General features: G+C 36.2%; 1 protein-coding gene across 1 annotated transcript; it reads right to left on the reverse strand.

Moving 5' to 3' along the window:
- Nucleotides 1–4,240: 4,240 nt before the first annotated feature.
- hsd17b12b (hydroxysteroid (17-beta) dehydrogenase 12b) lies at nucleotides 4,241–47,254 on the reverse strand. Its single transcript, XM_061887664.1, has 11 exons — nucleotides 46,967–47,254; nucleotides 28,818–28,864; nucleotides 28,663–28,738; nucleotides 25,089–25,196; nucleotides 24,857–24,921; nucleotides 20,370–20,414; nucleotides 17,026–17,060; nucleotides 16,819–16,900; nucleotides 13,416–13,481; nucleotides 10,442–10,591; nucleotides 4,241–5,884 (listed from the first exon to the last, which is right to left on the reverse strand). The coding sequence occupies exons 1-11, from the start codon at nucleotides 47,142–47,144 to the stop codon at nucleotides 5,777–5,779; spliced, it is 960 nt and encodes a 319-aa protein (XP_061743648.1). The 5' UTR covers nucleotides 47,145–47,254; the 3' UTR covers nucleotides 4,241–5,776.
- Between the last annotated feature and the right edge of the window lie 24,835 nt (nucleotides 47,255–72,089).

Raw genomic sequence — 72,089 nt, forward strand, 5'->3', positions numbered from 1 at the left:
TTAGGTGGCGTTTCTTGGTCTTTTTTAGCCCTCCACTCTGTCTTTTAGGCAAGTCGTTCCAGTCAGGTGCGCCATTTAACCACCTTTTATTTGTTGTGGCCCTCAACTCTGTCTAATAGGCAAGTCGTTCCAGTCAGGTGCGCCATTTAACCACCTTTTCTTTGTTGTGGCCCTCAACTCTGTCTTATAGGCAAGTCGTTCCAGTCAGGTGCGCGATTTCACTACCTTTTATTTGTTGTGACCCTCAACTCTGTCTTATAGGCAAGTCGTTCCAGTCAGGTGCGCCATTTAACCACCTTTTATTTTCTGTGGCCCTCAACTCTGTCTTATAGGCAAGTCGTTCCAGTCAGGTGCGCCATTTAACCACCTTTTCTTTGTTGTGGCCCTCAACTCTGTCTTATAGGCAAGTCGTTCCAGTCAGGTGCGCCATTTCACCACCTTTTATTTTTTTGTGGCCCTCAACTCTGTCTTATAGGTAAATCGTTCCAGTCAGGTGCGCCATTTAACCACCTTTTATATGTTGTGGCCCTCAACTCTCTTATAGGCAAGTCGTTCCAGTCAGGTGTGCGATTTAACCACCTTTTATTTTGTTGTGGCCCTCAACTCTGTCTTATAGGCAAGTCGTTCCAGTCAGGTGCGCGATTTCACCACCTTTAATTTGATGTGGCCCTCAACTATGTCTTATAGGCAAGTCGTTCCAGTCAGGTGCGCCATTTAACCCTTTTATTTGTTGTGTCCCTCAACTCTGTCTTACAGGCAAGTCGTTCCAGTCAGGTGTGCGATTTAACCACCTTTTATTTTGTTGTGGCCCTCAACTCTGTCTTACAGGCAAGTCGTTCCAATCAGGTGTGCCATTTAACCACCTTTTATTTTGTTGTGGCCCTCAACTCTGTCTTATAGGCAAGTCGTTAAAGTCAGGTGCGCCATTTCACCACCTTTATTTGATGTGGCCCTCAACTCTGTCTTATAGGCAAGCCGTTAAAGTCAGGCACGGCATTACACCACCTTTTTAATGTTATGTAGTCCTCAACTCTGTCTTATAGTCGTTCCAGTCAGGTGCGCTATTTCACCACCTTTAATTTGACGTGCCCCTCAACTCTGTCTTATAGGCAAGCCGTTCCAGTCAGGTGCGCCATTTAACCACCTTTTATTTGTTGTGGCCCTCAACTCTGTCTTATAGGCAAATCGTTCCAGTCAGGTGCGCGATTTCACCACCTTTAATTTGACGTGGCCCTCAACTCTGTCTTAAAGGCAAGCCGTTAAAGTCAGGCGCGGCATTACGCCACCTTTTTAATGTTATGTAGCCCTCAACTCTGTCTTATAGGCAAGCCGTTCGGGTCAGGCGCCCCATTTTCATTGATTGATTGTAACTTTTATTAGTAGATTGCACAGTACAGTACATATTTCAAATTTAGTGATTTAATTGACTCATGTAATGTTCAACATACGGTAAATGTTTATATTCAACTTGGAGAAAGCGAACCACCAGTTTAAGTAAATAATGGTTGAGTCTATAATAAATTAAGGAGCTTTAGTTGGACATTCGCATGTGGACTGGGTTTAACTCTCTCACGAGAAGAGGCAATACATTCAGACTTCCGAATGCAAAAGTGATAGCCCTATCCTGGAGGAGAGACTTCTTGTCTATCTTCACGTTAACATTTGAGTTACAACTTATAGAACTTGTTTTCCGGTCACCTTACATGGTCAGGTTGTATTCTTCCGAATTAACACACACCCAGACAGAGAAAGAAGGAATATAAGACGGTGGTTCGGCTCCTCCAATTTAGGAGTGCCTCATTTTTTTACTTGGCCTCCTCCAGGTACTGCTGTCCTGTATAATGACACTGGCTTGTAATAGAGCAACTTTTTGTTCAGCAAAGTCTCTTTTGATCCAGCCGCGCTGCCATGTTGCCCTTCTGAGTGACAACACCAGAAATGCACACCACTAGCTAACAGAACATTGGGGTTCAAATTTGCAATTTATTATAACTGAAGGGTTTAGGCACCACTTTTATTTATTTTTTTGTCGGATACGATCTTCTTTCCGTAATATGATTTATCTAACTAAGGCGTTGCTGTAGCTTGTGTACCTCAACTTCTTTAGTTATACTAGGTCCTTCCTCTTCATTTGGGCTAGTCAACTGCGAGCCCAGTTCAAAACCAGACTCGAATTTGCATACTTGGCAACCTTGAGACCTCCGATTTTGGGAAGTAGGGGGTGTGGTTAAGGGGGGAGGAGTATATTTACAGCTAGAATTCACCAAGTCAAGTATTTCATTTATATATATATATATATATATATATACATATATATGTATATATATATATATATATATATATATATATATATATATATATATATATAATTACTTGAATTTCAGTGTTCATTTAATTACACATATACACACACATAACACTCATCTACTCATTGTTAAGGGTTGAATTGTCCATCCTTGTTCTATTCTCTGTCACTATTTTTCTAACTACCACTACTTCTTCCCGGAGGCTATCCAGGTCCAATCGCAGCTGCGGCTTGGAACTTACAAGCGTATTTCTTCATCTTACTCGTCGTCGGCGTCCCCACGGCTGTATCTTCCTCGTTCTTCTGCTTCGTCTCCTTGTTGTGTGCGCAGTTGAGCACTGCACTCTCTAAAAGCCATAGATGTTATTGTCACATATGCATGTACAGTAGATGGCAGTATTGTCCTGTTTAAGAGTGTCACAACATTGCTGTTTACGGTAGACGAAAACGTAACTGCTGTTGTTGTGTGTTGTTACCGCGCTGGGAGGACGTTAATGATCGATCATTCTACAGTTATAACGTCATTGGGCAGACACACTGTTTATATTGTGGGAAAGCGGACGTGAAAACAGGCTTTCCTCACTCAGGTCCGCATGGAGCTGGAGGGGGCGTGGCCTCCAGCTCCACCTGAATTTCGGGAGATTTTCGGGAGAAAATTTGTCCTGGGAGGTTTTCGGGAGAGGCGCTGAATTTCGGGAGTCCCCCGGAAAATCCGGGAGGGTTGGCAAGTATGCAAATGTGTCATCAAATTCCTTCAAAAAACTATAGTGCTGTGATAGAGTGCTTTGACTAGCTAGGGTTACTGTAATTCTGACAAAATAACACCAAAATCAATTGTCAACTGTTGAGGACATTGGTTCTCATGAATATACGAGATAAGAGTAAATAAAAGAAAAAAGAAAACCTGCTCAGTGGTTGGAGTGTGTGTTCAAACCCTGGCCGAGTCAAACCGAGGACTATATAAAAATGGGACCCATTACCTCCCTGCATCAAGGGTTGGACCTGGGGGTTAAATGAACAAAATGATTCCTGAGCGTGGTCACCGCTGCTCCTCACTGCTCCCCTCACCTCCCAGGGGATGGGTCACACGTAGAGAGTAATTTCACCACACCTAGTGTGTATGTGACTATCAGTGGTACGTTAACTTTAAAGGTAGAAGTGCGGTCCGTAGCTTTCTAGTATTGTGGGCCCCCAAGACAAATTTAATTGAATACCCTGGTGTAGACTCTGTATTTTTTGTTTATTCCAGGACAAATATATGTTTTTTTCCTTCTTTATTATGCATTTTCGGCAGGTGGGACTTATGCTCTGCAGCGACTTATACTCCAAAAAATACGGTTGTTTCAAAACACTTCTCACATGATTGACATGTTTTCATTTCATCTTAGCTGTAAATAAAAAAAATAGAAAACTGGTCCTTTGTTCTAAATTGCCTTTCAAATGTCTATTCTTGGTGTTGGCTTTTATCAAATAAATTTCCCCAAAAAATGTGACTTATACTCCAGTGCGACTTATATATGTTTTTTTCCTTCTTTATTATGCATTTTCGGCAGGTGCGACTTATACTCCGAAAAATACGGTTGTTTCAAAACACTTCTCACATGATTGACATGTTTTCATTTCATCTTACCTGTAAATAAAAAAAAAATAAACTGGTCCTTTAATTTAAATTGCCTTTCAAATGTCTATTCTTTGAGTTGGGTTTTATCAAATAAATTTCTCCAAAAAATTCGACTTATACTCCAGTGCGACTTATATGTTTTTTCCTTCTTAATCATGCATTTTTGGCAGGTGCGACTTATACTCCAAAAAATACGGTTGTTTCAAAACACTTCTCACATGATTGACATTTTTTGCCTTTCAAATGTCTATTCTTGGTGTTGGGTTTTATCAAATAAATTTCCCCCAAAAATGAGACTCATACTCCAGTGCAACTTATGTTTTTTCCCTTCTTTATTATGCATTTTCTACAGCTGTGACTTATACTCCGGAGCGACTTATACTCTGAAAAATACGGTAGTTTCAAAACACTTCTCACATGATTGACATGTTTTCATTCCATCTTAGCAGTAAATTAAAAAAAAAAAAAATGGTCCTTTATTTTAAATTGCCTTTTAAATTTCTATTCTTGGTGTTGGATTTAATCAAATAAATTTCCCCCAAAAATGCGACGTATATACTGTATCTTTTTTTTCCTTCTTTATTATGCATTTTCGGCAAGTGCGACTTATACTCTGAAAAATACAGTAATATCTAAACACTTCTCACATGACTGACATGTTTTCATTTCATCTTAGCTGTAAATAAAAAAAAAATAAACTGGTCCTTTAATTTAAATTGCCTTTCAAATGTCTATTCTTGGAGTTGGGTTTTATCAAATAAATTTCCCCAAAAAATGCGATTTATACTCCAGTGCGACTTATATGTTTTTTCCCTTCTTTATTATGCATTTTCGACAGGTGCGACTTATACTCCGGAGCGACTTATACTCTGAAAAATACGGTAGTTTCAAAACACTTCTCACATGATTGACATGTTTTCATTCCATCTTAGCTGTAAATAAAAATAAAAAAAACTGGTCCCTTATTTTAAATTGCCTTTCAAATTTCTATTCTTGGTGTTGGGTTTTATCAAATAAATTTCCCCCAAAAATGAGACTCATACTCCAGTGCAACGTATGTTTTTTCCCTTCTTTATTATGCATTTTCTACAGCTGTGACTTATACTCCGGAGCGACTTATACTCTGAAAAATACGGTAGTTTCAAAACACTTCTCACATGATTGACATGTTTTCATTTCATCATAGCTGTAAATAAAAATAAAAAAAAACTGGTCCTTTATTTTAAATTGCCTTTCAAATTTCTATTCTTGGTGTTGGGTTTTATCAAATAAATTTCCCTAAAAAATGCGATTTACACTCCAGTGCGACTCATATATGTTTTTTTCCTTTATTATGCATTTTCGACAGGTACGACTTATACTCCGGTGCGACGTATATATGTTTTTTTCCTTCTTTATTATGCATTTTCGGCAAGTGCAACTTATACTCCGGAGCGACTTAAACTCAGAAAAATACGGTTGTTTCAAAACACTTCTCACATGATTGACATGTTTTAATTTCATCTTAACTGTAAATTAAAAAAACTAGTCCGTTATACTGCCTTACATAGAAGATTACAGTATATAAAAAAGATAAAACCCACATTAACCTTGAAAACATAGTCAAGTGTTTTGTTAGGATTTAGCCGAGAAAATGTAAATCTGCAATTAGTTGATTAAAGTGGATGATTAATGCACATCACAGATTGAGGCCAGAAGCTGCCTCGCATCATCCATGACTTGCCGTTTCTAAAGGGGAGGGAAACTGATTTGTTGTTTTTTTTCCTCTCCTTGGTCCGCGCTGATGATGCTGATGACGCTAGTCAGACGAGGCGTGAGCACAGCTGGTGGCGCTCAGCCTCCGCTGAGCCCTAGCCCTGCTTCTGCTTCTTGAGGTAACGAGCACGCTGGGACAGGCCCATTCCCATCACGTGTCTGCTGAGGATGTTGGCAGGGAGCAGAACAGTACTCACCCAGCCCTGCAGAGGGGAAATTACACGGTCAGCTGGTGGCATTTGCAAAATAACAGATTAGTATTCATTTGGCGTTTGTAACCTACAAGAGGAACGACAGAAGCAAAAGGTGTTTGTTTTTTTTTCTGTCAGGAAACCTGGCTTATTATCGGGCGTTACCAACGCAGGCCCTTTGTAAACGCTTAAATTGCACTTGCAGATCAACTGAATTAAGATTGGATGCTCACTACCATAACGGCACCGGTGTAAACAAAATAATGCATATAGGTAAATAGTGCGGGCAGCATGGGGGAACAGGGGTTAGTGCACGTGCCTCACAATACAAAGGTCCTGAGTAGTCCTGGGTTCAAGCCTGCGCTCGGGATCTTTCCGTGTGGAGTTTGCATGTTCTCCCCGTGACTGCGTGGAAATACGGTAATTAACTTTTAAATACATTCTATTTTATATGTTAAGCACACACTTTTTGGTGGTAAGATGAGTGTAAAACGTGAACAACTTAAATAAAAACAATTAAAAAGAAAAAAATTGTGTTTCATGTTTTATATAGCTATTGCTCGACATCCATTGCTTTCGGTCCCCTAGAGGGGGGGGGGTTGCCCACATTTGAGGTCCTCTCCAAGGTTTCTCATAGTCAGCATTGTCACCTGCGTCCCACTGGGTGTGAATTCTCCCTGCCCACTGGGTGTGAGTTTTCCTTGCCCTTTTGTGGGTTCTTCCGAGGATGTTGTAGTCGTAATGGTTTGTACAGTCCTTTGAGACATTTGTGATTTGGGGCTATATAAATAAATATTGATTGAGTGATTGATTTACATTATGTGGTTTATTTGTCACTAATTGATATCCTGATTTTTTTTTTTTAAACTATAATTAATGTTGAGTTTTGGTGGTACAATAAATATTATCAAATCAATTAATAATTGTGCAATTAATCACCATTACACACAGATAGACAGACAACATTCACACTCACATTCACACACTAGGGCCAATTTAGTGTTGCCAATCAACCTATCCCCAGGTGCATGTCTTTGGAAGTGGGAGGAAGCCGGAGTACCCGGAGGGAACCCACGCATTCATGGGGAGAACATGCAAACTCCACACAGAAAGATCCCGAGCCTGGATTTGAACCCAGGACTGCAGGACCTTCGTATTGTGAGGCAGACGCACTAACCCCTCTGCCACCGTGAAGCCCAACAAACAAGATAATCAAGATAATTATTTTTGCCGTAATCGTCCAGCTCTAACCTCGACTTAAGAGTGCCCCAATTTAGAAGTGTTTTGCGATAGGAGCTGTCTCTTAAATAATTGATATGCTTTAAACTGCAAGCAAAAATCTGAGTTACAAACATCCCGTCCTTACTTGAAGTAGCAAATGTCACAGTAAATCACCCAAAACAACTGGTCTTAGTCACAAGCATCAGCTTTTAGCGAGAGATCGACCTAACTTTGTTCTTCTCAGCGTGGGAAAGAAGGAGAAAGTGAGTGTGAAGGACAGTGTTGAGGAAAAGAAGTGGATGATGTTATATATAAGACATATTAAAGTCACTACACTGAGTTACGTAGTTTTATTAAAGAGGAACATTATCACCAGACCTATGTAAGCGTCAATATATACCTTGATGTTGCAGAAAAAAGACCATATATTTTTTTAACCGATTTCCGAACTCTAAATGGGAGATCTTTGGCGAATTAAACGCCAAATTAACCTAGGTAGTCAACGCCATTTTCTCCACCACATTACACGCAGCAAGTCAAATCAGCTCTGTCATTTTCCGTTTTTTCGACTATTTTCCGGTACCTTGGAGACATTATGCCTCGTCGGTGAGTTGTCGGGTGTAACAACACGATGAGGGACGGATTCAAGTTAAGTTTACGTGGAGTGTGCATCGATTAGCACGGCATGCTAATCGATGCTAACATGCTATTTAGGCTAGCTGTATGTACATATTGCAGTATTATGCCTCATTTGTAGCTATATTTACATCCAGCCTTTCTTTCCACCCACATTTGATGCCAAACAAACACTTACCAATCGACAGATTTAAGTTGCTCCAGTGTTAAGAGACGCGAAAGTCCCTTGTTTGTTTTTTACGATGCCACGACAGAGATTGCACAGAGATGGCAAGAATGTTTGGATATCCTGCGACACTCAATGCAGATGCATTTCCAACGATAAAGTCAACGAAATCACAAAGGTAAGTTTTGTTGATGTTGTTGACTTATGTGCTAATCAGACATATTTGGTCGCGGCATGACTGCCAGCTAATCGATGCTAACATGCTATTTAGGCTAGCTGTATGTACATTTGAAACTATATTTACATCCAACGTTTCCTTCCACCCACATTTAATGCAAAACAAACACTTACCAATCGACAGATTTAAGTTGCTCCAGTGTCAATGTGAAAGTCCTGATCGTTTGGTCCGCACATTTTACCGACGATGCCAAGGCAGACATGCATGGCCGAACAGCGTCAATAGCTATTCGCTCAATAGCTTCAGTTTCTTCTTCAATTTCGTTTTCGCTATCTGCCTCCATACTCCAACCATCCGTTTCAATACATGCGTAATCTGTTGAATCGCTTAAGCCGCTGAAATCAGAGTCTGAATCCGAGCTAATGTCGCTATATCTTGCTGTGCTATACGCCATTTGTTTGTATTGGCATCGCTATGTGACGTCACAGGAAAATGGACGGTGGCTTTGCAAATAGCGAAAATCAAGCACTTTAAAGCTTTTTTTTAGGGATATTCCGGGACGGGTAAAATTTTGAAAAAAACTTCAAAAAATAAAATAAGCCACTGGGAACTGATTTTTATTGGTTTTAACCCTTCTGAAATTGTGATAATGTTCCCCTTTAATACGTATTCCAACCGTGCGCTGTCTCATTCAGAATGCCTGCGTGATCGGGTTTACACAGCTGTTTTTTACACCTAATCGCAATGATTTAATAAATTTCATGCCAAATTGAAGAGGGAAGTTTGCCAAACATTTAAAAGCACCTGCTATAAAGCCATGTTTTTTTAGGTAATCCCCAATAAGACGCACACACACACAGACTCGCACAAAAAATACGCACGTAATGATGCTTTTTTTTTTGCCAAACAACAAAGCGTTAATTGTGACAATCATTTGTACAGAAAAGCGTAGGATTTAAATTATTAGGAAATGATTAGAGACACAGCTTTTGCTAACAGACTGAACAACACTTAACTGCTATTAACAACCTCTCCACACGACCAGTGTTCTGGAAATTACTTTTAAAAAGTAACTATAGTTAACATTTATTGAATTAATAACAGAATTAGTCATTAATAAATGTAATCATTTTTTTAGGGATGTTTGTGTTGTTTACTTGAGACCCATCGTATCGAATCCCGATTAGTATTCGAATCGCGATTCATATTCTTATATTCTTATATCTTACGTTGTGCGATTCAAAATCGATTCTCTTTTGTTTTTTTTAATCGTTTTTTGTTAGTTTTTTTCATCAATCCAACAAAACAATTCACAGCAATACCATAACAATGCAATCCAATTCCAAAACCAAACCTGACCCAGCAACACTCAGAACTGCAATAAACAGAGCAATTGAGAGGAGACACAAACACAACACAGAACAAACCAAAAGTAGTGAAACAAAAATGAATATTATCAACAACAGTATCAATATTAGTTATAATTTCCGCATAGCAGTGATTAAAAATCCTTCATTGACATTATCATTAGACATTTATAAAAATTTTAAAAAAAGAACAATACATACTTCCACTTGCATCGCATCTCATAAGCTTGACAACACACTGTGTCCAATGTTTTCACAAAGATAAAATAGGTCATATTTTTGGTTCGTTTAATAGTTAAAACAAATTTACATTATTGCAATCAGTTGATAAAACATTGTCCTTTACAAATATAAAAGTTTTTTTTTTTAAATCTACTACTCTGCGTGCATGTCAGCAGACTGGGGTAGATCCTGCTGAAATCCTATGTATTGAATGAATACACAATCCTTTTGAATCGGAAAAATATCGTTTTTGAATTGAGAATCGCGTTGAATCGAAAAAAAAAAACAATTTGTAATGGAGTCGCGACCCCAAGAATCGATATTGAATCGAATTGTGGGACACCCAAAGATTCACAGCCCTAGCAGGTATGTTTAACCAAAATTATTCCGTATATTAGGTGCACCAGGTTATGAGGCGCACTGTCGAGTTTTGCGGTAAAAAAAAAAGGATTTCTAGTGCGCCTTATAGTCCGGAAAATACGCGCGACCCCAAGAATCGATATTGAATCGAATCGTGGACACCCAAAGATTCGCAGCCCTAGCAGATATGCTCAACCAAAATTATTCCGTACATTAGGCGCACCAGATTATGAGGTGCACTGTCGAGTTTTGCGGTAAAAAAAGGATTTCAAGTGCGCCTTATAGTCCGGAAACCACGGTACATGCCAATTCAACATTCAACTTTTAGCTTGACATTTCAATCAGCAACTGATTAATAAAAAGTGAAACGTTTTCAGGGGTCCATTGGTGATGTTACATTTGAAAAACATTCCACGTACCATGATGGCATGAGGCAGGTAGCCATTGGTTTGGGTCTGGAGGCCCACGGTGTTGAGCTCTGCGGCGACGTAGCGCTCTGGACTTGGCTTGTCCAACGTGGCCCTTCGGATCTTACTCAGTTTCGTTGCAACAAAAAATGGCAGAACACTCTGGAGAAAGATGCGGGGGATACAAGTCCAGTCAGTAGTGGACACACTTAGTGAGAATGAACGTCATACCCTTAATGATGTAAATGAACTGTTGATTATAAACATAATGATTTTTTTCAAAGATTTTTAAAAAGACGTTTGAATTTTCTCTAATTCATACAATTATACATGCAAGTTCAAATATAGACATACATGACAACAGTCTTCTGGCAAGTTTTTTGGCCGCTCTTCCTGACCGTTCATTTAATTTGGTTGTAAAATATTCTGCTGGGTTGAGGTCAGGGCTTTGTGAAAGGCATTTCAGAAGCTTCATTTTAGCCATTTTTCGATTTACAACACCGGTTTTGATGTGTGTTCAGGATCGTGTTTTAAGAGCCAATTGTGTCCAAATTGTTAGCATTGCATTATTGTTAAAAACTATTGTTTGAACAACAAATCAAAATTGGTTCAAACTTCTCCGGAGCCAAAATGCTCAACAGTTATCATGCCAGCCCATTATGTATTTATTAAACTCTACGGGGTGGTATAACTCTGTTGGTAGAGTGGCCGTGCCAGCAATTTGAGGGTTCCAGGTTCGATCCCCGCTTCTGCCATCCTAGTCACTGCGATTGTGTCATTGGGCAAGACACTTTACCCACCTGCTCCCAGTGCCACCCACACAGGTTTAAATGTAACTTAGACAATGGGTTTCACTATGTAAAGCGCTTTGAGTCATTAGAGAAAAAGCGCTATATAAAAATAATTCACTTCACTACGGCCCTGTTAACACTACATGGCCATTTTTGCCCTCGTGACACAAATCTGTTTTGTTGCCAAGTCTCAACGCTCCAAAGTGCTTCAAATCTGATTTTTTCCGCATCATATTCAGGTCCCATCAGGAAATAGTTCAAATCCAATTGGAATCTGGTCTTTTCAAATGTGACTTCATTCTAAAACGCAATGCAACCCGTATTGTGACTTTTTCGTCATCTTTAGGCAAGTTACGTCAGTTGTGTGCGTCGGGAAAGGCCAGCATAAATGGTTATTTCATCACAAGACTTGGTTTCGGTGAGCAATGTTTATTTAGGACGACCAAAATATTAGCATGTTAGCATTTTAACTAATTTCATAGCTATAAAACTCAGTCATTGTTACATAGTGCTACTTTACAGACATTTAAACAATTTTAATAGCTATTAAACTAAAATTCATGGATATTGTTATTAGCGCTGTCTTGCATGAATGATAAGTATTGGAATATTAACATTTAAAGTCATTTAATAATTATAAAACTAAACTGTTACTTATTTTCATGCTTACATGCTAAGTGTTAACATGTTAACCAATTATGTAACTATGAAACAAAGTCATGGATATTATTACTTGACGCATTCTAACATACACTTTTTAGCTTTTAAACTCATTTTGTAGCTATAAAACTAAAAGTCAGGGATATCATTGTTAGAACTATCTTGCATCAATTATAATCATTTGCGTGTTAACGTTTAAACAAATTTTATAGCTATAAAACTAAGTCATAAATATTATTTAGTGTTATAGTGCTACATGATAAGTGTTAACATGTTAGCCTATTTTGTGGCTATAAAACTAAAAGTAATATATTGTTACTATGAGCTATCGCGCACACACTTTTTAGTACTTAAACATATTTTACAGCTATAAAACTAAAATTAATGGATATTGTTATTAGCGCTAAGTATTTTCATTTTAACTATTTTAGCTATTAAACTAAAAATGATGGATATTTTTAGTGTTATCGTGCTTCCATGCTAAGTGTTAATTTGGTAGCTATAAAACTAAAAGTCATGGATATTGTTACTTGCCGCCATCTCGCATACACTTTATAGCATTTGAAGTAATTTTTAGCTATAAAACTAAAAGTCATGGAGATTGTGACTTAAATCTGTTCTGTATACATACTAAGTGTTAGCATGTTAGCTAATTTTGTGCCGATAAAACTAAAAGTCATGGATCGTGTTTGTAGTATTTTAGCCAATTTTAAAGCTATAAAACTAAAAATAGTAAATATTGTTACAGTAATTTTGACTTTTGATGGAAAAGTACTTAGTTTCCAAATGTATTTACTCAATCCAAGTATTGAAAAAGGAGAGATTTGTTTAATATAAGTATTACATGGCTCAAAGGAATTGTTCTGAATTGTAAATGTATTTCAAAATTCAACATCCCGCGGGATGGAGCAGATTCCATTGAAATTCGTCAAATGAAGTAAAATTCAAAATTTGTACAACACAAATTAAAACTTGTAGGGCAGGGGTCGGGAACCTTTTTGGCTGAGAGAGCCATACAAGCCAAATATTTTAAAAAGTATTTCCGTGAGAGCCATATAATATTTTTTTTTAAGACTGAACACAACTAAATGCGTGCATTTTTAAGTAAAACCAACATTTTTAGAGTATAATAAGTCTCTTATTCTTTTTATTAACACTGTTATTCTGAAGCCAACCAAATATACATAAAATACTTCTTACCGTTAATGTGACTTCTTAAACAGGTGCAGTAGAAACCAGATGGATTGATTAAAATGCATGAGAATGTTTTATATTTTGAACGTTATTTTTGACACTATGACTACCAGCGGAATTATTTATTACTTATCGTGTTAAGCAATGTCTGCTAAGATTTATCTGAGAGCCAGGTGCAGTCATCAAAAGAGCCACATCTGGCTCTAGAGCCATAGGTTCCCTACCCCTGTTGTAGGGTGAAACAACTTCTGACTGTATTGTTTAGTTTTTATTAACACATTACTAATCTTATGTCCTGCAATGGGCTTCTCCTTTGGCTTGTCTAGAGCAGGTGTGTCTACCTGGATGATGATCCCCTTGCTCTTGTATTCAGCTTGCAGTCCTCGAGAGAAGAAGTCCACAAACGCCTGAAGAATACATGAGAAAAAACAAAAACATGACAGAACATAATTTAGCATATTTTTTCAATATATTCCTACAATTGTTGAAGAATGACAAGTAGGGGTGCACAAAAAAATGTATTCATATCAAAATGACGATTGTTATTCATCCAGATTTTAAACGATTTGTTACTAAGATTTTTAGGCCATCCCAATGCAAACAAAAGGCACTTTTTTTCTTACAATTTGCGTTTTACCTGCTTCATGGCTTATCTGTGTACATTTATCCAAAGTTTTCTTTTTAGTAGTTACTCATCATTGTATTTGACTTCAAGCACAGACCAGGAGGGGAAACTATAAATCATGAAGCATTTAAAATAATGCCAATAAAACTTTTTATTGTATTCTTACATAATCCTTGATTATTGTAGACTATATTTAAAATGGAAAATTGTTCTTTGAGGGCAACAAAAAAAGTAGGGCTGCGAATCTTTGGGTGTCCCACGATTTGATTCAATATTGATTCTTGGGGTCACGATTAGATTCAAAATCGATTTTTTTTTTTTTTTTCAATTTAACACAATTCTCGATTCGAAAACGATTTTTTCCCGATTTAAATGATTCTCTATTCATTCAATACATAGGATTTCAGCAGGATCTACCCCAGTCTGCTGACATGCAAGCAGAGTAGTAGATTTTTGTAAAAAGCTTTTATAATTGTAAAGGACAATGTTTTATCAACTGATTGCAATAATGTAAATTGGTTTTAACTATTAAACGAACCAAAAATATGACTTATTTTATCTTTGTGAAAACATTGGACACAGTGTGTTGTCAAGCTTATGAGATGCGATGCAAGTGTAAGCCACTGTGACACTTTTGTTCTTTTTTTTTTATTTTTATAAATGTCTAATGATAATGTCAATGAGGGATTTTTAATCACTGCCATGCTGGAATTATAACTAATATTGATACTGTTGTTGATAATATTCATTTTTGTTTCACTACTTTTGGTTTATTCTGCGTCGTGTTTGTGTCTTCTCTCAATTGCTCTGTTTATTGCAGTTCTGAGTGTTGCTGGGTCAGGTTTGGTTTTGGAATTGGATTGCATTGTTATTGTATTGCTGTGCATTTTGTTGGATTGATAAAAAATTAAATAAATAAAATTAAAAAAAAATCGATTTTTAAAAAATGAGAATCGATTCTGAATCGCATAACGTGAGAATCGCGATTAAAATTTGAATCGATTTTTTCCCACACCCCTAAAAAAAACAACCCATCCATCAATCCATCTTCTTCCGCTTATCAGAGGTCGGGTCGCGGGGGCAATAGCCTAAGCAGGGAAACCCAGACTTCCCTTTCCCCAGCCACTTCGTCTAGCTCTTCCCGGGGGATCCCGAGGCGTTCCCAGGCCAGACGGGAGACATAGTCTTCCCAACGTGTCCTGGGTCTTCCCTGTGGCCTCCTACCGATTGGACGTGCCCTAAACACCTCCCTAGGGAGGCGTTCGGATGGCATCCTGACCAGATGCCCGAACCACCTCATCCGGCTCCTCTCGATACCTTTTAATTTTTAACCATCTAAAATGTTTATTTGAGTGCAATAGGAAACATATGTTTAATGTATTTTGAGATTTTCTTTTGAAATAACGTTTTTTGTAGTTCCCTTTACTTTGAAAAATATCGAAATACATTTTGGTACATGTACTAAAATATTGGTATCGGGACAACTCTAGTGTGAGACTCCAGTCCATTGGGAAGCCAACAGAGTCTTATTCCATGTAGACAAGGTTCTTGTTGAATTTTTTCCACATACTGTGTTGGTATGCAGAAAATAACTAAATTACATAGAGATGGTAGTACTTTGCAGAGATAGTATTGCGTTCTTAATAAAGAGTTCCTGTGTTGCCGAAAGCTGATGTTCCTGCGTTATTGAAACAAGCAATAAACATAACACAAACTAATTGTCTTGCACAAAAGTGTGTTATTTCACCGCAAGGACTTGTCAGTGACATCACTACTGATGTCTGGTGGAGCCAAACCTGCTCAGCATGCAGCTGGTGAATGACAACAATACACTTGGTGGAATTTAGGGTTAAGACTCCATCTATCAACATCATGCATCAATGCAGCAAATTTTGATATCGGTGGTTACTATAAAGAGTAAAAGAAAAAAAAAAACAATTCCAGGATGCAATATAAGTGTTCGTGTGAAACAGGGAGCCCCTGTAGACAAGGTTTATAATAGGTATATGTCGATTACACATTTTGTTGGACGAAATACTGTACGACAAACTGTTGCTGATAAGCAGAATTATTGTCAGCATTATTTTAAGACTAATTTAAGTATGAATAGTAATATGTAATCATAATTGTATAATAATACAAAGGCAAATAACCCTTTCAAACTCAATAAATGTATTTCTCATAGGAATATTCTACAATTGTAATTGGAAAGTTATCTGAAATAAATAAAATATCTCTGTCAGCATGGTGGCACAGGGGTTAATGCATTTGCCACACAATACGAAGGTCCTGAGTAGTTCTGAGTTCAATCCCGGGCTCGGGATCTTTCTGTGTGGAGCTTGCATGTTCTACCCGTGACTGCGTGAGTTCCCTCCGGCTTCCTCCCACCGCCAAAAAAAACATGCACCTGGGGATAGGTTGATTGGCAACACTAAATTGGCCCTAGTGTGTGATTGTAGCTGAGATAAGCTCCAGAACCCTCCGCGACCCCAAAAGGGACAAGCGGTAGAAAATGAATGGATGGATGGATCTCTGTCAGCTAAAATAACGGGGAACTACACTTTTTTGGAATGTTGCCTAATATTCACAATCCCTATGTTAGGCAAGAAAACATAGGCCTTTCTTTTTATTTGCATTTTAATTCGTAATAGACGACAACTACGAGGTGGCTAACAATGCAACTAATGGGAGTACTCTATTGCACTCATAAAGCCTTCTAAAAACATTGAAAATAGTTTTTCTTTTTTTGATGAAATAACAGAAGAATTGTTACAACGTGTAAATGGAATAAAACAAACATGTTTACTTGACTCACTTCTTCGGAAACTTATCAACGAGCTCTTTGTATAATTAGGTCCATCACCGCTAAATGTTATAAACGTATCACTTGCAGCCATGAAATTCTAAGTTAATTATTATTTGCAAAAAAAAATAAAGTTTATGAGTTTGAACATCAAATATCTTGTTTTTGTAGCATATTCAACTGAATATGGGTTGAAAATTATTTGCAAATCATTGTATTCCGTTTATATTTACATCTAACACAATTTCCCAACACATATGGAAACGGGGTTTGTACATGTACGATCAACATTTGGATTTGAAGGCAATCTTTTCACCTTGGATGCAGAATAGACCGTAAGCAGAGGAACAGGATACATTCCACTGGCAGAAGAGATGTTGAGGATGGCGCCCTTCCTCCTAAAAATAACAACAGGCAACTCAACGTTAGCTCATGTTGTTTCATCTTTAACCACCTAAAACAAACAATACATGAAGCCTACACAGGGTGAGGGACTTTTGGACCAAAGGGAGTCAAAACTCACCTTTCAGCCATTTGAGGCAGAACAAGGCGTGTCATCTGGGAACAAACAAACACATTAAAATGAGTAGGCTCTGGACATATTTGTGTCCATTTGCAATTGTGTGTGGGCCGAGTGCAGAGAGAAAGAGAAAAAATCCTAGCTGAGAGCAGTTTGAAGATTCACTGAATGACATGCAGTACATTTGGAGAGAACATATTGAGAGTGGGCAGATTGTTGCTCAGGGAACAACCAAACATGGAGTAGAGGAACAGGAAGTGACTTGGTGCTTTGAGTGTTTGTTTGTGTTTACTATTAAGTCCATCCATCAAACCATCTTCTTCCGCTTATCCGAGGTTGGGTCGCGGGGGCAGCAGCCTAAGCAGGTAAGCCAAACTTCCCTCTCCACAGCCACTTGTCCAGCTCCCCTCTCCCCAGCCACTTGTCCAGCTCCTCCCGGGGGATCCCGAGGCGTTCCCAGGCCAGCCGGGAGACATAGTCTTCCCAACGTGTCCTGGGTCTTCCCCGTGGCTTCCTACCGGTCGGACGTGCCCTAAACACCTCCCTAGGGAGGCGTTCGGGTAGCAACCTGACCAGATGCCCGAACCACCTCATCTTGCTCCTCTCGATGTGGAGGAGCAGCGGCTCTACTTTGAGTTCCTCCCAGATGACAGAGCTTCTCACACTATCTCTAAGGGAGAGCCCCGCCACACGGCGGAGGAAACTCATTTCGGCCGCTTGTAACCGTGATCTTGTCCTTTCGGTCATGACCCAAAGCTCATGACCATAGGTGAGGATGGGAACATAGGTCGACTGGTAAATTGAGAGCTTTGCCTTCCGGCTCAGCTCCTTCTTCACGACAACGGATCGGTACAACGTCCGCATTACTGAAGACGCGGCACCGATCCGCCTGTCGATCTCACGATCCACTCTTCCCCCACTCAAGAACAAGACTCCTAGATACTTGAACTCCTCCACTTGGGGCAGGGTCTCCTCCCCAACCCGGAGATGGCACTCCACCCTTTTCCGGGAGAGAACCATGGACTCGGACTTGGAGGTGCTGATTCTCATTCCGGTCGCTTCACACTCGGCTGCGAACCGATCCAGTGAGAGCTGAAGATCCCGGTCAGATGAAGCCATCAGGACCACATCATCTGCAAAAAGCAGAGACCTAATCCCGCGGCCACCAAACCGGAACCCCTCAACGCCTTGACTGCGCATAGAAATTCTGTCCAAAAGAGTTATGAACAGAATCGGTGACAAAGGGCAGCCTTGGCGGAGTCCAACCCTCACTGGAAACGTGTCAGACTTACTGCCGGCAATGCGGACCAAGCTCTGACAATGATCGTACAGGGAGCGGACTGCCACAATAAGAGAGTCTGATACCCTATACTCTCTGAGCACTTCCCACAGACTATTAAGTCTGATTTACTTAATGCATACACAGTCAGTTATTACAAAAATAAAAATCTTTGCATATACTAGCCAAATCGAACAGAGGAGAGGGAAGCAGAGAAGAATCTAGGGCCTTGGATTTTACAAACAATAAATCCAATCCAAACAGAAATAATTGATTTATGGAATTCATTTTATTATTGCCGACTGATAATTATCAACCAATAATGGCAATTATCACATCGGTGGTTCCGGAAGGAAATAAATCAAGCGATAAAAGGAGACGGTAATAATAAAGGCTGGGTTTGTGTTCATCGTTTGTCTCTTTGTTTTGGTTTATTCCGCAGCCTTGCTTCTTCTACCCTACGGTTGCAAATTGGTTATGTCATCACGCTGCATGCGAGGCCTGTTATTTACAAAGAAAAGTATCATGGCGCAGTAGTAACCAGTGTGGGGTTTCTTTTACATGTCAGAAGAAGACATTTGACTCGTAGTTAGCAAAACGTGTTCTGCGGAGACGAGCATCAACACATTTAGTCTAATAGATCACCTTATTAAATCACTAACGTGAAGATTTATGTAAGTAGTACGAAGGTGCATGTGCTGTCAAGCCGAGACCTAATGCTAATAGCGGCGACCGCAGATAAAGTAATGCCAAAAGACAGATGTGGAAGTGTTTGATAAGAGGCAGCTGTTTGAAACACAATATATTGGGATAAAGGAATTGGACAACAAAATGAGTAATTATTTATGTGTAAGTTCACGGTTCATCTAGAGGCGCAAGAAAATTATCAGTTAATTCTTGTGATTTCTAAGTGGAAAAAAATGCACTTTATCATCGTAAACCTGAATTCTTTATGTTCAACAATTGAATGTTACCTTTCCAAAGGCAACAATCAATCACCGATTACACTATTATTTTAATACTGTCAGAGAAAAGTATAATTTCATTTTTGTCAATCAACAAGAGATATAACGGTGTTGTTGTGAACAAAAATGCAGAATCTCATTGGCCTCATTTATATACTGTATCTTGTTTCGAATTTTATGAAACCATATTCACAATGTTTTGAGTTGCTTGTCCGCAATTAAATAATTGAAAAGTTGACAAGAAATTCCTACATTTGTTTGTTTTACGCAATGACTAATTCTTTGCATGGGTCAGAATTACAGTATGACGTGTATTTGTACTGTATTTATAGTTGAGTTTAAAAAAAAACAACATTTGAAATTATCCTAGATTTGTATATATTTTTTGTTACAGTGTATACAATTTGGGCAAGTGTGAGCTGAATAAATAAATATGTATATACATATACACACATATACACTTACGTCATACACATATACACGCACATTATATATATATATATATATATATATATATATATATATATATATATATATACATACATATACATATAGTATACACATACATACACACACACACACACACACACACACACTCACACACACACACACACACGTTATTTTGTTATGGATTGTAAAGGTCTGTAAATGATCAGTACCTGTTCAAATTTCCATTATCGTGTATCACTATTTTATTTAATAGGGAGTAATACAAAAATAGGAACATGACTGCCACTGGTTATTGCTAATAAAAGTAGGTGGCTAGATTTACAACAGTTTTAAAGCATCTGCGATCTATTTTCGATCAACAGTCAGTTGCTCTTTTTTAATTAACGACTTCTAAGATTTCCACAAAACTTAGAGGTCGGAAGTATCTAGAAAATGTTGGTGTTGCGCTGGTTTAAAGTTTGGACTGGGGTATTTATTTTCATTCTTGTCATAAGCATTAACAAAATTAATTATAATTTCAAAATAAAGGCACAATACACATTGTTGACATCTCAGTGTCAGTAAGTAGGCTGTGACAAAAAAAATCTGACACATTAAATATTTGTGTTAACAGTTAAGCATTGAGTTAGTTCCATTTGTTTCGGTTTACTCACCTGACATACTGACGTTATGTTGACATTCACCAAAGTGTCAATGAACTAAAACAAGGACAAAAACATGTCATTAAATGTAAATACATGTACATTCTTGTCAATATGTTGATTTGAACTCATGCTCACCACACAATTTTACATTGGAAACAGAAAGCTATTATTCTGTAAGAGTGTAATGGTAAGATGAATACCGCGTCTATGAATGTCATCATTTATCCAGGTCATTGTAATCTCAAGGCATTCAATTGATCGTAACTGGACTGTTTGGTTTGTCTTAGAAAACATTTTGTCGCTTATCCAAGTATGCTTCATCAGTTCATGCTTATTGACTTACATTGGTCAGATCTCGTCCCAGACTGAAATTGGTCAAATCTAGTCTAACGGCTGGTGCCAAAACCCCAAATATTTATACTCCAAAATAAGGAGGATATATGTATTAAGAAAAACAACTGTTTGATGCAAACGAGCAATCCTACTGTTAAATTTCCCCTCATTAGCATTGAGGTATTGTGTGGCAGAACGATCGCTGTGGATCGTCCATCACCAGTCCGAAATAGTTGGAATCCCCGACATGGGCATTCCATTCTGTTGTAAACAAATGGCACAAATTGTACTCTGGTCATCTTTTGTGACCAGAATGTGTCTAACTCCTGTTATTTGTTGGAGGCTAAACTGCAGGGTCTTTAAGGAATGGTTGAAAGGACAGTGTTGTATGTGGGAGATAGGGTGGTGTCACAGACCACCTACTCTGTTCAGGGATGAATTTTCAACCTAGACATAGATTGCTTCCCTCAGTCCTCTTTCGTACCTCTTTCCGACCTCCCTATCGATAATCTGTACTTTTTTTTTCCTCAAAGGAGTGCCGGCACAATTCCCCCAGAGGTGCAGGTAGGAATAGGTGGTCTGAAGAGTTTTCCTGTCTATGCTGTGCCATGTGTCGGCTTAGTAGCTGTTTTGTTTCCCCAATATATGTATCAGTGCATTCATCATTACACTGGATAGCATACACCAGATTGTTTTTATGGATGTGGGTTGTCTGGTCTTTAGGACGCACTAGTCTCGGTCTCAGGGAGTTGCCTGGTTTAAAGTGTACTGGGATGTTGTGTTGGTTAAAAAATTCTACTGAGTTTCTCAGATAGACCTGATACATATTTTTGAATCGGTCACATTTTTCCTCTTCATCCACTCTGTTCTTGTTATTTCTGAAACTGGATGCCCCATTCACAAACGACCACCTAGAGTAACCACAGGTTTTGAGGGCTTCCTTTAAATGCCTATGCGCTTTCTCTTTGGATTGTGTGCTTGTAGAAACATTATCAGCTCTGTGTTGTAGGGTTCTGAGAACGCCCAGTTGGTGTTCCTGTGGGTGATGTTAGTCAAAAAGTAGATATTGATCGGTGTGTGTGGGTTTTCGGTAAACCCCGACATGGAGGCCCCTGCTTTCTCCAATGTGGACATCACATTTCAAAAAAGGCAACTTACTGTCTTCGACATCTTCACGTGTGAACTTGATGTTTTTGTCCAATGAGTTAATTTGCTCGGTGAAGGCTTACACTTCATGGTTTCATCCACATATCTGTACCAATGACTTGGTGCTAGGGCTGGGCGATATGGGCGAAAAAATATATCTCTATATATTTTTGCTTAAACTCGATATTGGATACATATCTCGATATATTTTTCGGTAAAAGTATACATATAAAGATACAAATTTTTGAGCGATATTCAGTGAAATTGAAGTGAATGACTATTGTACTGTAAACAGTCTGTGACACTTTTATTAACTCAGTTAGTCAAGATGGGTATTAACAGCACAAAATATAAACTGTAAGTAATATAGAATTACATGGCATAAATAAAATACAAAATTATTATTTCTACTTAAAATAAATAACAGCTGTGCAAATACAAAAAGTATCAAACTCATTAAAAAAAAATACAGTTACAGGCAGGCACTTTGTGATTTCCCTTCCTGGTTCAATGACCTGCCCTATTTTGCCTCTGATTGGCCTGTTTCTAACCAATCATGACTCATCATAGTAAAAAAAATAACCAATCATGGATGTTCTTATAGTGCAAGCATGTCTTGGAAGGAAGAAAGGAGGGGTTTAGTAGCCCATGGAGGGGGAGCAGGGAGAACAAGAAACACAACAAATAAGCGCTGTTTGGTCATTTTACTGTGAAATAAATTATATCGATAGTACAATAACTTCTTAATTCATATCTTGTTTAAATATATATATCGATATATCTTACAAACTCGATATATCGCCCAGCCCTCCTTGGTGCTGTTCCCTGAAAAAAGCTTAGAGCTTTCTTTTCCATGTCCTCCATGTAAAGGTTTGCTACTATTGGGGTTACAAGTGATCCTATGGCACAACCATGTTTTTGTTGGTAAAACATTCCCATGAATTGTAAGTATGTAGCATTAAGGCAAAAAAATGTTCTGGGTTTAGTGTGGCTCTATCCTGTTAGGTGTGATTACCTAGTAGATGTTGCCTCACGCAAGGGTTTGTTTGATGTATTTCGGTATCAAAATCATCACAATAATACTGTGACGTGTGACATTATAACTTGGTCAGTGTAGTCTTGTGCTGGCACTTTTAAATTGACCTGCCTGGAAGTAAACTACATCCCCCAAAATTCCCTGTGTGGCGCAAGTGTGCGAGGTCTGTTCGGGAGGTCGTAAAGGAAGGAATGTTTTTTCTGACTTTTCCTGAGGTTTCACTTGAAGTCTATCCATCTATAACTTTTTAAGTAATGTTGCTAACAGACAGACAAAAACAAACCCTGACGAAAACAACTTCTTTGGTCTACATACTGCAAGGCAATGTTGCTGCCTTTGTCTGGAGTGTTACCCACATTTGTTTTTTAAACATTTAATCAAATTGTGGTTTTAATGGATTTGTTATCAATGTTTTAAGTTTTGAATACTCCAGGCGGCAGCACGGACAAAAAAAAAAGTTTGGTGACACTGTACTGAACACAAGTAATCCGAGAAGCTACTTCAACCACCACCCGCAAAATATATTTGATGCAAAGGAGGCCAAGCAATAATTTGTGAGGTATTTACATTATTAAATGTTAAATTGTCAGTTAACTTAACTGAGAATTGGCATTTTCCAAAGTGATTAAAGATGTCCACAGGGTATCTGCTGGTTTCAGCAAGTCAAATTTAAGACTTTTTTGGGACCTTTTTAATGCCACCTTGAATGAAATTTAAGACCGAAAAAATAATAAAAAAATCTATAAATATTAGCGATGGTTGGGGATCCCACTGTATTACAACCTCAATGACAATCAGTCAAGTTTACTTTTTGTATGTCTATTGATAAACAAACTGATAAGCACCACTCTGCCAAACAGCTTATCAAAAATCTTGAGAGATCCAAAAACTTTGACATCCAAAACAAACAAACCAACACCAACGCCAGTCAAAACATAATAACCAAGGTGAGGGTAAAAATAAATTACATTAGGTCAATAATAGTGCAAAACAGTATTATAACATCAACAACAAAACACTGAACACACACTCAAATGAGCTTCAGTTGAGCTTCAGCTGGCTGTTCTCATTCACGAGTTCTGCCTCTATTTTTTTCAGCTCACTTATTTTTTCTTTGTATCTCTTGAAGAGACACAAAGAAAAAAATGAGTGAGCTGAAATCACTCACTTTTACTCAAAGAGGTGCCGTAACTTTGACTCAAAGATGTGCCCCGAAAAAAAAACAAAAAAAAACTGGTCGGACAATTTAAGACCATTGAGTACTGAATTTAAGACCATTTTAGGAAATTCTGATAAATGTAATACTTTTTAAGGCCTTAATTTTAGATACATGAATGTATTTAAAATTATCCACTACAGAGGACACTGTTTCTCTGAAGTTAAAAGTTCAAAGACACTAACGTGAACATTATATTGTTTCACATTTGTTACAGTGGATGTTTATATTGTTAGTTTAAAGACACTTAACTGAAAGTATAGTATGAGTATGTGTGTGTGTGTGTGTATACACATATTATATATATTTATATATATACATATATATATATATAATAACTTGTTTATAGTAATAACATGATAAGAATATTTGAGCATTACGTTTGTGTTGAATTATAACACGTGATTTAACATAACATTCTCGCCAATTCATTTTATGCAAAAACATTTTTAAGACTTTTTTTGGACATCTGCCACAATAATATCGTACCGTGGGCTTAATACCATGATATCATACTGTGACATTATCATCCCTATTCTGTGTGCTACCAAAAAGCGTCTGCCATGTGATGAAGATGCCTTTATAACTATATCTATTATATGTGCAGTGAATCTCTGTTTTGAACGCATCCTTTTGAACATGTATTCATCTGATGAAATGTGAACGTGTCCAAGTTACTTCTTAAAGTGCACAGAGCTTATAATATACCTGCATGAATCATTACAAAGCTACTAAAAAAAAAAAATCAATGAGACTTTAACTTACATTATCAAGATCAGGGACGTTGAGGAAGAATTCTGGGTATGGGTAGGATATCCCGACATTGTTCACTGTTGACATGAAAAATAAGAGACGAGTTGTTCTTTACTACAACCTAAAGAGGGCAGCAAAGGGCTACAAAACAAGTAGTACAAGTTTGCTTGGAAAAACTTTTAATTATATGTTTTCATGTGTGCATATATTAAAAAACAGCAAAGGTGTAATTCTGAGCTCATACCTAATACTCCAATTTCCAGTCCTTCAAGTCCATCTGCAATCTTGGCGTAAATATCTGTTGCACTAAAGTCTGCTGCAATGGTTTTTGTCTTCACACCACATTTGCTTTCTGTAGGAAAAATACAAATATGAATATACAGTTGTACACGTGAACATCAGAAACACAACAGCAGGAACCCTCAGGAACTTAACTGCTCATTAAGCGAAGATATTTTATTATTTGTCCGGGAGATCACAGGTGCATTTCGAAGAATCTGAATCTTTTTGAAAGCCAATTTATTTCAGTAGTTCCATGCAAAACATGAAACATTATTTTTCTATACATATACTATACATCAGGGGCGCTCACACTTTTTCTGCAGGTGAGCTACTTTTCAATTGACCAAGTCGAGGAGATCGACCTCATTCCTATTTATAATTTATATGTATTTATTTATGAAAGAGACATTTTTGTTAACAAGTTAATGGTGTTTAATGATAATACAAGCATGTGTAACACACAAAGATTCCTTTCTTTCATGAAGACAAGAATATAAGTTGGTGTATTTGATTCTGATGACTTGCATTGATTGGAATTAGACAGTGGTGCTGATAACGTCCGCATTTTCAAATGGAGGAAAAAAAAAGTCCTCCTTTCTGTCCAATACCACATGAAAGTGGTTGGATTTGGCATCTCATTTGTCCAAGTTGCATACTCGTTTTTAAACACTTTGTTATGAGAGTAGCATATGTGTGTGGCCCTTTAATGTCTGGCAGCAGGTGAGTGACGTCAGTGAGTGTGCGGGTGGGCAAGCAAGTGAGAAAGCGGTCGCTGAGGGCGGGGGAGAAATACATTGGCATCAAACTCCGGAGCTTGCTAGCTTGTGCACGCTAGCTTTCTGAGACTCTTATTTTGTTAGCACAGGCAGGATGAAACAGGTCTTTTATGGTGAAGACAGGAACTGTGCAGTCGGTCTTTAAAGTTTTGACAGTAGGTACTGAGTCTCTAGAAATAAAATGTGTTTCTCTGCGTCCGCCCTGTTAGTGATTTTTTTCTTAAATATGAGCTCTCAGCAGCCAGCGTCATCTCACAAGATCCTCGGGTGCCGAGAATGTCAAACAACTGACGAAAGTAAAGTCTTGGTATGATTGATGATTGCTCATTTTTATGTCTATTTTTTAATGACTGGCTTGAGATCGACTGACACACCCTCCGAGATCGACCAGTCGATCGCCATCGACGTAATGGGCACCCCTGCTATACATAGTACACAGACAGGGATACATATAAGAATGTATTTCATAATTTCTCAATATTTTAATTAGGGACCATCCTATCCCGATCTGATTTCGAGTCCTGATCCTTTGACAATGGATTTTAGAACTGAACATGTCTTACAGCAAGTAACTAACTTTTCTATAAATCTTATTACATTTAGAATTTGCTACTATTGATGTAAATCAAAAACTACTGTAGACTCCTATTTAAATCATCTGGGTTTTGCCCTCAACACCTTCCTGTATAAAAAGACTTACACCCTGAGGTTGTAATAAATAACCAAAACCACCAAAACAATGATTTTGTAATAATAAGAACAGGAAAAAGAAATATAGATTAATCACTTCAGTATTTTTTTAAATTCCAATACTACAGTAGTTAACGATAGTATTGGCATCTCATCAATTAAATATTAATTAAATAATTAAAGCTTTAGCGGTTAGCTTCTTGTGTCATCCTGCTCGGTGTGTACTGTATGTGTGTAGCATGCTTAGCCATTCATTTTCCTCTATTCCTATAGTGATAGTGGTACTGGGGAGAAAATTATTTCTTTTCCCACCACGGTGGTGAGGATTAGTATCTTAGGAGCGGCTTTGCACTGCGGATAGACAACGTTTTAGTTGCAGCTTGCTCTCAAAACCGGTGTTCTGGCAAGACATGCACCGTCCTGGAATTCCTGCAACTCCTTTTGTGTAACAAAGAATATAGAAATTGTGTTTCCCCGAGCGTGCATCTAGGGCTGGGTGATATGGCCTTTTTTTAATATCTCGATATTTTTCAGGCCATATCACCATACACGATATATATCTTGATATTTTGCCTTAGACTTGAATGAACACTTGATGCATATAAACACAGCAGTATGATGATTCTGTGTCTACATTAAACATTCTTGTTCATACTGCATTTATATATGCTCATTTTAAAATTTCATGCAGAGAAGGAAATCACAACTAAGTCAATTGACCAAAAGTGTTTTTACTTAACAGTTATTAAGCAATGGCACGAACGTTCATGTCATTTCCAAAACAGAGAGTGCAAGATACATTTTTAGTGTCAAATAAAAATGAGCTGCATAGTAGGAAATAAAATAGTGTTCGTCCTTCGCTATGTGGTAGGTTACTACGGACGTAATAAGATTCTGTTGTTGACTATTTTTTTCATACGGTGTTGATCTGGAAATGTTTGCCTCTGCATTTTGATGGTGTAGGCGTGTGGCACCGAACGGAGATGTTGACCTGCGGAGTAAGCACTCTTCATTCTCTAGCAGGTGACTTTTCAAATGATGCTACATATTAGCAGTAATGTTACTTTTGGTAGTAACGCTTTTGGCCTACACTTTACAAATTACGATTGTCTGTTCGACATATTCCCACCTGAAGCCAAACCACCGCCAGACGATGGACCCCCTGCTGTTTTTCATGGGAATAATTATTCCTTCATTCGCACCTTCTTTCTCTCGTATTACCGCTCGCACGGCTCTGTTAGCATCACAGCTAACGTTAGCCATGCCGCTACCTTTCTGTTCCACAAGGGCGTATATGTATGTGACGTGTGTAAGAAGGTGCGCTTGTCTGTGAGAAGGAGAGACAGGAAAGAGTGAGAAGAGCCTGTAATGTAATGCCTGCAGCTAAAAGCAACTGCGTGAGAACGTATACTCGAATGTCACGATATAGTCATGTTCTATATCGCACAGAGACAAACCAGCGATATATCGTGCAAATCGATATATCGCCCAGCCCTACGTGCATACCTTTTGAAGAAACATTTAATGCGAGTACAATATTTAGCAATGTAACCACTGGGACACAGCTGTGGTACAGATCATCTGAGCTCAGCATCTCAGCAGCCAATTAGATAAAAAAGGCAAATATCGGCCTCAGGTCTGAGTCCATGATTGGGTTATGTCTAACTTTTATGATTATATTCTACTGTAAAATATATTTTACATTTTTTTTTAATCTATTAAAAAAATCCAACTGCAAAAACATCCTGAACCTTTGAATGGTCTCTTGGTTTGAATTGAGCTCAGGAAATCAAAAACAAATAGCAACATATTCTAAAATTATTGATATACATTCAACCAAAAAGCACAAATGTTTTTCTGCATTATATTCCCTTCTATAAATAGTCCGTACTGTAATAAATACGTAACCTATGCAATTCATCATTGGCCTTAATTGGAGTGTAGCACCAAGGCTACATTTAAGACTCGGGATAAATTAGTTGCAGTTGTTCTACTTCTGAAGTTAACACTTACTGACCACTTGATGAGGCAGACTTTATTACTTTTGAAACGTTGGGCAGGTGTACTTACCAATCGCTTTAGATACTTCATCCAGCTTCTCTTGAGAGCGACTAATGAGCACGATGGCGAAGCCCCTGCGTGCCAGCTATAAAAAAGGTACGATAGCAGAATAATTAGTTCAAGTCACAGTTTGGAAATAAAAACACTGCAAGTTGCCCTTGTACCTCTTCAGCATAAGCCTTGCCGATTCCATCCGTCGCTCCTGTCACAACTAAAAGACAAAATAAAAGAACTCTGGTGAATAAATTGACACCGTTTATGCACATTTACTGTCAGATACCTGTTAAGCTTGACGATATGGCCTTTTTTTAATATCTCAGTATTTTTAGGCCAACACAGATAGACCTAAAAATATTGCAATGAGGTGGCGACTTGTCCAGGGTGTACACCGCCTTCCGCCCGAATGCAGCTGAGATAGGCTCCAACGACCCCTCGCGACCCCGAATGGGACAAGCAGTAGAAAAAGGAATATTTTTAGGCCATATCACGATACACGATATATATTTCCATATTTTGCCTTAGCCTTGAATGAACACTTGATACATATAATCACAGCAGTATGATGATTCTATGTGTCTACATTAAAACATTCTTGTTCATACTGCATTAATATATGCTCATTTTAAACTTTCATGCAGAGGAAGAAATCACAACTAAGTCAATTGACCAAAACTATATTTATTAAACAGTTTTTAAGCAGTGGCACAAACATTCATGTCATTTCCAAAACAGAACGTGCAAGATTGACATTTTAAAACAAGCTATTAGTGCACTTTTGTGCATGATGTCACTAAGATGACATATCAAAACAACATTAATTAAAGTGCACTTTTTGTACAGAACACCACTACAAGTTTAAAACCAAATAAGTGCACTTTTGTGCATGATGTCACAAGATATTTCAATAACTGTCAAATAAAAATGAGCTGCATAATAGGAAATCAAATAGTGTTGGTCCTTTGCTATGTGGTAGGTTATTGCAAACATTAGGTCCTTTTGTTGTTGACTATTTTTTTCATACGGTGTTGATCTGGAAATGTTTGCTTTGGCATTTTGATGGTGTGGGCGTGTGGCACCTAATGGCGATGTTGACATGCGGAGTAAGTACTCTTCATTCTTAGCAGGCGACTTTTCAAATGATGCTACAGATTAACAGTAATGCTACCTTGTGTAGCAACACTTTTGCCCCACACTTGACAAATTACGGTTGTCTGTTCGACATATCTCCACTTGAAGCCAAACCACCGCCAGATGATGGACCGTCTGCTGTTTTTCTTGGGAATTAATTCTTCCTTCATTTGTTACCAGATTCGAGGGCGTTTACGTATGTAAGAAGGTGCAATGACCAAGAAGAACGCGGAGTTGGAATATAATTACAACAATTTATATAATATTTACATATTTATGTAATATGTAACTACAAGCTCCATTCACAGACAGAGTCCCATTGCTTTTATGAGCGGTCGAGCGAGTCAAAAGCCGGAAAAAAAATATATATATAGTTTTTATTTTATTTATTTATTTTTTGTGGCGGCCGTAATTATTTCGTGGCGGGCCGGAACAAATAAATGTATGTGTGGGAAACCCTGAGATATTTATGCACAAATTAGTCATATTTGATGTTAGTATGCACATGCCTAAATCTATCTCAAGCTGAATTTAAAAATTATGGCTAAATTAGAGCAACTGAATATGAGTACGCTTTATAATCCGACATGTCGACTAATCGTTAAGACAGTAAATGAATGCATGGGAAATACTGGACTGTCTTTTTAATGGGCCCCTTAGGTCCTAATTTTTCAATTTAAAAAAGTCAGACAAAATTGAATTGTTCGAGCTGTCTGCGTGCCATTTCACGTTCATATTTATAATGTAAACACATACTATAATTAATGGTACAAAAAGATGAAAGACAAAATGAAAATGACGGCATTTACAGACAGGCAGTATTCATAAAGGAAAAAAGACGGACAGAAAAAACTACATGCCAGGGAAAGGAGTAGACTAAACGAGTAGACTATGATTAGGAGAGCGCAGAGCTAAAATTAGCGATTGAACAAGAGGAAAATGCTTAAGAGTCTTTGGACTCCGTGACCCTGCTCATTAAAAACATTTTAATAATGAACAATGGTTATATTTTTTTGCCTGTGTCGTTATGAAAAACAATTCTACCTGCAAAAATTCCAACAATAAGTGAGCTCGGACACAAATAGCAAAGCGACCTCTCGGGGGCGCTAGTGAGCTATTCAGCACACAAAGCACTGACGTGAGGCCACGATATTTCAGACAATAGAATAGTTTCTTTTTTATTTAAAGACCACAATTTGCATTATGGATTGGCAATTTAGATTGTGACATGTAAAGAAACCCTTACACCTAGCGTGAATATTTTTATTCACACTCCAAAGCCGTGTCAGATATTTCAAGTCTCGATGTTGCTGCAGACAAAACACGGCATTGTGTTATTCATGCAGCATCGCCTTTTAATCGTCACGTAGCCACGGCTCTACCCAATCTCCCGCCTGTGTGGTCTTTGAGAGTACAGATGGTGCTGAGGTGCCAAGCATCCTCCTGGGCTGCAGCACGACCGAACATAAGCGAGCGAGGGTGGGGAGCGTGAAAGAGAGAAAATGACAAACATCAACACGGGGGATCCTAGGGGCAGCTAAAAATAGCACGGAGGAGAGGAGTGGGAGAGAGTCTGCAGGCACAAAGAGGAGGGAAACATCAGATGGGTTATTTTAAGGTGTTCTGAGAATGAACTGTTCTGTGCAGCGATAAGAAGGTGGGGGGGGACATTTTCCAGCTGAATGCATGTTCCCTTTCCACTCAAATAAAACATGTCTTTTTTGGAAGGGACATCTTGCCCAAATCAACTATAGGTTATGCTGGCAAATATTTCAGATTACTAACAAAAGAAAGGTGGGAATAACATTTTCTTTTAGAAACAATAAAAAGGATATTGTGGATTTTACATCACCAAACATGCTGTCGACGCAAACCTCACCACAAAGTATTGCAAAATAAATCATTTTTCTTAGCTGCAAAGGGAACTGATCCGCACTGAGAATGTGCCGATCAGTATTGACCAAGAAAATGTATTTGGTCGCCATTGCCGTTTAACGCCGATCACAAACACCGACACCCTCTGGCTCACACTATTTTAAGTCCCCCGGCTGACAAGCGGCAAGCAGCTAACTATCTGCCCCCTGAGCTAATACTATTTACCTCCATTACTAGAAAAAAAATGTTTTTCTCGGTGTCTTAAGTACCATTATCACTGCAGGATGAGGCTAAACATGTTATACAGCAAACAAGCATGCTAATAGCTAGGGGTGTAACGGTAGGTGTATTTGTATTGAACCGTTTCGGTAAGGGGGTTTCGGTTCGGTTCGGAGGTGAACCGAACGACACGGACATTAAGTGGCGCACCGCACGTTGTGTAAACAATGCACACCGAGGCACCATGAATTGATTTACGTAGACCCCGACTTAAACAAGTTGAAAAACTTATTTGGGTGTTACCATTTAGTGGTCAATTGTACGGAATATGTACTGTACTGCAATCTACTAATACAAGTTTCAATCAATCAAAAAACAACAACGACTGGGCTATGATAGACTGACCACACCTCCTCTTTTCACGGGTTATGTCCTCTTTGCGGAGCTGTCCAGGTGAAGTTTTTTAAATGCTTCAAATGTCCGGCATTTTAAGTTATGGTTGCATGTTTTTTCAATGTACGTTCAGTGTTAAAGCGGTTAAAAAAAAAAAAAGAGTGGTGCACGTAGCGTTAACATTCGTGAGGGCGGGGCAGATAGAGAGCAAACGCGCATGCGTCGCCAGGCTCTGCTGTTTATCCTTTGATTACCGGTAATCAGATTTAATTTTTTATTATCCATAGCAGGGGTGTCAAAAGTGTGCCCCGGAGGCCATTTGCGGCCCACAGCTAATGTTTTAAAGGCCCACGGCACATTCTAAAAATACTATTAAAATAAACAAAAACATAAACAAAAGTTAAATAAAAAAGCTTAAAGGCTAAATGTAATTTAGAAAAAGTTGCAACGTTGACTAATTTACCAAAGCTGTTTTTTTTCTTCTTTCAAACGGTCATTTCTCAAAACATAATATTGAATCAAAATCAATGTTATTATGAATTATTGACCTATCCAAGTTTCCGATTACTTCACATCAAATATTCCACTAAGAAAAATATTTTTGATGGAAGATTTAGCAAATTTGTTAAATAAATAATCAAAAAATGTATATTTTGTTTTTTTCTTACTGTACCGAAAATGAACCGAGGTACGTATCGAACCGAAATTTTTGTGTACCGTTACACCCCTACTAATAGCTAATCTGACCACTAAAATTGTTTTCAACAACAAGAATTAAGTGCTTAATAAACTTTAAGACGTCTTGATGGAACAGGAAATCAACGAATAGATTGATGGGAGTCTAAAGCAGGGCTATTTAACTAGATAACGAAAAGGCCCGCAGTTTCATGCGCCCAAGAGCTCAGGGGCCGGACATCGAAAAGTGGATGTTTCGTCAGAAAATGCCTCCGCAGGTTATACTCCTTTGAAACTGCCTTTACTTAATTACAAAGTAAACACATCGGCTTTCACACTGCACTGTCAATAAATTCATTATTCTGCCCTTGCTACTCCTTTCCAGCGTGTGCAGATAGTTAACAGTAGGAGTTGGAGCCTATCTCAGCTGCATTCAGCCAGAAGGCGGTGTACACCCTGGACAAGTCGCCACCTCATCACAGGGCCAACACAGATAGACAACATTCACACTCACATTCCCACACTAGGGACCATTTAGTGTTGCCAATCAACCTATCCCTAGGTGCATGTCTTTGGAGGTGGGAGGAAGCCGGAGTACCGGAAGGAACCCACGCAGTCACAAGGAGAACATGCAAACTCCACAGAGAAAGATCCCGAGCACGGGATTGAACTCGGGAACTTCATATTGTGAGGTACATGCACCGTGCTGCCTACCTAGTGCACATATTTTCTTGATAGTGTTTAACTATCAACAGCACTCTGTAGAGTTAAATTGAAAAAAGTTAATCCATGTAACCGGTATCGGTCAGTATTGGCATCGGGTGATCTCACTCATTGATGATCAGTATCAGCATACAATCCTGATAGGAACATCCCTACCCAATAATACTCTAGTACATTCTTTAAAACCTGCAGCAAAACGAACAATTCAGGACAAACCATGTAGTTAATATCTTAAAACAATCAATGTGACAAAGATTTAGTAGAAAAAACAAGCCTTGTATTGTACTGCTCTTTTCCAAAGACAAACGCAGCACTGTGACTACACAAGCTCTGCGCCCATGCACAAATGACACCATCCAAACAATGGCCAGTCCTGTTGCACCAGATTCCACAACTACAGCAGATATGCTGAGCTGGCAAAAACAAATTGAAGCAACAAAAGTTTGACCAGCTAAAATGTTACTGTGTCAAAATAGTTAAATGTTTACTTGTGTTGAGCAGCAGCGCTATTTCAAATGGTCTTTTAAAGAAATGGGAGGTGCGTATGTCCTGGTCCACAGGTGAAAGCACATTGTGGACTCTTGTTATTGGGTGTGTCAGTGTGGCAAAGGTAACTCACACTCCAGTGATAAAGGATGACGGAAAATATGCATGTTTTAGTACAAGTCATGATGTAGAAGCCCGAAATTACCCTATTTTTCGGACCATAGGGCGCACCGGATTATAAGGTGCACTGCAGATGAGCGGGTCTACTCAAGGCTTTTCTCATACAAAAGGCGCACCAGATTATGAGGCGCATTAAAGGGGTCATATTATGATTTTTTTTCTAAATTTAAAACACTATCTTGTGGTCCATTTAAAATGTAACGGTGGTTCTTTGGTGAAAGTGTTCCATAGATTATGTTTTAGAGACCATTTTCAAGTAACTTTCCAAGTGTCTCATCAGGATGCACCGTTTTGTGAGCAGTCTTATTTACGTGGCTCACCTTCAAAAGCGTCTTCTACCCGTCGTCTTTGTTGTAGCGGTGTAGCGTGCAAGGACGGGAGTGGAAGAAGTGTCAAAAGATGGCGCTAACAGTTTTAGGTACATTCAGACTTTACCTAAATCAGTAACAGAGCAGCATCTCCTCATCCGTGGCTCAATAAAGCAACATCAACGCTGGAAATGTGTCCCATGAAAAACCGTCCAACTGGAAACCTCTAATAACTTAAGTTCCATGTGTGAATTATGTAAACCCACTACAGTTTTTAGCCATTTGATAGCTAGTCTACTGAAAGATATAAGTAAGAAGTGTACGCTACTTTATTTTAGAATTGGCAACAGCGGGAGATGAATGCCACATAAGAAGGCAGAGAAAATGAAGCTTATTATTATGGTGTCGGCACGAACTACAATTGCGGACGCGTGGACATTTTCAGGACTTGTGCAAATCCCTAATACACATCAACTTTTCTTACCAGAAGGTAAGAAAAGTTGGTTTGGAATAATATTGCAAAACAAAACAGCAGGTAATATGCCTGCCAATAGGTGCCATTGTCTGGTCTTTATACACACACCATAATAATACTCGTATGTTTAATGATAACAAACCAACAAGCGGTGCGTCTTCATAGCATACCGAAGTCATACTAAAACCATTTTGACAGATTTTTGATGTAATGTTTTATATTCTCAATGGAACATTTAAAGTGTTGGTGTTGTTTACTGCCATCCTGTTGCAGTCCACACATATCTCGTATGTATGACTGCCATCTCCTGGTCACACTTATCACACCATGTACGAAATAAAATTGCTTCGAGGTCAGTAAGCACAACCAGTATGATGCCGTACATTAGGTGCACCGGGTTATAAGGCGAACTGTCAATTTTTGAGAAAATTAAAAGGATTTTAAGTGCGTCTCATAGTTCGAAAAATAGGTAGTTTTTAATAGACCCACAGCACATTTTAAGAATACAATTAAACAAAAAAAAAAAACGCAAAATAAGTCACAACTTCAGAATATGGTCATTATAATATAAAAAAATGAATAAATAAATAGTGATAATACTACAAGAAAACGTCTTTTACAAGAATAAAGGAGTATGAGGACAAAATATTTAGATTGATATAATTTACCAAGTAAATCTACTTTTAAGGTGTCGTATGATGAGAAACAAAACTAAGAATAAAGTTAAAACTTTAAGGAAATGTTCATACCACAGCTATTGTGACCAAATTTATTACGTTACTATCATCACGGTATTGTTGAATCTGCCTGTAACGTATTTATACACACTGAAATCTTTTGACCAAGTTGTACTAAAAAAATTAACAAAAAAATATTATAAATTGAAACATACAGGGAACATCAAATATTGTTCACGAGTCTTAAGGGCCGTATTTTTATTTGAGTGTTTAAATGTTATTTTTTTTCCATTTAAAAAAATTGTACAAGTTTTAGAATGCTTTTTTTTTTTGATAAAGGCAAATTGAGTCTTTCCTTTGCTTTACGTCTGGTTTATGTGACACCACTTGAGTTCTCATTTTGTTGTCGAAAGCTTCATGTTTTTTTAATAAAGTTAACTACATAAGTTTAACTTGTGGTATGTTGTTTCTTAATGTGGATAGACGTTAATGTGTTTTGTATTCTTGTTAGCATTTAACCTCAAAAGGCTTACTGACCACATGCGTGGACAGCACCTTTTAGCTCTAATTTCCAAAATTGTGTACACTACTGAATTGGGGTCTTATGGCCGCTTATGTGGACACTTATACTGCCATCTAGTGGTGTCAGAAGAGTATAACATACAAAGGAATTTGGGGGAAAAAAGTGTGAAAATAAGAATTAGCATGTAACTAAACATGAAGTACACGTTTGTGTACTTATGGACTAAGTACATCATATCAAAAGATGATTCTTAGTTTTTATTCTAATTATGGTCCAATAAGCCCAAATAGCAAAGAGAAATAAAAAAATCATGTAAAAAAACAGCTTGGGCCTTAAGAGGCTTTAAGCAAGCTAGCGAGCTAGTCCTAGTTGGTCCGAGGGTTTATCAAAGTGCCGTTTTTCCAATAGTTTTAATTTAAAATAGTAATACGAACCTTCAGAGGGTTTACCGCGGTTATCCATAATACTGTTTATCATTACATCCATATTTTATGATTACAAAAATTTTGTTAAGATATTTTGGGAATAAAGTCAGAATATCATGATATAAAAAAGACTCACGGTTATGAAGTTGAGATGATTTTACATTTAAAATCTAACAATTAAAATACCTCAAAATGTTTTAAATGTTTGCTGTTAAAAACAAAAGGAAAATACCCTTTTATAACATCACAGAACGTTTTAATCATTAATAAATCTTGGCCTTGATAAGTCGACGTCACGTTAGCATGATTCAATATAACACAACGTCCATGGTGTTATACTGTCACAACCACTCTTATACGCACAGAAAATAGTTAAAGCGGTGAACCAGAATCCCAAGGATCCGGTGCCTCGTTTATGAATGGCTCAAGTCCTGTTACATAATGAGGCTGTCCGCTCAATCACATCCACTTGAATCAGGCAAAGTTTGTGAATGAGTGTAGCGAACGAGGCTAACGGGCTCCTTTGCTTCACTGCGTATCCTGAATTGCCCCGCATGCGTAATCAGAAATGTTCAAAAAAAGATCTGATGCGTTTCTATTTTTAGCCGCGCACAAAAAAAGATGAAAGGAGACTTCAGCTCACACTCTCAAACGCGTCGGCTTCTCCGGCAGACTAATGTGACTGCTCCAAATAGATGAGTGATTACATTAAACGCACTCTTATTGCTTCGCCAAGAGGTGGTGTTTTGATCACAGTTTGGCGGTTCGTTAGCATGTTTGCGGTAGTACACAAAAGCACAGTGAGAAGTGTCGACACCACTGTAGATGGGTGCCACATGGCCCTGTGCATTTCGGTCTGATTCATGTTGTTACAGTCAGCTTGCATTGGGTCCAAGTGGGGCAATGGCCCACCCAATGGGAGTACCGTATTTTCTGGACCAAAGGGCGCACTGCCGATGAGCGGGTCTATTTTAAATGTCAGCATGAGCGGGTCTTTACTTAAATCAACAAGGCCGGAAATGTGTCCAGTGAAAAAACGTCCGAGCGGAATGCTCTAATAATTAAAGTTCCGTGGGTGAAAAATGTAAACCCACTACACTAGTAGTTTTCAGCGCTTCAATAACAAGATACAAGTTAGAACTTTATGATACTTTATACTAAAAATGGCAACAGCGGAGAATGTCCCATAACAAGAGAGAGAAAAAGAAGCTTATCGACTATGGCATTGCCAAGGACTACAGTGGCGGACTTGCGCAAATTTTTTGGACTTACGTAGATCCCAAATACACATCAGCAGGTACCAGAAGGTAAGAAAAGTTGGTTTTGCGGAAAATTGCGAAAAAAAATGCCAGATAATATGTCTGCTAATGGGTGCCATTTTTCGGTCCTTATCCGCACGCCGTAGTAATACTTGTATTTCTGACTACGGTAGCCGTAATGGGCGGACAATCCATCAAGCGGTGCAGCTTCAAAGTCATACTAAAACATTTTAACAGATTTTTTTAGTTCTGTGTGTAATGTTCTTTATTTTCAATAGAACATTTAAGGCTACGATGAGGTGGCGACTTGTCCAGTGTGTACACCGCCTTCTGTCCGATTGTAGCTGAGATAGGCACCAGCGCCCCCCGCGACCCCAAAGGGAATAAGCGGTAGAAAATGGATGGATGGAACATTTAAGGTTTTAATGTGGTTTACTGGTGTCAAGTTGCAATCGACACATATCTCTTATGTGTGACTACTGATCACACTTATTACACCATGTACCAAATAAAATCGCTTTGAGGTCGGTAAGCACAACCAGAATTATTCCGTACATTAGGCGTACCGAGTTATGAGGCGTACTGTCAATTTTTGAGAAAATGAAAAGATTTTAAGTGCACCTTATAGTCCGAAAAATACAGTACATTGAACTACAGTGTGCGGGTGTTGAAAGTGTTTTTTTGTTGTTTTTCTACACATGGCGCAATTGTATGTGTATGTTTTATGTATTGCTCATACACTTAGTGTGTTTTATGAAAGTTAATGTGTGTCTTTATTACAAAATGTTTTGTTTGACACTGAATTTATGTAACTGTATTTTTGGTTTTGAATTTTGTGACCTGATTTTTATTTTTTTTTTACAGAAAATGATGCTACAATTATTTGAAAAAAATGTGTTGGCAAAATGCGTGTGTTGAAAAATTCAGTGTAAAAATTCAATCCTGAAAATTTTAGTGTAAAAGAATTCAGTGTTGAAAAATTCAGTTTCGAAAAATCTAGGGTATAAATATTCAGTGGATAAAAATTCAGTGTTTAAAAAAGTGTTTAAAATTTGTCACGGTATGACAGTTTCTGTTTCGGTTATGATTATTATCGCTGTATTTTTAAATGCGCTCAAAATTTTAAAAAAGTACTTAAACTGAAATCTTTTAACCAAGTTGGATTAGAAAAAAAAACATTTAAAATGATTTTATTTTTAGGGCTTCACGGTGGCAGAGGGGTTAGTGCGTCTGCCTCACAATACGAAGTTCCTGCAGTCCTGGGTTCAAATCCAGGCTTGGGATCTTTCTGTGTGGAGTTTGCATGTTCTCCCCGTGAATGCGTGGGTTCCCTCCGGGTACTCCGGCTTCCTCCCACTTCCAAAGACATGCACCTGGGGATAGGTTGATTGGCAACACTAAATTGGCCCTAGTGTGTGAATGTGAGTGTGAATGTTGTCTGTCTATCTGTCTTGGCCCTGCGATGAGGTGGCGACTTGTCCAGGGTGTACCCTGCCTTCCGCCCGATTGTAGCTGAGATAGGCGCCAGCGCCCCCCGTGACCCCGAAAGGGAATAAGCGGTAGAAAATGGATGGATGGAATGGATGGATGATTTTATTTGTAGAAAAAACATTGTAAAAAAAAACACTGTTTCATAGACCTCAAGTAGAAATTGAATGTGCACATGAAAGCAACACAAGCATTATAAACAAAGTAATATGGCAGAAAAAAAATAACATGAATAAATTAAATAAATGCTAAAATTGTGCAAGATAGCACTTTATGGACGCTAGTGTGCTTGCGCCAGCGCTGCTGTGACTCCGTTTCCAGAAAGTGAGCGTTGTTGCCTCAAACATTATTAAATGATAGTTTAAATGACGGTATTACTAACAGTCGAGAATTTTACCGCGGTTTTTAACGTTATACCGTTTACCATTACATCCAGAGTTTGAAAATTCGGTGTTTAAAAATTCAGTGCTGAAAAACTTTACTTCGTAGTTGACAGCTCATTAGCTGGTTCTGAGACAGAATCGATTGCTTTAGTCTTAATTGACTGGAGCACCCAACTTTTCTACAATACATTTTTCATCACTGTATTTTTTACACTGAATTTTTTTTACATTTAATTTTTAAACAATACATTTTTTAACACATTTTGCTAAGACTTTTTTTTATGAAAATGTCAGCATTAATTGACGTAAAAAAAAAAGTTTTTAAAATTCAAATGCAAACATTTAGTTACATAAATTTGGTGTCAAAAAAAGCTTTCATAATGAAGACAAATTAACCTCTGTAGTCTTACATGTCCTTTGTGTTTTTTGAGGCTTCCCTCTTGCTTTCATGTGTTTACCTTATTTTGTGTGGACTTTTTGTATCTGCAATGCAACCACATAATTTCCCCCATTGTGGGATGAATAAATTATATCCTATCCTCATTACCTTTCCATATGTGGATCATATTTTTTTCTACTCATGTAAATTAGAAGGAGATTCTGGATTTTTCTGTTTATTGGTGGAACTTTGGACTCTTGTTGCGTGTGCTTCAACATCCAATTTCCACTTGACAGATGGGTAGCATTCAATCTGAGATTATAATCTCCTCCACCCCCCACTCCCCGCCCCAGAGTCCATAATCCAATCACAAGGTTTACTACAGTTTACACTCAAAAGAAAAAAGGCTGGCAATACTCAGCCATTTTTTGTCTGTGTTTACTGTTGAAAAAAATGTAGCAGACACATTGTGCTTTAGTAACCCTAACTAGGACAAGGGTGCATTATGTAAGAGGGACATTGCAAGCTCTTAATCTTTCAACTAAATGTTATTTGATGATAATACACAATGTCACATAACTCGCATCAAAATGCACAAAGGGCCTGATCTACTAAGATCCATATAACATGCGTGCAAACTTTAAAAGTGTGTGATCTTCTAAGTCTACGTGTAAATGGTCTGAATTGACAAAGTACTTTACTATACAGAGAAAAGTGGTGTAGACAGCCTTATTTCAATTAGGTTTTTGCGTGTACTAATATTGAATTAGATTTATATAGCGCTTTTCTATCAAGTAGATCAGACCTGGAAAAATAAAATCCCGGTGGCCGCATGCGGCCCGTTAAACTTTTCAATCTGGCCCGCCAGACATTCCTAAATAATTTTTTATAGATTTTTAAAATGAAAAGTGTAGCTGCCAATATGATGTGCCGTGATGTTTTGAAACGACCGTAAATCTGGAACTACCGTAAGTATTTCAATGGTTGTAATCTGCGCTTTTGCATGATTTCAATGGTTGTAATCTGCGCTTTTGCATGATATACTAGTTACTGGGCTTCACGGTGGCAGAGGGGTTAGTGCGTCTGCCTCACAATACGAAGGTCCTGCAGTCCTGGGTTCAAATCCGGGCTCGGGATCTTTCTGTGTGGAGTTTGCATGTTCTCCCCGTGAATGCGTGGGTTCCCTCCGGGTACTCCGGCTTCCTCCCACTTCCAAAGACATGCACCTGGGGATAGGTTGATTGGCAACACTAAATTGGCCCTAGTGTGTGAATGTGAGTTCGAATGTTGTCTGTCTATCTGTGTTGGCCCTGCGATGAGGTGGCGACTTGTTCAGGGTGTACCCCGCCTTCCGCCCGATTGTAGCTGAGATAGGTGCCAGCGCCCCCCGCGACCACGAAAGGGAATAAGCGGTAGAAAATGGATGGATGGATACTAGTTACTAAGGTAATCTAAATAACAGCAGCTCAGACGAGGCACCAAGCAGTGTGGGTGGGGAGCGTTTCCACAGAATGTTTCCAGAGAGGCCAATCCTAAAATGCGAGTGTCAGGGACAGACGCGGAAGGAGATTTTTACAACAAAGTTCTAAAGTTTAGTGATATATATCGGCTAGTACAGTGTTTTTCAACCACTGTGCCGCAGCACACTAGTGTGACGTGAGATACAGTCTGGTGTGCCGTTGGAGATTGTCTAATTTCACCTATTTGGGTTAAAAATGTTTTTTTCATACCAGTAATTATAGTCTGCAAATGATGTGTTGTTGTTGAGTGTCGATGCTGCCTAGAGCGCTTACGTATCAGTAGGTGGCAGCCGGTAGCTAATTGCTTTGTAGATGTCGGAAACAGCGGGAGGCAGCATGCAGGTAAAAAGGTTTCTAATGCTTAAACCAAAAATATACAAACGGTGGGTGCCCCTAAGAAAAGGCATTGAAGCTTAGGGAAGACTATGCAGAACCAAACTAAAATTGAACATGCAACAAAAGTAAACAAAATCAGAATGCTGGACGACAGCAAAGACTTACTGTGGAGCAAATACAGCATCCACAAAGTACATCCAAACATGATGACAATCAACAATGTCCCCACGAAGAAAGATTAATACAACTGAAATATTCTTGATTGCTGAATAACAGAGTAGATGCGGGAAATATCGCTCAAAGGAAGACATGAAACTGCTACAGGAAAATACCAACAAAAGTTTATACCAAAATGTTTGGTATAAACTCAACTCGTCGTGTTTGGAGGAAGAAGAATACTGAGTTGCATCCCAAGAACACCACACCTACTGTGAAGCATGGGGGTGGAAACATCATGTTTTGGGGCTGTTTTTCTGCTAAGGGGACAGGACCATTGATCCGTGTTAAGGAAAGAATGAATGGGGCCATGTATCGTGAGATTTTGAGCCAAAACCTCCTTCTATCAGTGAGAGCTTTGAATGGTTGACCAAATACTTATTTTCCACCATAATTTACAAATAAATAATTTAAAATTCCTACAATGTGAATTCCTGGATTTTTTTTCACATTCTGTCTCTCACAGTTGAAGTGTACCTATGATGAAAATTACAGACCTCTGTCATCATTTTAAGTAGGAGAACTTGCACAATCGGTGGCTGACTAAATACGTTTTTGTCCCACTATATAGTAACATTAGGTGTGTGAATCTTTGGGAACCTCATGATTTGATCCGATTCCGATTACTGGAGTGATGTTTCGTTCCACACGATTCTCAATTCAAACCGATTATCACAATGTGTTATTTGCTATAATAATTACAATGAACGGGGCAGCACAATGGAAGAGGGGTTAGTGCATCTGCCTCACAATTTGAAAGTCCTGGGTTCGATCCTGCACTCGGGATGTTTTTGTGCATGTTTCTTTGCATGTTCTCCCCGTGACTGCGTGGGTTCCCTCCAGGTTCTCCCACCTCCAAAGACATCCACCTGGGGATAGGTTGATTGGCAACACTAAATTGGCCCTAGTGTGTGAATGTGAGTGTGAATGTTGTCTGTCTATCTGTGTTGGCCCAGTGATGAAGTGGTGACTTGTCCAGGGTGTACCTCGCCTGCCGCCCGAATGCAGCTGAGATAGGCTCCAGCACCCCTGCGACCCTGAACAGGATAAGCGGTAGGAATGGATGGGTGAAATTACAGCAGACCTTTTTCAAAAAAGGTAACCGGTTCGAAAAGCTTCTACTGGTCGCATTGTGATGGACCTAAAAACGTATTTTTTTAAATAGATGGATAAAAAATACAAATAAAATAAATACATTCAAAAACTTTTTTATCATTACACAAATATGTTCTTGAAAATAATTAATCTATTTAGAATCAGGATGAAAAAGAATTGCGATTCGGATGTCTTTTGATTTTTTTCGTGCAACCCAAAGTAATATACTTCCTAAATGAAAAATTAAACCGCATTAGACAAAATGACATCAAAAGGCATCAAATTAATTAGTTTTAATCAGCCTCTTTAGTCCTCCAACAACTAAAAATTATAATAATATTGATGATTTATTTAATTAAATAAACGATAAATGGGTTGTACTTGTATAGCGCTTTTCTACCTTCAAAGTACTCAAAGCGCTTTGACACTACTTCCACATTTACCCATTCATCCATTTACACACTGATGGAGGGAGCTGCCATGCAAGGCGCCAACCAGCACCCACCAGGAGCAAGGGTGAAGTGTCTTGCTCAGGACACAACGGACGTGACGAGGTTGGTACTAGGTGGGATTTGAACCAGAGACCCTCGGGTTGCGCACGGCCACTCTCCCACTGCGTCACGTTCAAATACCTTGAATTGCCGCTGGGGTGCTAATTAATTTAAAACCTCTTCTCACTCCTGCGCTTACCGAAGGCATGCGGTAAAAGTAAGCATGCGCTAATTATTTTAAAACCTCTTCTCACTCCTGCACTTACCAAAGGAATGCAGTAAAAATTTGAGTGTGATGTAAGCTTGGACCTTAAATCCTACTGAATAGCTCTTAATCTTCTTCCCTTTATGCGATTTCAAATGACCGGTATTGAAATCAGCCTTCTCCATTTTGAAAATGATGACGGGAAGTGTCACTCATGACGTCACCAGTTTGACCAGGCGGTAATACTAAGCATGTACTAATTATTTTGCGAAGCGAGTTTGACCCGGCGGTAATTCAAGGCAGGCGCATACCATATGCCCTGCGGCAATTCAAGGAAATACAGTATATTGACACACGCGTAGGACAAAGGATTCTCTGTCCAACGTCTGTTTTCGTCTTCTTTCTCAACGCTTTCAAAACGCTTTTGGAATAAAGATACAAATTCATCTAAATTGTAGTACATGTTATAGCAGTGGTTCTCAAATGGGGGTACCCGTAACCCTGGGGGTACTTGAAGGTATGCCAAGCGGTAGGTGAGATTTTTTTTAAATATTCTAAAAATAGCAACAATTCAAAAATCCTTCATAAATATATTTATTGAATAATACTTTAACAAAATATGAATGTAAGTTCATAAACGTTAAAAAGAAATGCAACAATGCAATATTCAGTGTTGACAGCTCGATTTTTTTGTGGACATGTTCCATAAATATTGATGTTAAAGATTTCTTTTTTTGTGAAGAAATGTTTAGAATAAAGTTAATGAATCCAGATGGAGCTCTATTACGATCCCCAAAGAGGGCACTTTAAGTTGATGATTACTTCTATGTGAAGAAATCTGTATTTATAATTGAATCACTTGTTCATTTTTCAACAAGTTTTTAGTTATTCTTATATCTTTTTTTCCAAATAGTTCAAGAAAGACCACTACAAATGAGCAATATTTTGCACTGTTATACAATTTAATAAATCAGAAACTGACGACATAGTGCTGTATTTTACTCCTTTATATTTTTTGGTCAACCAAGGCTGGTTTCAATACCGGTAATTTGAAATCGCATAAAGGGAAGAAGATTAAGATCTACCAAGTAGGATTTAAGGTCCAAAGTATGCTAAAAAGAACAGTAAGCAGCTCTGTTTTATTAATATACCGTAGCTGCGTGTGTCAAATATGAGTCATTAAATGACTCCCGCCTCCTGGTGATAGAGGGCGCTAGTGATCTTTCTTGCGACTACTCGGCTGCAGAAGAAGTAACAATGAGTGACGTGATATGTGCTGGGACGGATATGACGCGGGGGGTGCACGACGGACCTTTTAGGATGTAACACTCCTATGCTGGCTATGTAAACAACCGGGCTGAAAGAAAGCATGTTCCAGTCCTAAATACCCAGTGTATTGTTTATACTGAGATAGGCACCAGCACCCCCCGCGACCCCAAAGGGGAATTAAGCGGTAGAAAATGGATGGATGACTGGACTTCATGGTGGCAGCGGTGGGATAAAGAGATCACCCACGGAGCAAAATGGCACGGGGAGTGGTCCGATGACGGCGTGGCGCAGTGGTAGAGTGGCCGTGCGCAACCCGAGGGTCCCTGGTTCAATCTCCACCTAGCACCAACCTCGTCACGTCCGTTGTGTCCTGAGCAAGACACTTCACCCTTGCTCCTGACGGGTGCTGGTTATCGCCTTGCATGACAGCTCCCTCCATCAGTGTGAATGTGTGTGTGAATGGGTAAATGCGGAAGTAGTGTCAAAGCGCTTTGAGTACCTTGAAGGTAGAAAAGCGCTATACAAGTACAACCTACTTATCATTTGTTTATTTAATTCTGTCGTCGCCCGCACTTGAGGGGCCGAGCTAACTGATAGCAGCGGTCTGATAGCAGTTTTCTAAACTGGACTTTCAATCGAAGCAGGAGGATCTCCATTGAGACGGAGAGACTTTTAAAACTGAAGAAAGATAAGGAAGACTTCCATAAACAAGTTATCGATGCTTTTGATCAGAAGGAGATGGCATGGACTTCATTTATAAGTAAGATTAGATAGATTAAATTACATACTATTTTATTTATTCAGTCAGGAAAATTTAAATTTTCAGCACAATCCCATTCAAGATCAGACAAACATTACAGGGAGACAGAACAGGATCGCTGACGGGTCTGCCGGCTTCCAGCGCTCCTTACAAAAAAGATTAGATACAGGTAAACAAAGCGTAAACAAATAAAAGATTAAAATAAAATAAAGGGGTGCAGACTGAGGCTAAGGGAAAAAAACAACTAAACATGGTTTAATGTGTGTATTGTGACTATGACACAACTTCTAGCTTTAAACACTGAACACAGTACAGACACATGCGCCGGGATTTAGGCCGTCACTTCCGCCCTGATTGTAGTCAAGTTCCACAGAGCTTGGCTGTAAAGGTAAGACCATAATAACGTTATTTCGTATTAAATGTGCTTTTCATGATGGTATCCTTACATCACACTCAATTTTTTACTGCATGCCTTTGGTAAGTGCCGGAGTGAGAAGAGGTTTTAAAATATTTAGCGCATGCTTACCTTTAACGCATGCCTTTAGTAAGCGCAGGAGTGAGAAGAGGTTTTAAATTAATTAGCGCACCGGCTGCAATTCAAGGAAATAAATAATTTCAATGGAAGACGTTTGATTTGAGATACGAGTGTTGTTGTCACGGAACCAATTAAGCTCGTAAATGGAGGTACTACTTTGTTGCGCAGTGGTATCAGGTGAAATGTCGGAGTTCTTCTCGGAGCTTGTATGTTATGCCCAAACATTTACATCATAACCAAATAATAAAACATTAAAAAAAAAACCAGCAATGGTAAATAAGGACACTCACCTGCCCACTTGCCCAGTGTGGCGGGAGATACTAGCCGCCCGTTGCCCAGCAGCCATACCTTGATCCCGGCTAGAAGTCTGTACACGGAGCACACTGACAGCCAGGCCGCGGTCAGCGCGCCCAGCCAGAAGAGAGGCGTCTCCACGGCCCGAAGCACTACTTCACCACCAGACGACATGGTGTGTATTGTGACTATGACACAACTTCTAGCTTTAAACACTGAACACAGTACAGACACATGCGCCGGGATTTAGGCCGTCACTTCCGCCCTGATTGTCGTGACGTTCCACAGAGCTTGGCTGTGATTGGCTCAATTTTCTTCTTCTGTCAATATTTTTTGAAATATTACAGTTTGGCAATCTCTAAACATGACTGCCATCCAGCGTTCATGGTGGTCACTACATCCAATCAGTGTCGTGTTGCTGATGAGAAATTGTATTTCTAATTCAATGTCTGTCTATCTGTGTTGGCCCTGCGATGAAGTGGCGACTTGTCCAGGGTGTACCCCACCTTCCACCCGATTTTAGCTGGGGATAAGTCAATCAATCAATGTTTATTTATATAGCCCCAAATCACAAATGTCTCAAAGGACTGCACAAATCATAACGACTACAACATCCTCGGAAGAACCCACAAAAGGGCAAGGAAAACTCACACCCAGTGGGCAGGGAGAATTCACATCCAGTGGGACGCCAGTGACAATGCTGACTATGAGAAACCTTGGAGAGGACCTCAGATGTGGGCAACCCCCCCCCCCCTCTAGGGGACCGAAAGCAATGGATGTCGAGCGGGTCCAACATGATACTGTGAAAGTTCAATCCATAGTGGCTCCAACACAGCCGCGAGAGTTCAGTTCAAAGCGGATCCAAGACAGCAGCGAGAGTCCCGTCCACAGGAAACCATCTCAAGCGGATCAGCAGCGTAGAGATGTTGAAAAATAAACAAGTGATTTATTATAAATAAAGATTTCTACACATAGAAGTAATCATCAACTTAAATCCTACTGAAATGAGATTTTTTGTTATTTAAACGGGGATAGCAGGTCCATTCTATGTGTCATACTTGATCATTTCACGATATTGCCATATGTTTGTTAAAAGGATTTAGTAGAGAACATCGACGATAAAGTTTGCAACTTTTGGTCGCTAATAGAAAAGCCCTGCCTTTACCGGAAGTAGCAGACGATGTGCGCGTGACGTCAGGAGTTGCGGGGCTCCATACAAATTCACATTGTTTATAATGTGAGCCAGCAAGCAGTAAGAGCAATTTGGACCGAGAAAGCGACAATTTCCCCATTAATTTGAGCGAGGATGAAAGATTCGTGAATGAGGATATTGATCGTGAAGTACTAGAAAAAGGAAAAAAAAAGCGACGGCTCCGGGCGGCGGCAGTGTGAGCGTTTCAGATGAAATTAGACACATTTGCTAGGATAATTCTGGAAGATCCCTTATCTGCGTATTGTTTTAATAGTGTTTTAGTGAGATTGTAAAGACATACCTGAAAGTTGGATGGCTGCGGTGAACACGCCAGTGTCTCTCAGAGAAGCCAATGGAGGAGCCAATGGAGTCCCATAATCCACTGATTTCTCCGGTAAGATATATATCACAATTTTCCCATCCAAAAACATGCTGGTTGACATAGAGCAGGGGTCACCAACCTTTTTGAAACCAACAGCTACTTCTTGGGCACTGATTAATGCGAAGGGCTACCAGTTTGATACACACTTAAATAGATTGCCAGAAATAGCCATTTTGCTCAATTTACCTTTAATAAATTTTTCTATATATATATTTTTAAAAAAATGGGTATTTCTGTCTGTCATTCCGTCGTACATTTTTTTTCCTTTTACGGAAGTTTTTTTTGTAGGGAATAAATGATGAAAAAAACACTTAATTGAACGGTTTAAAAGAGGAAAAAACAGGAAAAAAATGAAAATTAAATTATGAAACATAAATTAGTTTCATTTTTGACTCTTTGAAATTCAAAATTCAACTGAAAAAGAAGAGAAAAACTGGCTAATTCGAATCTTTTTGAAAAAATTAAAAGAATCATTTATGGAACATTAGTCATTTTTCCTGATTAAGATTAATTTTAGAATTTTGATGACATGTTTTAAATAGGTTGAAATCCAATCTGCACTTTGTTGGAATATATAACAAATTGGACCAAGCTATATTTCTAACAAAGACAAATCATTATTTTTTTCTAGGTTTTGCAGAACATTTTTTTTTTTATAAATTCAAAAGACTTTGAAATAAGATTTAAATTTTCTTCTAAAAATTTTCTAGATTTGCCAGAATATTTCTATTTTTATTTTAATCATAATTAGTTTGAAAAAATATTTCACAAATATTCCTCGTCAAAAAAACAGAAGCTAACATGCAGAATCAAATTAAAATGTATTTATTATTCTTTACAATAAAAAAAAAAAAAAAAAATTGCTTTAACATTGATTTAAATTGTCAGGAAAGAAGAGGAAGGAATTTAAAAGGTAAAAAGGTATATGTGTTTACAAATCCTAAAATCATTTTGAAGGTTGTATTTTTCCTCTAAAATTGTCTTTCTGAAAGTTATAAGAAGCAAAGTAAAAAAATAAATGAATTTATTTAAACAAGTGTAGACCAAGTCTGTAAAATATTTTCTTGGATTTTCAAATTCTATTTGAATTTTGTCTCTCTTAGAATTAAAAATGTCGAGCAAAGCGAGACCAGCTTGTTAGTAAAAAAATCCAATTTAAAAAATAGAGGCAGCTCACTGGTAAGTGCTGCTATTTGAGCTATTTTTAAGAACAGGCCAGCGGGCGACTCATCTGGTCCGTACGGGCTACCTGGTGCCCGCGGGCACCGCGTTGGTGACCCCTGACATAAAGAAACATGTTCGCTTGACCGCTCTGTGTTAAAGTTTCACAACAAAAAAAGAAACACCGGTTGTGTATCGGTTGCTAAAGGCAGCTGCAATCCACCGCTTCCCACCTACATCTTTCTTCTTTGACGTCTCCATTATTAATTGAACAAATTGCAAAAGATTCAGCAACACAGATGTCCAAATTACTGTGTTATTATGCGATGAAAAGAGACGACTTTTAGCCGTATTTGGTGCTGGGCTAATATGTCCCCTCCAACACGTGACGTCACGCGTACGTGTCATCATTCCGCGACGTTTTCAACAAGAAACTCACGGGAAATTTAAAATCGCAATTTAGTAAACTAAAAAAGACCGTATTAGCATGTGTTGCAATGTTAATATTTCATCATTGATATATAAACTATCAGACTGTGTGGTCGCTAGTAGTGGGTTTCAGTAGGACTTTAAAGTGCCCTCTTTGGGGATTGTAATACTGATCCATCTGGATTCATCAACTTAAAGGCCTACTGAAAGCCACTACTACCGACCACACAGTCTGATAGTTTATATATCAATGATGAAATATTAACATTGCAACACATGCCAATACGGCCTTTTTAGTTTACTAAATTGCAATTTTAAATTTGCCACGGAGTTTCTTGTTGAAAACGTCGCGGAATGATGACGTGTGTTTGTGACGTTATTGGTTGGAGGCGACATATTAGCTCAGCACCACTTACGGCTAAAAGTCGTCTCTTTTCATCGCATAATTACACAGTATTTTGATATCTGTGTTGCTGAATCTTTTGCAATTTGTTTAATTAATAATGGAGACATCAAAGAAGAATGCTGTTGGTGGAAAGCGGTGGATTGCAGCTGTCTTTAGCACCGAAACACAGCCGGTGTTTCTTTGTTTGTTGTGAAGCTTTAACACAGAGCGGTCAAGCGAACATGTTTCTCTACCAAACCCCGCCCACCTCAACCACGCAGGGATGTGTCATGGATGCAAAGGATTCTGGGTATTTGTTGTGTTGCGTTTATGTTGTGTTACTGTGAGGATTTTCTCCCGAAATGTGTTTGTCATTCTTCTTTTGTGTGGGTTCACAATGTGGCACATATTAGTAGGAGTGTTAATGTTGTTTATATCACAACCGTCAGTGTACTCTGTGTCACCCAGTATGCCTTGCAATCTCATACATGTGCCGATAGAAGCAGCGAAATGCATGTGTCCGGTCGGCACCCAAATAGCATTCTGTGATTGGCGGGGGGTGATGACGTTCAAGAGGACTTTAAGAGTAATATCATCACGGCACGCCCTTCATATTGTAGTCCGAGTGAAAATTGGAGAACGTTGACGGTGATGTCCGGGAGAGGCATTGAATCCCGGAATCTCCCCGCAACAATCTGGGGGGTCGGCGATTGTGCAGCTCCGCGGCTCCGGAGCCGCGGGTTGCCGACCCCTGCTCTACGTCAACCAGCATGTTTTTGGATGGGAAAATTATAATATATATCTTACCGGAGACATCAGTGGATTATTCGTTCTCCTGCAGTAGCTGTCAAAAAAGGCAGCTGTGAGCTTTGGCTCCTCGGCTTCTCTCTAAAACACTGGCGTGTTCACCGCAGCCATCCGACCTCGAGGTATGTCTTTACAATCTCACTAAAACACTATTAAAACAATAAGCAGATAAGGGATCTTCCAGATTTATCCTAGTAAATGTGTCTAATTACATCTGGAACGCTCACACTGCCGCCGCCCGCAGCCGTCGCTTTTTATTTTATGTATTTTTTTATTTTTTTTCTAGTCCTTCACTATCAACATCCTCATCCACAAATCTTTCATCCTCACTCAAATTAATGGGGAAATTGTCGCTTTCTCGGTCCGAATTGCTCTTACTGCTGGTGGCTCACATTATAAACAATGTGAGGATGTGAGGAGCCCTCACACCGGTGACATCACACGCACATACTTCCGGTACAGGCAAGGCTTTTTTATTAGCAACCAAAAGTTGCCAACTTTATCGTCGATGTTCTCTACTAAATCCTTTCAGCAAAAATATGGCAATATCGTTAAATGATCAAGTATGACACATTGAATGGACCTGCGATCCCCGTTTAAATAAGAACATCTCTTTTTCAGTAGGCCTTTAATTCTAAACATTTCTTCACAAAAAAAAAAAAAAATCTTTAACCTCAATATTTATGGAACATGTCCACAAAAAATCTAGCTGTCAACACTGAATATTGCATTGTTGCATTTCTTTTCACAGTTTATGAACTTACATTCATATTTTTGTTGAAGTAGTATTCAATAAATATATTTATAAAGGATTTTTGAATTGTTGCTATTTTTAGAATATTTTTAAAAAAATCTCACGTACCCCTTGGCATACCTTCAAGTACCCCCAGGGGTATGCGTACCCCCATTTGAGAACCACTGTTGTAATTCATTAAAAATATTGTTTATCATGTAATACGTTCTGTTTATTACACACTAATCCCAGACTTTATTTATATCACGTTATTTGAAAGTCAAGTGAAAATACACATTTTTATTTATTTATTTGCACAGTTTTACGTTCATTATTTAGTAACTATTATCCATCCATCCATTTTTTACCGCTTACGTATTTTTTCGGACTATAAATCGCAGTCTTCTCCACAGTCCAGCTGGGGGGTAAGATGGGAAACCCCCCCCCAAAAAAAAAAAAAAAAAAAAAATATATATATATATATATTTATTTATTTTTTTATAGTTTGGCCAAGTCACATCCCCGGCCAAACTACAAAAAAAAAAAAAAAAAAACGCGACTTATAGTCCGAAAAATACGGTATTCTCGTTGGGGTCGCAGGTGGTTCTTGTGCCTATCTCAGCTACTATTATTCATCATAAATATATTTTGGCCAAAATGATTAAATTATGACTACAAAGAAATGTAATTTCCCATTAAAGTCCAACAATTTTTAAAAGTTCAAATTGAACTTTTTTTTCCCCCTGCATGATTTTTGTTAAAATAATGATTTAAAATTCTCTTAGTTACAAAAGGAATTTTAAAGTTTAGTTTGGTTTCAAATAATAAATATTCTGATGGATACTGGAAAATACTATTCATATTAACAATGTGTTATGGTGCCCAGCGATGAGGTGGCGACTTGTCCAGGGTGTACGCCGCCTTCCGCCCGATTGTAGCTGAGATAGGCACCAGTGCCCCCGCAACCCCAAAGGGGATAAGCAGTAGAAAATGTATGGATGGATGGATGTAATATGTTTTTTTGTGTGTTTTTTTTTCTCATACTGTTATTATTCCAAATGAGTACAATTTTATTGGTCAGTCATCATAATTATATTTTGACCAAAATTATTACATTATGACGACAAAGAAATGTAATTTCCCATTGAAGTCCAACCATTTTTAAAAGTTCAAATTGATAAAAACCTGTAATTTTGCATTTTTCCCCCTGCCTGATTTTAAAGTATTGTTGTTATAATAATTCTATTAGTTTCAAAAGGAATTTTAAAGTTTAGTTTGGATACAAATGATAAATATTGTGATCAATAATGGAAAATACTATTAATATAAACAATAAGTTATGTTTTTTTTTTTCTCTCTCTCATACTGTTATTAGTCCAAATGAGAACAATTTTATTGGTTAGTCATCATAATTTTATTTTGGCCAAAATTATTAAATTATGACGACAAAGAAAAGTAATTTCCCATTAAAGTCCAACCATTTTTAAAAGTTCAAATTGATAAAAACCTGTAATTTTGCATTTTCCCCCCTGCCTGATTTTAAAGTATTGTTGTTATAATAATTAGTTAACATTCTATTAGTTTCAAAAGGAATTTTAAACTTTAGTTTGGGTTCAAATGATAAATATTGTGATCAATACTGGAAAATACTATTAATATAAAAAATGAGTTATGTTGTTTTTTTTCCATCTCATACTGTTATTAGTCTAAATGAGTACAATTTTATTGGTTAGTCATCATAATTATATTTTGGCCAAAATTAGTAAATTATGATTATAAAGAAATGTAATTTCCCAATAAAGTCCAACCATTTTTAAAAGTTCAAATTGATAAAAACCTGTAATTTTGCATTTTTTCCCCCTGCACGATTTTAAATATTTGTGTTATAATAATTCTATTAGTTTCAAAAGGAATTTTAAACTTTAGTTTGGGTTCAAATGATAAATATTGTGATCAATAATGGAAAATACTGTTAATATAAACAATGAGTTATGTTGTTTTTTTTTCATACTGTTATTAGTCCAAATGAGTACAATTTTATTGGTTAGTCATCATAATTATATTTTGGCCAAAATTAGTAAATTATGATTATAAAGAAATGTAATTTCCCATAAAATTCTAACCATTTTTTAAAGTTTAAATTGATAAAAACCTGTAATTCTGCATTTTCCCCCTGCATGATTTTAAAGTATTTTTGTTATAATAATTCTATTAGTTTCAAAAGGAATTTTAAACTTTAGTTTGGATTCAAATAATAAATATTCTGATCAATACTGGAAAATACTATTAATATAAACAATGTGTTATTGTTTTTTTTTTTTTCATACTGTTATTAGTCCAAATGAGTAAAATTTTATTGGTTAGTCATCATAATTATATTTTGGCCAAAATTATTAAATTATGACGACAAAGAAATGTAATTTCCCATTAAAGTCCAACCATTTTTAAAAGTTCAAATTGATAAAAACCTGTAATTCTGCATTTTTCCCCCTGCATGATTTTAAAGTATTGTTGTTATAATAATTATTTAAAATTCTATTAGTTTCAAAAGGAATTTTAAAGTTTAGTTTGGATTCAAATGATAAATATTGTGATCAATACTGGAAAATACTATTAATATAAACAATGAGTTATGTTTTTTTTTCTCTCTCTCTCATACTGTTATTAGTCCAAATGAGTACAATTTTATTGGTTAGTCATCATAATTATATTTTGTCCAAAATTATTAAATTATGACGACAAAGAAATGTAATTTCCCATTAAAGTCCAACCATTTTTAAAAGTTTAAATTGATAAAAACCTGTAATTTTGCATTTTTTCCCCCTGCATGATTTTAAATATTTTTGTTATAATAATTCTATTAGTTTCAAAAGGAATTTTAAACTTTAGTTTGGATTCAAATGATAAATATTGTGATCAATAATGGAAAATACTATTAATATAAACAATGAGTTATGTTTTTTTTCTCTCTCTCTCATACTGTTATTAGTCCAAATGAGTACAATTGTATTGGTTAGTCATCATAATTATATTTTGGCCAAAATTAGTAAATTATGATTATAAAGAAATGTAATTTCCCAATAAAGTCCAACCATTTTTAAAAGTTCAAATTGATAAAAACCTGTAATTCTGCATTTTCTTCCCCTGCCTGATTTTAAAGTATTGTTGTTATAATAATTATTTAAAATTCTATTAGTTTCAAAAGGAATTTTAAAGTTTAGTTTGGATACAAATGATAAATATTGTGATCAATAATGGAAAATACTATTAATATAAACAATGTGTTATTGTTTTTTTTTTCTCTCTCTCATACTGTTATTAGTCCAAATGAGTACAATTGTATTGGTTAGTCATCATAATTATATTTTGGCCAGTAATTCTGCATTTTCCCCTACATGATTTTAAAGTACTACAATAATTATTTAAAATTCTATGAGTTTCAAACGGAATTTTAAAGTTTAGTTTGGATTCAAATGATGAATATTCTGATCAATACTGGCTAATATTATGAGTATAAAGACTCATTCAAAAAATGCTTCTCACATGAAAGAAAAAAATATAACCATTTTGAAAAGTTAAAATAACTGAAAACCTATATTTCATCATTTCTTTGCGTTTTTTAAGAACATAATTTAAAATAATAGTTATTTGAAATTCTCTTAGCTACAAACTGAATTTTTAAATTGAATTCTGATTCAAGGAATAAATATTCTGATCAATTCTGGAAAATACTATTAATATAAACAATGTATTATGTCTTTTTTTAATATATTCTCATACTGTTATTAGTCCAAATGAGTACACTTTTATTGATTATTCATCATAATTATATTCTGGCTAAAAGTAGTAAATTGTGATTACAAAGAAATGTAATCCCGCATAAAATTTTAACCCTTTTTAGAAGTTTAAATTGCTAAACGTAATTATTATTTAAAATTGTATACTTTCCAAACGGAATTTTAAAGTTTAATATGGAATCAAATAATAAATATTCTGATCAATACTGGCGAATACTATAAAGAATAATTAAAAAAAAAAACGCTTCCCACATAAAATAACAAAATACAACCATGTTGAAAAGTTAAAATAGCTGAAAACCTGTATTTCATAATTTCTTTAAGTTTTTTAAGAACATAATTTATAATAATAGTTATTTAAAATTCTGTTAGCTACAAATTGAATTTTTAAGTATAATTTTGATTCAAGTAATAAATATTCTGATCAATACTGGAAAATTCTATAAATATAAACAACATATTATGTCTTTTTTTTATATTCTCATACTGTTATTAGTCCAAATGAGTACACTTTTATTGATTATTCATCATAATTATATTCTGGCTAAAAGTAGTAAATTGTGATACCAAAGAAATGTAATCCCCCATAAAATTGTAACCCTTTTTAAAGGTTTAAATTGCTAAAAGTAATTATTATTTAAAATTGTATACGTTCCAAACGGAATTTGGAAGTTTAATTTGGAATCAAATAATAAATATTCTAATCAATACTGGCGAATACTATCAAGAATAATAAAAAATAAAAAAAAGCTTCTCACATAAAATAAAATATAACCATTTTGAAAAGTTAAAATAGCTGAAAACCTGTATTTCATAATTTATTTGCGTTTTTTAAGAATATAATGTATAATAATAGTTATTTGAAATTCTAGAATATAATGTATAATAATAGTTATTTGAAATTCTGTTAGCTACAAACTTTTAACCCTTTTTAAAAGTTTAAATTGCTAAACGTAATTATTATTTAAAATTGTATACGTTCCAAACGGAATTTTGAAGTTTGATTTGGAATCAAATAATAAATATTCTGATACTATAAAGAATAATAAAAAAATAAATAAAATTAAAATAAAAAAATAAATAAAAAAGCTTCTCACATAAAATAACAAAAAAATAACCATTCTGAAAAGTTAAAATAACTGAGAACCTGTATTTCATAATTTATTTGCATTTTTTAAGAAGATCATTTGCCGTAATAATCATTTGAAATTATTTTGGGTTAAAAACTGAATTTTGAAGTTTAATTTGGATTCAAGTAATACATATTCTGACCAATAAACAATTTATCGTGTTTTTTTTATATATATTGTCAGACTGTTATTAGTCCAAATGAGTACAATTGTATTGGTTATTCATCATAATTATATTCTGGCTAAAAGTAGTAAATTGTGATCACAAAATATCATTTAAAAATGTATTTCCTATAAAATAGCAAAGTCTAACCATTTTTAAAAATTTGAATTGCTGAAAACCTATATTCCTGCACTTTTCATTTATTTGTGGCATGTTTTTAAAATAACTTCTAATAGTAATTATTTTAAATCCTTTTTTGAAGCTTAATTTGGATCCAAATTATAAATATTCTCATCAATACTGGAAAATACTAGGAATATAAGCAATGTATTGTGTCTATTTCAAATATGTGCCTACTACAATTAGTCCAACTTAGTACAAACTTATTGTTTATATTATGTATTTGAATACATTGGTCACTTTTGACACGGTTCATATATTTACTGAAAAAAAAATGCATCCATAAAAATCTTTTTTTTTTTTTCTTATTTCATTTCTCACAATATATTTTGAATAAATATGGCAACACAATTTCTTGTCTTCCTCCACCTGTGTTGCTTGAATTAAGAGGCTAGTGTTTATCTCGATGAAAGGGATTATTAATAAAGCCATGTCTTGCAGGCATGAGATTATTGTGTGGAAAAATCATTTGCGGTATTATCAGTTGTAGTGTGACCGACCATGTTTTGTCTTCTTCATAGAGGTCTTCCAGCTGCTCTTTGTCTGATCCCTCACCTAGAACCTGTTTGTCTTGGGAGACCCTACCAGGGGGCATAAAGCCCCCGGACAACATAGCGCCTCGGATCATTGGGACACGCAAACTCCTCTACCACGATAAGGTGGCACTGGAAATGTGTTCGACTTACTGGGAAATGCGGACCAAGCTCTGGCACTGATGCTGATCCGCCTCCGCTTGGGATGGTTTCCTGCTGGCTCCGCTGTGAACGGGACTCTCGCTGCTGTGTTGGATCCGCTTTGGACTGGACTCTCGCGACTGTGTTGGATCCATTATGGATTGAACTTTCACAGTATATGTTAGACCCGCTCGACATCCATTGCTTACCTCCTCTCCAAGGTTCTCATAGTCATCATCGTCACCGACGTCCCACTGGGTGTGAGTTTTCCTTGCCCTTATGTGGGCCTACCGAGGATGTCGTAGTGGTTTGTGCAGCCCTTTGAGACACTAGTGATTTAGGGCTATATAAGTAAACATTGATTGATTGATTGATTGATTGATCGTACAGGGAGCGGACCTCCACAATAAGACAGTCCGATACCCCATACTCTCTGAGCACTCCCCACAGGACTTCCCGAGGGACACGGTCGAATGCCTTCTCCAAGTCCACTAAGCACATGTAGACTGGTTGGGCAAACTCCCATGCACCCTCAAGAACCCTGCCGAGAGTATAGAGCTGGGCCACAGTTCCACGACCAGGACGAAAACCACACTGTTCCTCCTGAATCCGAGGTTGGACTATCCGGCGTAGCCTCCTCTCCTGTACACCTGAATACATTTCCAGTGAGGGTTGGACTCCGCCAAGGCTGTCCTTTGTCACCGATTCTGTTCATAACTTTTATGGACAGAATTTCTAGGGGTTGAGGGGTTCCGGTTTGGTGACCGCAGGATTAGGTCTCTGCTTTTTGCAGATGATGTGGTCCTGATGGCTTCATCTGACCGGGATCTTCAGCTCTCACTGGATCGGTTTGCAGCCGAGTGTGAAGCGACCGGAATGAGAATCAGCACCTCCAAGTCCGAGTCCATGGTTCTCGCCCGGAGAAGGGTGGAATGCCATCTCCGGGTTGGGGAGGAGACCCTGCCCCAAATGAAGGAGTTCCAGTACCTAGGAGTCTTGTTCACGAGTGAGGGAAGAGTGGATCGTGAGATCGACAGGCGGATCGGTGCGGCGTCTTCAGTAATGCGGACGTTGTATCGATCCGTTGTGGTGAAGAAGGAGCTGAGCCGGAAGGCAAAGCTCTCAATTTACCGGTCGATCTACGTTCCCATCCTCACCTATGGTCATGAGCTTTGGGTCATGACCGAAAGGATAAGATCACGGGTACAAGCGGCCGAAATGAGTTTCCTCCGCCGTGTGGCGGGGCTCTCCCTTAGAGATAGGGTGAGAAGCTCTGTCATCCGGGAGGAACTCAAAGTAAAGCCGCTGCTCCTCCACATCGAGAGGAGCCAGATGAGGTGGTTCGGGCATCTGGTCAGGATGCCACCCGAACGCCTTCCTAGGGAGGTGTTTAGGGCACGTCCAACCGGTAGGAGGCCACGGGGAAGACCCAGGAAACGTTGGGAAGACTATGTCTCCCGGCTGGCCTGGGAACGCCTCGGGATCCCCCGGGAAGAGCTAGACGAAGTGGCTGGGGAGAGGGAAGTCTGGGTTTCCCTGCTTAGGCTGTTGCCCCCGGGACCCGACCTCGGATAAGCGGAAGAAGATGGATGGATGGATGGTGTGACCTACCCTCATATAACAGACAATGTATTCATTATGTCAATGAAATTAGCGGATAATTATATGGGATGTGTAATACAATGCATCAGTAGATTTTATATGTTGATGATCCGACACTATTATTGTTGTTGATGTATTATAACATGGTAATGTACTGCAGGTAAAAGCAGGTGTAATTAAAAAAAAAAAAATAGTTTTTTGGAATTGTGGTCAATGCATGTATGAAAAATAATACAAACACTGGGATTATAAACAATAATTTATTGGATGTATTGTTCTTTACGTGTGCTAATTTCTACTGCCTGACTTTGATGGCTGCTAAAAGGCGTGAAGTGTGAGTCCAGGCAGACACACACAACACACAATACACAATGCATGCCAAGTAGAGCAGACAGCAGTGGTCCATAATGTGAGTGCGAGCGTTATATAAGAGCACGGCTTCTAAAAATAGAAATGCAGCAATGGTAAACAAGAGTCTAAACTGTTTGCCTCGGAGCTTTCAAAGGAAAGCTGAATGAAATTGAAATTCAAGTCTCAGGCGTAAACACAACAACTGCTGATGGTGAACACTTAAGTTCTTTCAAGCATTTTTTTTAACTATGAATTTGGCAAGATTTGGCAAAATGGGTCCATTATGGAGCGCGGGCGGCAATAACATTTTTGAAAGTGTGTGCAAAATTTAGTGTTTGGACACATGATTTGGAAAAAGTTTCTTCATTCATTAAAAACAAAAAAACACAGAAAACAATGTATGAATAGTTCCTGTAATCATTTATTTGCATTAGGAGTTTTGATACATGATCATTTTGCAGCTGCATAATGATGTAAACGTGCTATAATGTGTTTAGTGTAATAAAATAAGTATTTTTATTCATTAAAAAAAATGTAAATAAAAGACAAACAAACACAGCAAACAATGTATGAATAGTTCCTGTAATTATTTATTTGCATTTGGATTTTTTTTACACATGATCATTTTACAGCTGCATAATGATGTAAACGTGCTATAATGTGTTTTGTGTAATAAAATAAGTATTTTTATTCATTAAAAAAAATGTAAATAAAAGACAAACAAACACAGCAAACAATGTATGAATAGTTCCTGTAATTATCTATTTGCATTTGGATTTTTTTTTACACGATTATTTTACAGCTGCATAATGATGTAAAAAAAGGTGTGTTTTGTCCTAAAAAAAGTTGATTTTATGATTTAAAAAAAAGTGTAAATAAAAGACAAGTAAACACAGCAAACAATGTATGAGTAGTTCCTGTAATTATTTATTTGCATTTGGATTTTTAATAATTTGATCCTTTTGCAGCTGCATAATGATGTAAATGTGGTACGAGGTGGGTTTTGTAAAAAAAAAAAAAAAAAGTTGTTTTAGTCATTAAAAAATGTAAATAAAAGACAAATTATACAGCAAACGATGTATGAATAGTTCCTGTAATCATTTATGTGCATTTAGATTTTTGCATGATCATTTTACAGCTGCGTAATGATGTAAAAAAAAGTGCTATAAGGTGTGTTTTTCCTAAAAAAAGAGGATTTATTGATGAAAAAAGTGTAAATAAAAGACAAAAAAACACAGCAAACAATGTATGAATAGTTCCTGTAATTATTTATTTGCATTTGGATTTTTGATATGTGATCATTTTGCAGCTGCATAATGATGTAAATATGGTATGAGGTGGGTTTTGTAAAAAAAAAAAAAGTTGTTTTAGTCATTAAAAAATGTAAATAAAAGACAAATTATACAGCAAACGATGTATGAATAGTTCCTGTAATCATTTATGTGCATTTAGATTTTTGCATGATCATTTTACAGCTGCATTATGACATTAAAAAAGTGCTAAAAGATGTGTTTTGTCCTAAAAAAAAATGTTGATTTTATGATGAAAAAAGTGTAAATAAAAGACAAATAAACACAGCAAACAATGTATGAGTAGTTCCTGTAATCATTTATTTGCATTTGGATTTTTGATATGTGATCATTTTGCAGCTGTATAATGATGTAAATGTGGTACGAGGTGGGTTTTGTAAAAAAAAAAAAAAGTCAGTTTTAGTCAGTAAAAAATGTAAATAAAAGACAAATTATACAGCAAACGATGTATGAATAGTTCCTGTAATCATTTATATGCATTCAAATTTTTGCATGATCGTTTTACAGCTGCGTAATGACGTAAAAAAAGTGCTATATGGTGTGTTTTTCCTAAAAAAAAAGAGGACTTATTGATGAAAAAAGTGTAAATAAAAGACAAAAAAACACAGCAAACAATGTATGAGTGGTTCCTGTAATCATTTATTTGCATTAGGATTTTGATACATGATCATTTTGCAGCTGCATAATGATGTAAACGTGCAATTAGGTGTGTTTTTTGTTAAAAAAATAATAATAAATAAATAAATAGTTGTTTTATTCATTCAAAAATTGCAAATAAAAGACAAATAAACACAGCAAACAATGTATGAATAGTTCCTGTAATCATTTATTTGCATTAGGATTTTGATACATGATCATTTTACAGTTGCATAATGTGCTTCGAGTTTTTTTTTGTGAACAACAAGGTGCGATGTGGTGTCGACTTGCCCAGGGTGTACACCGCCTTCCGCTCTATTGTAGCTGAGATAGGCACCAGCAAACCCAAAGGGAATAAGAGGTAGAAAATGGATGGATGGAAGTTGTTTTATTCATTTAAACTAGTGTAAATAAAAGACAAATAAACACAGCAAACAATGTATGAATAGTTCCTGTAATCATTTATTTGCATTAGGATTTTTGATACATGATCATTTTACAGCTGCGTTATGACTTAAAAAAAAGTGCCAAAAGATGTTTTGTCCTAAAAAAAAAAGTTGATTTATTGATGAAAGAAGTGTAAATAAAAGACAAATTAACACAGCACACAATGTTTGAATAGTCCTGAAATTATTTAACTGCATTACGATTTTTGATACGTAATCATTTTGCAGCTGCATAATGACGTAAATGTGCAACAAGGTGGGTTTTGTAAAAAAAATTAAGTTTGTTTTATTCCTTAAAAATATGTAAATAAAGACAAATAAACACAGCAAACAATGTATGAATATTTCCTGTAATCATTTATTTGCATTAGGATTTTTGATACATGATTATTTTAAAGCTGTGTAAAGATGTAAGAAAAAATGCTATCAGGTGTGTTTTGTCCTAAACAAGTTCATTTATTGTATAAAAAGTGTTAATGAAAGACAAAAAAACACAGCAAACAATGTATGAGTAGTTCCTGTAATCATTTATTTGCATTAGGATTTTGATACATGATCATTTTACAGCTGCGTAATGACGTAAAAAAATGCTATAAGGTGTGTTTTGTCCTAAACAAGTTGATTTATTGAATTAAAAAGTGTTAATAAAAGACAAAAAAACTATAAGGTATACATTATATATCAATATAGATCAATACAGTCTGCAGTGATACAGTCTGTAAGCACACATGATTGTATTTGAATCATTGAATTTTTCCTGTAATCATTTATTTGCATTGGGATTTTTGATACATGATCATTATACAGCTGCGTAATGATGTTTAAAAAAAAGTGGCATATGGTGTGTTTTTTCCGGAAAAAAAAATTGATTTATCGATGAAAAAAGTGTGAATAAAAGACAAATAAACACAGCAAACAATGTATGAATACTTCCTGTAATCATTTATTTGCAATAGGATTATTTATACGTGATCATTTACAGCTGCATAATGATGTAAATGTGCTATGAGGTGGGTTTTGTCCTAAAAAAGTTGATTTATTGATGAAAAAAGTGTAAATAAAAGACAAATAAACACAGCAAACAATGTATGAGTAGTTCCTGTAATCATTTATTTTCATTAGCATTTTGATACATGATCATTTTACAACTGCATGATTATGTAAACGGGCTATGGGGTGGGTTTTGTCTAAAAAAAAAGTTGATTTATTCATTTAAAAAAGTTTAAATAGACAAATAAACACAGCAAACAATGTACGAATTTTTCCTGTAATCATTTATTTGCATTGGGATTTTTGATACATGATCATTTTACAGCTGCGTAATGAAGTAAAAAAAAGTGGTATATGGTCTGTTTTTTCCTAAAAAAAAGAGGATTTATTGATAAAAAAAAATGTAAATAAAAGACAAATAAACACAGCAAACAATGTATGAATAGTTCCTGTAATCATTTATTTGCATTAGGATTTTGGATACATGATCATTTTAAAGCTGCATAATGATGTAAATGCGCCACGAGGGGTTTTTTGTGAACACGATGTTTTCTTCATTAAAAAAGTGTGAATAAAAGACAAATAAACACAGAAAACAATGTATGAATACTTCCTGTAATCATTTATTTGCAATAGGATTGTTGATACATGATCATTTTACAGCTGCATGATGACGTAAAAAAAAAGTGGTACATGGTGTGTTTTTTGCATTAAAAAAATTTGATTTATCGATGAAAAAAGTGTGAATAAAAGACAAATAAACACAGCAAACAATGTATGAATACTTCCTGTAATCATTTATTTGCAATAGGATTATTTATACGTGATCATTTACAGCTGCATAATGATGTAAATGTGCTATGAGGTGAGTTTTGTTCTAAAAAAAGTTGATTTATTGATGAAAAAAGTGTAAATAAAAGACAAATAAACACAGCAAACAATGTATGAGTAGTTCCTGTAATCATTTATTTGCATTAAGATTTTGATACATGATCAATTTGCAGCCGCATAATCATGTAAACGTGCAATTATGTGTGTTTTTTGTTAAAAAAAAAAAAAAATAAATATATAGTTCTTTTATTCATTAAAAAATTGCAAATAAAAGACAAATAAACACAGCAAACAATGTATGGATAGTTCCTGTAATCATTTATTTGCATTTGGATTTTTTACACATGATCATTTTACAGCTGCATAATGATGTAAAAAAAATGGTGTGTTTTGTCCTAAAAAAAGTTGATTTTATGATGAAAAAAGTGTAAATAAAAGACAAGTAAACACAGCAAACAATGTATGAGTAGTTCCTGTAATTTTTTATTTGCATTTGGATTCTTGATCAGTGATCATTTTGCAGCTGCATAATGATGTAAATGTGGTATGAGGTGGGTTTTGTAAAAAAAAAAAAAAAGTTGTTTTAGTCATTTAAAAAAAATTTAAATGAAAGACAAATTATACAGCAAACGATGTATGAATAGTTCCTGTAATCATTTATGTGCATTAAGATTTTTGCATGATCATTTTACAGCTGCGTAATGACGTAAAAAAATGCTATAAGGTGTGTTTTGTCCTAAACAAGTTGATTTATTGAATTAAAAAGTGTTAATAAAAGACAAAAAAACACAGCAAACAATGTGTGAGTAGTTCCTGTAATCATTTATTTGCATTAGGAGTTTTGATACGTGATCATTTTGCAGCAGCATAATGATGTAAATGTGCTATTATGTGTTTTGTGTAATAAAAAAAAGTTTTTTTATTTATTTAAAAAAAAATGTAAATAAAAAAACAAACACAGCAAACAATGTATGAATAGTTCCTGTAATCATTTATTTGCATTAGGATTTTTGATAGATGATCATTTTACAGCTGCATAATGAAGTCAAAAAAAAGTGCTAGAAGGTGTGTTTTGTCCTAAAAAAGTTGATTTATTGATTTTAAAAGTGTAAATAAAAGACAAATAATCACAGCAAACAATGTATGAGTAGTTCCTGTAATCATTTATTTGCATTTGGATTTTTGATATGTGATCATTTTTCAGCTGCATAATGATGTAAATGTGGTATGAGGTGGGTTTTGTAAAAAAAAAAAGTTGTTTTATTCATTAAAAAAATGTAATGAAAGATAAATAATACAGCTAATGATGTATGAATAGTTTCTGTAATCATTTATTTGCATTAATATTTTTGATACATGATCATTTTACAGCTGCATAATGATGTAAAAAAAGTGATATATGGGTTTTTTTTTCCTAAAAAAAAATGTATTGATGAAAAAAGTGTAAATAAAAGACAAATAAACACAGCAAACGATATATGAATAGTTCCTGTAATCATTTATTTTCATTAGCATTTTGATAAATGATCATTTTACAACTGCATAATTATGTAAACGGGCTATGAGGTGGGTTTTGTCTAAAAAAAAAAAGTAGATTTATTCATTTAAAAAAGTTTAAATAGACAAATAAACACAGCAAACAATGTATGAATAGTTCCTGTAATCATTTATTTGAATTTGGATTTTTGATATGTGATCATTTTTCAGCTGCATAATGATGTAAATGTCGTATGAGGTGGGTTTTGTAAAAAAAAAAGTTGTTTTATTCATTAAAAATTTTTTAATAAAAGACAAATGATACAGCTAACGATGTATGAATAGTTCCTTTAATCATTTTTTTGCATTAAGATTTTTGATACATGATCATTTTACAGCTGCGTAATGACGTAAAAAAAAGTGCTACAAGGTGTGGTTTTCCTAAAAAAAAATGATTTATTGATGAAAAAAGTGTAAATAAAAGACAAAAAACACAGCAAACAATGTATGAGTAGTTCCTGTAATCATTTATTTTCATTAAGATTTTGATACATGATCAATTTGCAGCTGCATGATGATGTAAACGTGCAATTAGGTGTGTTTTTGTAAAAAATAAAAATAAAAAAAAATTAAAAATAAATAGTTGTTTTATTCATTAAAAAAATGCAAATAAAAGACAAATAAACACAGCAAACAATGTATGAATAGTTCCTGTAATCATTTATTTGTGTTCGGATTTTTGATACATGAACATTTTACAGCGGCGTAATGAGGTAAAAAAGTGGTCCCCGACCACCAATTGGTACAGGGGAATACAAGAAATAAAAATTAAAAAAACTAAAAAAAAAATGTTTTTTTTAAAGTCATTAAATCAACATAAAAAAAACATAATATATACATTATATATCAATATAGATCAATACAGTCTGCAGTGATACAGTCTGTAAGCACACCTGATTGTATTCGAATCATTGAATTTTTCCTGTAATCATTTATTTGCATTGGGATTTTTGATATATGATCATTTTAAAGCTGCGTAATGATGTTAAAAAAAAGTGGTAGAAGGTGTGTTTTTTCCTAAAAAAAAAAATTGATTTATCGATGAAAAAAGTGTGAATAGAAGACAAATAAACACAGCAAACAATGTATGAATAGTTCTTGTAATCATCTTTTTGCAATAGGATTATTTATACATGATCATTTACAGCTGCATAATGATGTAAATGTGCCATGAGGTGGGTTTTGTCCTAAAAAAAGTTGATTTATTAATGAAAAAAGTGTAAATAAAAGACAAATAAACACAGCAAACAATGTATGAGTAGTTCCTGTAATCATTTATTTTCATTAGCATTTTGATACATGATCATTTTACAACTGCATGATTATGTAAACGGGCTATGGGGTGGGTTTTGTCTAAAAAAAAAGTTGATTTATTCATTTAAAAAAGTTTAAATAGACAAATAAACACAGCAAACAATGTACGAATTTTTCCTGTAATCATTTATTTGCATTGGGATTTTTGATACATGATCATTTTACAGCTGCGTAATGAAGTAAAAAAAAGTGGTATATGGTCTGTTTTTTCCTAAAAAAAAGAGGATTTATTGATAAAAAAAAAATGTAAATAAAAGACAAATCAACACAGCAAACAATGTATGAATAGTTCCTGTAATCATTTATTTGCATTAGGATTTTGGATACATGATCATTTTACAGCTGCATAATGATGTAAATGCGCCACGAGGGGTTTTTTGTGAACACGATGTTTTCTTCATTAAAAAAGTGTGAATAAAAGACAAATAAACACAGAAAACAATGTATGAATACTTCCTGTAATCATTTATTTACAATAGGATTGTTGATACATGATCATTTTACAGCTGCATGATGACGTAAAAAAAAGTGGTACATGGTGTGTTTTTTGCATTAAAAAAAATTTGATTTATCGATGAAAAAAGTGTGAATAAAAGACAAATAAACACAGCAAATAATGTATGAATACTTCCTGTAATCATTTATTTGCAATAGGATTATTTATACGTGATCATTTACAGCTACATAATGATGTAAATGTGCTATGAGGTGAGTTTTGTTCTAAAAAAAGTTGATTTATTGATGAAAAAAGTGTAAATAAAAGACAAATAAACACAGCAAACAATGTATGAGTAGTTCCTGTAATCATTTATTTGCATTAAGATTTTGATACATGATCAATTTGCAGCTGCATAATGATGTAAACGTACAATTAGGTGTGTTTTTTGTTAAAAAAATAAATAAATAAATAGTTGTTTTATTCATTAAAAAAATGCAAATAAAAGACAAATAAACACAGCAAACAATGTATGAATAGTTCCTGTAATCATTTGCTTGCATTAGGATTTTTGATACATGATCATTTTACAGTTGCATAATGATGTAAATGTGCTTCGAGTTTTTTTTTGTGAAAAACAAGCTGCGATGTGGTGTCGACTTGCCCAGGGTGTACACCGCCTTCCGCTCTATTGTAGCTGAGATAGGCACCAGCAACCCCAAAGGGAATAAGCGGTAGAAAATGAATGGATGGAAGTTGTTTATTCATTTAAACTAGTATAAATAAAAGACAAATAAACACAGCAAACAATGTACGAATAGTTCCTGTAATAATTTCTTTGCATTAGGATTTTTGATACATGATCATTTTACAGCTGCGTTATGACTTAAAAAAGTGCCAAAAGATGTGTTTTGTCCTAAAAAAAAAGTTGATTTATTGATGAAAGAAGTGTAAATAAAAGACAAATTAACACAGCACACAATGTTTGAATAGTCCTGAAATTATTTAACTGCATTACGATTTTTGATACGTAATCATTTTGCAGCTGCATAATGATGTAAATGTGCTGCAAGGTAGGTTTTGTAAAAAAACTAAAGTTTGTTTTATTCATTAAAAACATGTAAATATAGACAAATAAACACAGCAAACAATGTATGAATAGTTCCTGTAATCATTTATTTGCATTAGGATTTTTGATACATGATCATTTTAAAGCTGTGTAATGATGTAAGAAAAATGCTATAAGGTGTGTTTTGTCCTAAACAAGTTGATTTATTGAATAAAAAGTGTTAATAAAAGACAAATAAACACAACAAACAATGTATGAGTAGTTCCTGTAATCATTTATGTGCATTACGATTTTTGATACATGAACATTTTGCAGCAGCATAATGATGTAAATGTGCTATTAGGTGTGTTTTGTAAAAAAAAAAAAAGTTGTTTTATTCATTTAAAAAAATGTAAATAAAAGACAAACACAGCAAACAATGTATGAGTAATTCCTGTAATCATTTATTTGCATTAGGATTTTTGATACATGATCATTTTGCAGCTGTTGTAATGACGTAAAAAAGTGCTATATGGTGTGTTTTTTCCTAAAAAAAAGAAGATTTATTGATGAAAAAAGTAATTTATTGATGATATGTGATCATTTTGCAGCTGCATGATGATGAAAATGTGGTATGAGGTGGGTTTTGTAAAAAAAAAGTTGTTTTATTCATTAAAAAAATGTAATAAAAGATAAATAATACAGCTAACGATGTATGAATAGTTCCTGTAATCATTTATTTGCATTAAGATTTTTGATACATGATCATTTTACAGCTGCGTAATGACGTAAAAAAAAGTGCTACAAGGTGTGGTTTTCCTAAAAAAAAAGGATTTATTGATGAAAAAAGTGTAAATAAAAGACAAAAAACACAGCAAACAATGTATGAGTGGTTCCTGTAATCATTTATTTGCATTAAGATTTTGATACATGATCAATTTGCAGCTGCATAATGATGTAAACGTGCAATTAGGTGTGTTTTTTGTTAAAAAATAATAATAAATAAATAAATAGTTGTTTTATTCATTCAAAAATTGCAAATAAAAGACAAAAAAACACAGCAAACAATGTATGAGTAGTTCCTGTAATCATTTATTTGCATTAGGATTTTGATACATGATCATTTTGCAGCTGCATGATGATGTAAACGTGCAATTATGTGTGTTTTTTGTAAAAAATAAAATAAAAAAAATAAAAGTTGTTTTATTCATTAAAAACTTGCAAATAAAAGACAAATAAACACAGCAAACAATGTATGAATACTTCCTGTAATAATTTATTTGTATTCGGATTTTTGATACATGAACATTTTACAGCGGCGTAATGAGGTAAAAAAGTGCTATAAGGCAGTGGTCCCCAACCGCCGATTGGTACCGGGCCGCACAAGAAATTAAAAAAAAAAAACTACTGAAAAAAGGTTTTGTTTTTTTTAATCATTAAATCAACATAAAAAAAAACATAATATATACATTATATATCAATATAGATCAATACAGTCTGCAGTGATACAGTCTGTAAGCACACATGATTGTATTTGAATCATTGAATTTTTCCTGTAATCATTTATTTGCATTGGGATTTTTGATACATGATCATTTTACAGCTGCGTAATGATGTTAAAAAAAAAAGTGGTAGAAAGTGTGTTTTTTCCAAAAAAAAAAAAATTGATTTATCGATGAAAAAAGTGTGAATAGAAGACAAATAAACACAGCAAACAATGTATGAATAGTTCTTGTAATCATCTTTTTGCAATAGGATTATTTTTACATGATCATTTACAGCTGCAAACGATGTATGAATAGTTCCTGTAATCATTTATGTGCATTAAGATTTTTGCATGATCATTTTACAGCTGCATAATGACGTAAAAAAAAGTGCTATAAGGTGTGTTTTTCCTAAAATAAAAGAGGATTTATTGATGAAAAAAGTGTAAATGTGCCATGAGGTGGGTTTTGTCCTAAAAAAAGTTGATTTATTGATGAAAAAAGTGTAAATAAAAGACAAATAAACACAGCAAACAATGTATGAGTCGTTCCTGTAATCATTTATTTTCATTAGCATTTCGATACATGATCATTTTACAACTGCATAATTATGTAAACGGGCTATGGGGTGGGTTTTGTCTAAAAAAAAAGTTGATTTATTCATTTAAAAAAGTTTAAATAGACAAATAAACAAAGCAAACAATGTACGAATATTTTCCTGTAATCATTTATTTGCATTGGGATTTTTGCTACATGATCATTTTACAGCTGCGTGATGACGTAAAAAAAAGTGGTATATGGTGTGTTTTTTCTTAAAAAAAAAAAAGAGGATTTATTGATGAAAAAAGTATAAATAAAAGACAAATAAACACAGCAAACAATGTATGAATAGTTCCTGTAATCATTTATTTGCATTGGGATTTTGGATACACGATCATTTTACAGCTGCATAATGATGTAAATGCACCACGAGGGTTTTTTTTGTGAACAAGTTGTTTTCTTCATTAAAAAAGTGTGAATAAAAGACAAATAAACACAGCAAACAATGTATGAATACTTCCTGTAATCATTTATTTGCAATAGGATTGTTGATACATGATCATTTTACAGCTGCATGTAAATGTGCTATCCTAAAAAAGTTGATTCATTCATTAAAAAAGTGTAAATAAAAGACAAAAAAACACAGCAAACAATCTATAAAGAGTTCCTGTAATCATTTATTTGCATTAAGATTTTGTTACATGATCATTTTGTAGCTGCATAATGATGTAAATGTTGTATGAGGTGTGTTTTGTCGAAAACAAGTTATGTTATTCATTTAAAAAAGTGTAAATAAAAGACAAATAAACACAGCAAACAATCTATGAATAGTGACACGTTGAGTTTGTGACGAACCTCAAGATGCAGAGATGACGTCAGGCATCGAGCAGGAAAACATAATTTAATGTTCCAAAATTAAGGCAAAAAACAAACCAGGAACTCGGAGACAGGAAACAGGAACTAGAAGACGAGGAACAAAAAAGACAGCACGCTGCAAACAGCTACAGGTTCAGGTACAAACGGTCGGAGGTAAAAGTCATAATGATAATAATCCAGCCAAGAGTGGAGGAACAAGCAGGTCTAAATAGCAACTGGCTGATTGACACCAGGTGTGGCCCGGTGGCAATCAGCCACAGCTGAGGGGAAAAAGCAATCAGGGATAACAGCAGGAAATATGGTAAAACTATTGTTGTACTTGCTAGCTTCCACGCCTATGCTTCCTATTTTCTAGCTCCCATGCTAGCTCTTTGTTTTGCCTTTTTATGCCTAGTGCAAGTTTTCTGTTCTTAGTCTGTTTTTTAGTGTAAAAAAATCATTTCTTACCTTCACGCTGTGTCCAAATCTGACTGCATCATGAGAGAACTCACCCGCATCACCACCATGCCCAGCAAACGTCACAATAATGATGTTTATGTGCTATATGTATTTTGTAAAAAAAAAAAAAAAGTAGATTTATTCAAAAATAAACAAACTCGTAAATAAAATGCAAATAAACACAGCACACAATGAATAAATAGTTCCTGAAATCATTTATTTGCATCAGGATTTTGATACATGATCAT

The sequence above is a fragment of the Nerophis ophidion genome, linkage group LG25 (assembly GCF_033978795.1).
Source record: "Nerophis ophidion isolate RoL-2023_Sa linkage group LG25, RoL_Noph_v1.0, whole genome shotgun sequence".
Lineage (NCBI taxonomy): Eukaryota > Metazoa > Chordata > Actinopteri > Syngnathiformes > Syngnathidae > Nerophis > Nerophis ophidion.

Coding starts and splice junctions, on each gene's coding strand:
- hsd17b12b (XM_061887664.1), bottom strand. CDS start 47,144: ATGTCGTCTGGTGGTGAAGTAGTGCTTCGGGCCGTGGAGACGCCTCTC. Junction 24,922..25,088: donor ACTGGAAATTGGAGTATTAG/GTATGAGCTCAG, acceptor TCATGTCAACAG/TGAACAATGTCGGGATATCC. Junction 13,482..16,818: donor CGGTCTATTCTGCATCCAAG/GTGAAAAGATTG, acceptor TGTATTCTTCAG/GCGTTTGTGGACTTCTTCTC.